At 42.9% G+C, this 70,983-nt stretch overlaps 2 protein-coding genes across 9 annotated transcripts in view; both read left to right on the top strand.

Moving 5' to 3' along the window:
* The first annotated feature begins 9,371 nt into the window (after positions 1-9,371).
* Positions 9,372-44,143, top strand: ZC3H7A (zinc finger CCCH-type containing 7A). Of its 2 annotated transcripts, none has more exons than XR_003435086.1 (23): positions 9,372-9,574; positions 20,928-21,029; positions 22,057-22,096; positions 23,723-23,920; positions 25,105-25,263; positions 25,501-25,581; positions 25,677-25,715; positions 26,365-26,398; positions 26,884-27,164; positions 28,558-28,762; positions 29,861-29,925; positions 30,489-30,675; positions 31,332-31,493; positions 32,773-32,969; positions 33,252-33,352; positions 33,782-33,963; positions 34,375-34,451; positions 35,569-35,702; positions 36,116-36,159; positions 38,791-38,899; positions 40,539-40,672; positions 42,266-42,429; positions 43,236-44,143. XR_003435086.1 is itself a non-coding variant. In XM_027117375.1 (23 exons), the coding sequence occupies exons 2-23, from the start codon at positions 20,962-20,964 to the stop codon at positions 43,423-43,425; spliced, it is 2,913 nt and encodes a 970-aa protein (XP_026973176.1). In that variant the 5' UTR covers positions 9,389-9,574; positions 20,928-20,961; the 3' UTR covers positions 43,426-44,143. The 2 variants fall into 2 exon arrangements, 1 of the variants encoding a protein (XP_026973176.1); XM_027117375.1 differs by having other exon boundaries at positions 9,389-9,574; positions 36,116-36,221.
* Positions 44,144-50,125: 5,982 nt separating this feature from the next.
* Positions 50,126-70,983, top strand: part of TXNDC11 (thioredoxin domain containing 11) — a 66,146-nt gene continuing 45,288 nt past the window's right edge. For 2 of the 7 annotated variants that reach the window (XM_027117376.1, XM_027117378.1), the window contains exons 1-5: positions 50,174-50,515; positions 50,888-50,991; positions 57,652-57,868; positions 61,038-61,135; positions 64,538-64,667. In XM_027117376.1, the coding sequence (XP_026973177.1) occupies positions 50,282-50,515; positions 50,888-50,991; positions 57,652-57,868; positions 61,038-61,135; positions 64,538-64,667 (783 nt within the window). In that variant the 5' untranslated portion in view covers positions 50,174-50,281. Of the gene's footprint in view, positions 50,516-50,887; positions 50,992-57,651; positions 57,869-59,346; positions 59,399-61,037; positions 61,136-64,537; positions 64,668-70,983 lie in introns of those variants that run through there. The other 5 variants (XM_027117380.1, XM_027117383.1, XM_027117382.1 and 2 more) reach the window with 4 other exon arrangements.

A 70,983-nucleotide genomic window follows, 5' to 3' on the forward strand; every position in this document is an offset into this window, starting at 1 on the left:
CGGAGCCTGTGCTCTGCAACGAGAGAGAGGCCACTACAGTGAGAGGCCCACATACCGAAAAAAAAAAAACAACAAAAACGAGTGGGGACAGGGAAGTGGGGAGGGGCAATATAGGAGTGGGGAGATAAAGGGTTATTATGGGATTATATGAAATCGTGTGTGAAACTTTTGAAAATTATAAAACATTATAGAATTTAAAGAATCATTCAATAAAATTTTTTAATAGCTTAGAAAACTTAATGAAAAGTTATAGCCTTTTAATTGTAACAAAAACTCTATATAAAACCTTAGAGAAAAATATTAATGCCATATACACTTTAAAGGAACCCAAACGTAGGGCTTCCCTGGTGGCGCCGTGGTTGAGAGTCCGCCTGCCGATACAGGCGACACGGGTTCGTGCCCCGATCGGGGAAGATCCCAAATGCTGCGGAGCAGCTGGGCCCGTGAGCCATGGCCGCTGAGCTTGCGCGTCCGGAGCCCGTGTTCCGCAACGGGAGAGACCACAACAGTGAGAGGCCCGCGTACCGCAAAAAAAAATAAAAAAAATAAAGGAACCCAAATGTAGAACTGAATAAATAGATATACTTCAATATTGAACAGAAATAGAAAATATTAGAATATATAAGTGTATGCATATGCAATTTAAAAATATATATATAAAATGTTGCATGTATCCTTTTTCACTTGCATGTCTTCCAAGAGCCTTCATGCTCATGGAAATCTTTCAAGGTGGCCTTTTACTTTAATTTGTATTCTTTTTTGGCCGCGTGGCATGAGGGATCTTATTTCCCTGACCAGGGATCGAACCTGCACCTCCTGCAGTGGAACTGCAGCGTCTTAACCACCAGACCACCAGGAAAGTCCCTCAAGGTGGCCTTTTAAATTCCCCTTAGGATCTCTGTGTTTCAGAGCAGTGGGTGTCTAGGAGCATGTATTCATAACCAATGTCTTTCTATCTACCACCACCCATCTGATCTGCTGTACTTTGGATTAATTTCTTACTAGCAAACTGTCTTTTTTAGAGAGTATTTATATAGCAGTGGGACATGTTTCTCAGTAAATAGCTATACATCAATAAATACTAATGTAGTCAATTAAATATTTACTGAATATCTGTGTTCTGGTCTCTATGGGATAGGATGTTGAGGAAAAAAGATACAGTCCCTACCCTTATGGGGCTTACAGTCTAGTGAAGGAGACAAACATGAATTAAATAATATACAAACAAATGTAACCTTGCACTTGTATCCAGTTACAAGCGGAGGGAGGTACATGATACGCTGAATGCCTCTGCTGGGCAGATTTGATCTATCTGGGGAAGTTAGGGAAGGTGTCCCTGAGAAAGTGTCACATGGGGTGGAGGAGGCCATGAGTTCAGCTTCGGAGATGCTGTGTTGGAAATGCTTCTGAGATATCCAAGAAGAGATACTAAGTAGGCAGTTGGACTATATTTTGGGTATGGGTTCAGAGGACTGATCTGGGCTAGAGATGTAGTTGGAAAAGCCATCAGCACATAAATGACAGTGGAAGCCAGAGCTGTGAATGAGATTGCCTAGGAGAGTAGAGAATTGGAACAGAAGAAGACCTATATCAGTTTATTATCTTACTAAAAATAGAGTCCCTGTTTTGGACATAGGTACTATCTACTCATAACCTTCTTTAGGTACCAGCACTCTTCCTTGGAGGAACTATCCTTCTCCGTTTCTTGGTGGGGTTGACACCATCCCCAGTTCCAGGGGTGAGTATATGGTTGAAGCCCAAGTCATCACTGTCTAACACAATTGTATACAATGTAAGTGTATAACAACACAATTGTATAACATCCCCCTGGTCTCAGTGATTGATTCCAGATGGTCGTATGACCCAGTTCTGGCCAATGAGAGTCAGGCCTTGGATATTTGCGGGACTTGTGGCGGTTGCTGAGAATATGCCCCATAAGCCTGCAATGCCCCCACAAGCGGAGGACCTGCCTGAGAATGAAAAGCAGAGTTGACAGATGGAGAAAGACTGGGTTTTCTTGACATCGAAGCTGGCTTTACCTGGATGATTAAGTTACATGTGCTTATAAATTTGTTTTCTGCCTTAATCTAGGGTAAGCAGGATTCACTAGTTAAAGATCATTGCTACTAAAAAATTCTTGACATACCCATTCATGAACTTCTTTAAAGAAAACACCAGTAAGGAATTTCCCGGCGGTCCAGTGGTTAGAACTCCAAGCTTTCACTGCCGGGGGCCCGGGTTCAATCCCTGGTCTGGGAACTAACATCCCGCAATCCACATGGCTTGGCCAGAAAAAAAAAAAGAAAGAAAGAAAGAAAGAAAATACCAGTAAAATATTTTGCTGGAGAAGGAACTCGCCCCCCAAAAGGTAACTGAATCTCTAAGATTTTGGGTCCCCTTGATTAGAGGGACTTCTTTGCTAGAATTTGATGTCCTCCCAAAAAGAAAGGTGCCACACTACTCTAATGTTCACTAGAGATAAACTAGCAGACTTGAAACCAATTCCCCTGATCAAAGCTGAAGAAAAGCAAGACAGACTGTGCATACTGTAGATGAGGTGAAGAAAATTAACATTTGAATTGAGAATCAAAGAAAGCTCTTACAAAGTTACGTTGAACCCAATAATATTTAAAACCTAGTTAGATATGTTGCACTTCCCTGGTGGCGCAGTGGTTAAGAATCCGCCTGCCAATTTAGGGAGCACGGGTTCAAGCCCTGGTCCGGGAATATCCCATGTGCTGTGGAGCAGCTAAGCCTGTGTGCCACAACTACTGAAGCCTGTGCACCTAGAGCCCATGCTCCACAACAAGAGAAGCCACCACAATAAGAAGCCTGTGTGCAGCAACGAAGACCCAATGCAGCCAAAAAAAAAAAAACCAACCTCGTTAGATATGTTTATTCTAGAAAAGAAACAAGAGATTTAAGTCCATCCTATAATAAATTTGTGTGAAATACATGAAAGTTTTTTTTGTATTTCCATAGGAATATAATTAATTAATTAGGCCACATGGTGCAGCATGCGGGATCTTAGTTTCCCGACCAGGGATCACACTCGTGCCCCCTGCATTGGGAGCGTGGAGCCTTAGCCACTGGACCGCCAGGAAAGTCCCTATATGAATTTTTTTGGTTGCGACATACACACACACGCATGCTCCTAGAAACATCTCTCCTAATGAAGACACATGCCTTAAATATCATGCCTGAAGGATGGATGCTGAATGTTAGGGAGAAGAGCTGGCTCAGGTTTTTTTTTTTTTGTGGTACGCGGGCCTCTCACTGTTGTGGCCTCTCCCGTTGCGGAGCACAGGCTCCGGACGCGCAGGCTCAGCGACCATGGCTCACGGGCCCAGCTGCTCCGCGGCATGTGGGATCTTCCCAGACCGGGGCACGAACCCGTGTCCCCTGCATCGGCAGGCGGACTCTCAACCACTGCGCCACCAGGGAAGCCCTTGTTTTGTTTTGATATTTAAAATTTACAGCACAACCAGATGACCATGATTCAGATTTAGAATTTATTCACATTTATTCCTTTTTGCAAATGTCTTTAAAATACATTCATTTAAATTTTGCTATAAATCAGTCTAGAGCAGCAGATGTAGGTCTGTGCTAAGTACATTTTATAACAACTTCACAGAAGGGAAAAATGGCTTTGGACATGTTTTTGGAAACATTCGTGTGGTTATTCAAGGGAGAACTTGTACATTTTTTATATTTATGTTTTCTGCAATTTCCTAATAAGTCTTGGCACCCTGCCAAAGGCTATAAAAGACTGAGTAAAATTTGATCCTTCAACATGTTTAAAAAAACAAAACACTCTATTGTAGATTAGTTGGATTAAAGGAGCCTGACAGCAGTTTCCTTTAATTGAGGCAGGAAGTACCTTTTAAACTGCAGTGTCGGTGGTAAGTTTTCTTCTGATTTCATGTTAATTCTCCTCATTTACACATGTCCTGAGAATCTCACATGTTAAAGGACAAAGATCTTGGACCCTACATCCTACAGATCAGGTTCCCTTAACCTGTGTTTCTGGTTCATCATAGGGGTCCCTGTGCTTTCCTGTTCTAATTTTCTATTTCCCAAGCCCACCTCTTGGGGGATCAAACAGCAAGTTTAATTTTAAGTATCTTGAGTGTAGGAACCGTGACTTGTAGGTTTTGGAATTCAGCAAAGTGCCCTGAATGTAGCTGGCACTTATATTTGTTGAACAGATGAACGGAGCTCCCTGGATCCCATCCACCATTCCAAAAGGACCAGTTCCAGGTGGCTTGAGTCCCAGAGGTTGGAGGCAGTAGAAATTATGGGCAAGATTAATCAGAGGATGGGGGAGGAAAAGCCAGCTGGGAACAGGTATGGAGTGGAAGATAGAATGCATGGAAAAGGGACTCCTGTATTCCCAACTTGGGGCAGAAAGAAGTTGGGGAAAAAATTGGAAAGAATTCCTACTGGGAAGGCAGCACTCCTGATTTCTCATGCTCCTCTATCCCCAGAAGCGACTAGGAGTTGGATCAACTCTTTTTCTGAATGTCAAATATGTCTCCTCAAATAAAAGCAAGGAACTGTGCTATACATTGTGGCACTAAACTTAGTATGGGGGGGAGGGGAGCTCCAAAGAATTCCTGGAAAAAGTGCTGACAAGTAAAACATAAAGTCTATCTCATTATTCCCCCGATTATTTATGTATATGCTCCTTTTTTTTTTCCCTTGGATAATTAGGGCTCTCCTGCCTTATACAATGTTTAGGAGCCTGCTTGCAGTTAGTTACACATGTAAGTTGATGTCCATGCAACCAGCCCATGGGCAGGGGTTTTAGCAAGCCATCTTCAAGGCTGAATAACGCAAGGTAAATACCAAGAGAAAGTGGAGAGGAAGCAAACGCCTAATCCATATACACCCTAAAAACCCAAATAAAAGAATCCAGTCAATAATTTTTGTATCTTTCTTATACTTCAGCATTTCATCAAAGCAGAATGTGGAAGAAATGTAGCCCAGGTGATTCGCAGTGATTAATCAATTTACTTGCTTATTCAAGAAGGAATGTAATAATATAAACATTTTTTTATGCTGCACATGTAGGTTCCAGAACAGATTTCCATATGAGTGCTGACAAAATTCAGTACACGTGGCTTGTCACAGCACCATGGGGTCATTTGGCAAATATTTTAACACATGCCTTTCGTGTTCTGAGTTGCCATAAAATTGAAGGTTTTCCTTTTCTGGTACAGGTGTGTAATATTTGAAAATGGATCGTTTTTATTTTCATTCTTATTTGAGGTTGGCCCTGTGGTCAATCCATTTCCGTAGATAATACCATGATAGTGGCCTCAAGTTGTGGGTATATCTCTGAGGTTCCATTTTTAAGCCAGTGACTCTCAAGCATTTTGCCACCGCAGGATACCTAAGAGATCTCTCACCCTTCCGTCACGCCCCTCAAGAATAGTTTCTCCAAATGCAGTAGCTCCCAGGGGTACTGGGGAGCATGCCTCACAGTGTCTGGGCGTGGGGTGGGGTGCAAGTGCACCCTGCCCAGATGATGTGGGGACTTCCCTGGTGGAGCAGTGGTTAAGAATACGCCTGCCAATGCAGGGGATGGGACACGGGCTCAATCCCTGGTCTGGGAAGATCCCACATGCTGCGGAGCAACTAAGCCTGTGTGCCACAACTGCTGAAGCCCACATGCCCTAGAGCCCGTGCTCCACAACGAGAGAAGCCACGGCAATGAGAAGCCCGTGTACCACAAGGAAGAGTAGCCCCCGCTCGCCGCAAGTAGAGAAAGCCCACGCGCAGCAACAAAGACCTAACACAGCCAAAAAAAAAAAGAAAGAAAAGAAAAAAAAGATGATGAGCTCAAGACAGATGTAAGAAACTGGCCCAGGGCCATCCAGATGGGTAAGGAGCAAGTTGGGATTTAGCCCTTGTTTCCCAAACTCCAAAGTCCCTCTCCTTCCACCACTGTGCTACCCCATACTGACCAGATGCTTGTATCTTAGATGTTCACTGTCTTAGTTCGTAACTGCTGCTCTCACAAAATACCATAGACTGGGTGGCTTAAACAAGAGACATTTATTTCTCACAGATATGACAGTTGGGAAGTCTAAGATCAAGGTGCCAGCTGATCTGATGTCTGGTGAGACCCTCTTCCTGGCTTGCAGGAGGCTGTCTTCTCTTTGTGTCCTCACATGATGGGGAGAGAAATCATCTCCTTTGTGCCTCTTTTATAAGGGCACTAATCTCATTTATAAGGGCTCCACCCTCAAGACCTAATCACCTCCCAAAGGCCCATCTCCTAATATCATCACATTGGGGGTTAGGATTTCTAATATATGGATTTGGGAGAGGGGACACAAACATTCATTCTAGAACATTCACTTTATGTTTATTTGGAGGAGCTTGGATGAGACAGAATGGTGTTTATAATGATATAAACACTTCGTTTTTCCTTTGGCGGGGACTTAGGATGTGAATGTATAAAACAAAAACCACTTTTGTCAAGTGTGCATGCCAGCTTCAGCCGAGAATCTTGGGGAACTTTATACATGACACAGAACTACCACTGCTGTTACTGCCTGGATAGTAACAAGAGCTGCTGTCCAGAGATGTCCACGGCCCAAGAACTCACTCCCATATTTCCAGATGAGTGCTAGGAGATGAGGTTCTTAAACTAAGATTCCTAATTTGGTGCCCAGCTGAAAGGAAAACCAAGGCAACAAAAGATAGACTTATATGTTGACTCCTTAAACAGTTAAGAATTGACAGAACAACCTACAGAGGAGTAGAGAATCCAAGGTGAGTAGGAAGAATGGGATCACAAACCAATTCAACGTACCTTAGCAAAAACAAAACCTATCTAAAAAGAACAGGCCTTGTTTGCCTTCTCTTCTTTAGAATACATATGTTCTGTTCATAAGAACTCTTCCATATATACATATGGAGATCATCCTGGATTATTTGGATGGGCTCAGTATAATCACAAGGGTACTTATAAGGGAAAGAAGAAAGAGGGAGCGTCAGAGGAGATGTGACATCAGAAGCTGAATCGGAGAGATGCAGCCTGAGACAGGTTTGACCAATCGTTTCTGGCTTTGAAGATGATGGAAGGACCATGAGCCAAGGAAGGCAGGCAGCCCCTAGAAGCTGGGAAAGACAAGAGAATAGAGTCTTTCCTAGAGCTTCCAGAAGGAACCAGCCCTGCCCGTACCTTGACTTTAGCCCAGTGAGAACCATTTCAGACGTCAGACCTCCAGAAAGGTAAGATAATAAATATGTGTTGTCTTAAGCCACTAAGTATGTGGTGATTTGTAACAGCAGCCATAGGAAACTTATACAGTCCCATAGAGTTTTTCCTTGTACTGGCAGAATGATGTCCAGCTTCATGTAGCTTTACAGTAGCCTTCAGGGCCTGGCCCTTGCTCATCTCCTGTCTCACCTCCCTGGGACCCTACCCAGCTCTCTGTGATCCAGCCAATCTGGCCTTTCAGCATCTTCTGACTTAAAATGTTTCCTCTCTCTCCACGCACCCCTGCAGCTCATTATCTCTTGTTCATCCTGCAGATCTTAGCTCCAAGTTTCACAGGGACATCCATTGGAGAAATGTTTATAGAGTTCTAGGCACTATTCTAGGGGCTGGGAATAGAGAACAAAGCAGGAAGGGTCTCTGCTGTCCTAGGAGGGGTGGAGGAAGACCACAAATAAGCACCCAAATGATTAAACAAGGTCATTCCAGAGAGTGATGACCAAACAGGGTGCTGAGTTAACGGGCAATTTTAGGTGGCTGTCCGGGAAGGCCTCTCCAAGAGAAGATGTCTGAGCTGAGACCTGAGTGATGAGCAGAACTCCTTCCTCAGAGGGCCTCCCCTAAAGCCACTTCCTATCAGCTCTCCTTGAATGTTTCTGTCACAGTGCTTACCTGGTCTTATGGACTGAACTGTGTCCTCTCCAAATTCATATGTTGAAACCCGAAGCACTAAAGTGACTGTATCTGGAGATGGGGCCTTTGTGGAGGTAACTAAGGTTACATGGAGTCATACGAGTGCAGCCCCAATCCAAAATGCCAGGTGTCCTTATAGGAAGAGAAATGCTTGTGCACAGAGGAAAGGCCATGTGAGGACACAGTGAGAAGGTGGCCACCTGCAGGCCAAGGAAAGAGTTCTTATCAGAAACCAACCCTGCCAACACAACACCCTGATCTTGGACTTCCAGCCTCCAGAACGGTGTGAAAATGAATTCTTGTTTAAGCCTCCAGGTCTGTGGTATTTTGTTATAGCGGCCTGAGCTAGTACATCTGGTTTGTAAACCTACGTCAGCCAGACGACTGTCAGAGCCACCAGCTAGTCTCCCAGCCTCGGCTTCACCTCTTGTCCCTCCTACCGCCCAGTCTCTGCACAGTAATCAGAGAGAACTTCCTGAAATGTAGATCACATTGTGTCACTCCCAATTCAGACTCATTAGCACCACACAGAAGAAACTCCAAATTCCAAATTGTGGCCCCTCGGTCACTCAGACCTTTCTCCCCTCAAAAACACCCACCAAAGAGGCCCCTCCTGTTCCCCAGGCACCAAGCTCCAGCCTCAGGGTCTTTGCACTTGACCTTCCCTCTTCCTGGAGCACATTCCCCGTCTCTGCACGGCTGTCATCTTCTCAGATCTCCACCCCGCCCTCACTCATCCCACCTTAAGTGGAGCCCTCCCATCATGGTCTCATTACCCTGATCTAGTCTCCTTGGTTTTCACTGCCCGAAACTGTTTTTTTTCTTGCATCCTTGTGGGTTCCCACTGCCACCCCCCATCCCCTTATGGGGCAGGGACTCTGCCTTGCCCGCTGTTGAGCCCCGAGCACAGCTGGCTGTTGAAAATACAGGTGTATGAGGTGGCATTTGGGGGGCGGCGGGTCTGAAGGACAGGGGGCCAGGCCCTCTAGGGTCCATCACAGAGCTGCCGCGGAGCTCCGTGCTCCCCTTCCTCATCTGCGGGAAAGGGGACAACAATGGTTGCCCAGAGGCTCCACAGAGTTACAACTAGGAAAGTAGGAAGTACCGGATAAGGATTTGCTAAATAAACAGTATCTCAGGGGAGGCCTCCCGACACCCGAAACTAGGTCAGTTCCATGTTAGAAGCTGTTCTAACTCCCTGCTCTTCTGCCCCGGGGCCGCTGCCCAGAAAAAACACCCAAGGCGCCCATTAATTTGAATTGCATCTCCGCCCCAATCAGTTCTCAGGATGGGTGTGTCCCGGAACCGCTTGGCCCTTTATTGGCTCCACCCCGCGGCCCCAGCCCGGCGGGGACCGCGCGCCCGCTTCAGGGGCGGCCCCGGAGCCCAGAGCCGAGGGTCGCCGCCGCCCGGCCCGACGTGGCGCCGCCACCGCCCCCGGTGCCGACGCTCGCGGGCGTAGCCAATGGCGGCCTCTCCCGAGCGGCGGGCGCGGCCTCCGGCCGCCAGAGGGCGCCGCGCGGGGGCAGCGGAGCCACCGCCACCACCGGTCGCAAAGGGAAGCTGCAAGCAAGCGCCCAGGCCGCCGCCGCCGCCGTTGCCCGCTCACCGCGCGCCACTGCCTGCCCGTCGGCGCGGCCGTCTCCGCAGGTAGGTGGGCGCCACTGGGCCCCGCCGCCCGCCTGGCCCGCGCGCCGCCCTGATTCCCCGTCCAGCGCCCCCGCCCGGCGCGCGCCCGCCGCCGCCTCGTGCTCGCGCGCGGTCGGTAACGGACGCCGGGCGGGGGAGGGGCGGCGCGCTTGGCCCCCCGCGGCGAAGCGGCGGCCCTAGGGGCGGAGGGCTCGGCCACAAAGGGCGCGCGGCCCCGGCGGAGGGGCGGTCCGAGCGCGCGCCGCCGCCCGGGCCCGGCGGGCGAGTCGACGGAGGCGGGCGGGTCCCGGTCCCCTCCCTCTCTGGGGGCGGTGCGGGGCTCACCCTGGGGGCGCGTCTGCGCCAAGTGGGGTGCAGAGGGCTGCCGCTCCCTCCGTCCCAGCATGTGTTTCCGTTGGCAGAATACCTCCTCTCTGGTTAACTAAAAAAAAAAAAAAAAAAAAGATTATTTTTTTCCTATTTTTTGTATCTGATTCGGTGATCTAGGACCCCTAATTCAGTACCTTGGGTTTGGGGGCGGGAAGGATGCTCGCGGGGCTCTTGGCTCGTTTATTTCGGGTTACTCCCCACCACCACCACCCCCTTTTTTTTTTGCCCGGGGCGCACGTCTAGGACGCGCGGCGAATGGTTTCCTGTCTTATATTGTGGATACGGAGACGGCCGGGCTTTAGGTTTCTTTTCCCCACCCTTAAAGAATGAAGACCTGTCAGGTCTCATTAGGGTGAATTTCCTGTTGGGGACGGTCATTGCAGGGGTGTGGTCCAGCTGGAAAGCTCCGGCTGGTCCCGAGAGGTTGTGTCTGCACCCTGATTGGGTGAATTTTTCTGGAGTCGGGTACTTTCCCCGTCCCCGCATATGTAGTTAGGTATTTAAGAACCAAGGGTCTGCCTAAAGGCGATGTGAGCTGCCCAGGAAGGTGGCCACTGATAGCAAGGGACTCTTGAGCTCTTGGAATGTGGCTAGACCCAATGGAGATGCGCTCCCAGTGAAAAAGACACACCTGATTTTAAACACTTAGTATGGAAAAAAAAGTAAAATACCTCATTCGTAATTTTTTTCTACTTAAATCGTACAGGTTGATATGATAATGTTTTCAACATATTGGGTTAATGCAAATATATTATTAAAATTAATGTCACTGGTTTCATTTTACTCTTTTTTTTTAACATGGCTACTTGAAAATTTAAAATTAGATATATGACTCGCATTATATTTCTATTGGACAGTGTTCAGCCAGAGCATCGGAATGGGGGCAGGGGTAGCTGGGAGCCTATGGCATCTGCTTATTTTTAACTGCTTTTCTGATGGCACGTGGCCTCCTCTCTCTTAGCCTGTCAAGGAACCCCCTGCTTCTTCCTTCTCACCCTCAACTGAACTGTCGAGCTGATTGCTTAATGAGGATCTTGTTCTAATTTGCAGAATAATTTAAATTAGTGGACAGAACTTTCTTTGTTGAAAAAAATGTCTGTATACTGTGTATTGTAGTCCGGAAATAGTTGTGTAAGATTCGTCTCAGAATCAGATCATGAGCTATCAAAGCTGAATATTTTCAATATTTGAGTGTGTGATGCAAAGAGCATGTTAATTTTCAGGGCCTCTGCCACCTAAATGCCTTCCTCCAAGTTACTGTGGCTTTTTCTTGGGCGCTTGTCATACCCTGACCTACACTCTTTTCCCTTCCCAGCCCTCAGATGCTGTCAGTTTTTGCCAATAAATATGGTGGTTGTCAACCATATTGTCCCCTAATTCTTAATTTTGATTAACTGTAAAACTTGCCAGTTTGGGAGGGTTAAATCAATGTTAAGTGGGAGAGAATCAATTCCTATAAATCCTCAACTTTAGGAATGGTGAGAGTGACTTTTGGAAAGTTGTGAGCATTCCAATAAAGGACAAGGTAGAAACAATATGTCTGTATTCTGTTGCCTTGGTTACTCTAGAAGGGCTTTCGAGAGAAAGTATGATGTGTGGAGACGACTTCCAGATAATATCTTGAGGTGGTTTTTTTTGGTTTGTTTTTAAATGAAAATACTTTTTCTCCGGAATCTTAGGGTTGGAAGTGAAATTTGTTTTCTCCAAAGTGTGATGTGTTTACAAATCAAGAGGAAAACTTTAGATGGTATTTTTAGGGGAAGAAATAGTAAAACATTAATCCAGAAGTTTAAAAGTTTATGCTTGTGACAGTACATCTGTTTTATTTTTATTTTAAATTTTATTTTTTTAATTTATTTTTGGCTGTATTGGGTCTTCGTTGCTGCACACGGGCTTCCTCTAGTTGCATGGAGCGGGGGCTACTCTTCCTTGCAGGGTGCGGGCTTCTCCTTGCGATGGCTTCTCTCGTTGCGGAGCACGGGGCTCTAGGCATGCGGTCTCAGTAGTTGTGGCTCACGGGCTCTGGAGCGCAGGCTCAGTAGTTGTGGCGCACGAGCTTAGTTGCTCCGCGGCATGTGGGATCTTCCCGGACCAGGGCTTGAACCCATGTCCCCTGCATTGGCAGGTGGATTCTTAACGACTCTGCCGCCAGGGAAGTCCCAATACGTTTGTTTTAATTCATACACACATGAAGCATATTAAGTGGAGGTGAAAATTTTCTTTGATATAAAGAAACAAGGCCACCTGTCCTTACCAGGTTTTGCCCCAACAAGAAATTTGCTTTTTAATTTTATTATGAGTTTAACGATGTGTTTTTAGTTAATCGATTACTATTAATTTCACATATCTTTCAAAGCTTTGGGAACCAGGTAATGGATGCAGTAAGAGAGAGGCAGAAATTTTTCTGTTTCACAAATAAGGAAGTGGAACCTTTGTATTTTATTAGAATACCTGAGTCTGGAGCAGGAGAGTAATCTGGCACTTCAGAATACCTCCTCTGCAGTCCTGGACGTGTCACTGGGCGCCCCTGGGCAAGCTGTTTGGAAGATTTCACATCTTTCTTGTTCATTCCTCCCATACAGGGTTCCTGTATGAGGTGAGATGTTCCCTGGGCCTTAGGAGGGCTGGGCCCTATAATGGGCACCTGGCACACGTTACTATATCTGACAGCAAGTTCAAAATGGATAGCTCGGGGGCAGGGGTGGGAGTGTGGCAAAAATATGAAATTTCCGTCTTGATGTCGTTTAGCACAGCCTTCATCATGGGAGTTTTGTTTTCAGTGAAAGGGGAAAACTGTCTCATAAAGTATCCAGTAGGAGTTTGAGTGTTCCAAGAAAGTGATAGAACATCTGTAATAATGTTTCCCTCCCTGGGTTTGCGGTCACTGAGGGATGTAATATATCCATGCGCTTTTGTAAGTGTTACCAGAGTGCACGAACACTGCTGCAAGCTGGGGTGACAGGAACTTTAACTACTTTGCGTGCGTGTTTGTTTATGCCATTACCATGACAGGCTTGAGTCTGGGGGTAGCATTGAATACAGACTGGAAATTATAATTTTTCACTTGAAATTTAGGAATACCTTTTTAGGCAAAAATACAGGCACTGTGCCGCATTCCCTGGGTCACCTTCTCTGGTTCTGTGTGAAGATATCTCGGAAGTAAGGCTGTTTAATATTTATTCCTTGCATCTACACACGTGATGTTGTGGGCGGAGCATATTTCCATTCAAAGCTCTGGCCCCGGAGTGCTATCCTAACTCTCTGTGTCTACACCGTGGACACCCTCTGCTTGTCTGAGTTGCTTTAAATCATGTCCCTTGCACACGTCATCGTGTGTGCCTGCGTGTGCAGAGGCGTGTGTTTGTCCTGTTCCTCTCGAGTGGCTTTGACGTGCCCACCTGTCTGTCGCAGCTGCATGTGTTTTTCAGAGCCCAGCCCAGGGCCAGCGTAGCTGTGCTCAACCTCCTGGCATGCGCGGTGCGGAATTGCTCTGTGGATAGGAATTCAGGCTCGGAGCCAGCGTGGCCGGCTCGGCCACTTCCAGGCTGTGTGATCCTGGACTGTGCGCCACTTCTCTGTGCTTCCGTTTCCTCTTAAGTACCTACCTCGCAGGGTTCTTAGGAGGATTAGATGATTTAATATGTGTAAAGAACTTCGAACAATACCCGGTGTCCACTAAGAGGCTTCAGTGTTAGCTATTATTTCCATCTCTACCGGATATTGTAGTCACATTTTGTTTCCTTGGTGTTTTCTGATAAGGGGAGCTAGTTTATGAAGTTACCATGTAAGGCCAAAATTTCACAGTTTAGCATTTCATGGTTTAGTGATAGCTTTGTACTGGACTTCACTATAATGGGTTCCACCTAACAAGTACGGAATAAATATGTAAGGAATTATACTGGAGAACCAGGGGACCTTTGCTCCTGTAAAGCTTCAGAGTGAGTAAGGAACTTAAAATCAGCTGGTTCCAGAAAGGTGATATATGTTCCAGCTTGCAAGAGTTTAGTTAATTGAATGAAATTCCTATCTGAGTTTCTGGCATATTTTATTTATTTATTTTTACTGTTCAAAGCTCCCACCCCCATCTCTTTTCCTTTTTGTTTAAGGAGAAGAAGGTGTGGCTGACTTGCTTTTCCCCTGTTGGCAATGAATGAAACCCTTCGCCGCACTCCTTGAGCTGCTTACGGTTTCAGGTTTTTCTCTGTCACTGTCTCTGGTTGATTCCCACCCTATTGATTTACTCCCTGCTTTGCTCCCTAAGGAGGTGGGGTCCACCTCAGCCGGCCCTGCTGGCCTCTGGTCACATCCTCTTGGCCCCGTCCTTTGGTTTGTCACGCTTGCCTTGAGTGAACAGCTGTACCAGGTACTTTATACGGAGCGTCGTCTTTACGCTTGGCCACTTCATTCATTCTTCATTCAAGTTTTCATTGACTTGGACCCAGAGAGTGTAAGGTGATCAGGACTAAGAAAGATAGGGGGCCCCTGGAAGGGAATGATGGGGTGAGAGTGGGGTGTGGCGACAGAGTTGGGGGGGGAGGGACGGCCTTTAAAGCTGACACTGAAGCCAAGACTCTGGGGTGAAAGGCCCTTGCAGATCTGGGGAGAGTGTCGTGGCCAGAGGGAACAGCAGGCACGAGGTCCCAGAAGCACAGAGCCCTTGACTCATCCCAGGAACCCACAGGAAGAAGGCCAGTGCGACGGGCTGGGTGAGGGCGGCGTCACAGGCAGGAGTCTAGATTTGATTCTGGGTGCCCAGGGGACGCCAGCAGAGGATTTTAAGCAGGGCTGCAATAACCAATTTGTGCTTTTAAAGAGCATTCCTTTCAGTTTTGTGTGGGAACTGCATGGGGGAGGGGACAGTGGAGAGGATAGGGAGCTGAGAGCAGAGGTGGGAGAGGAGAGTATTTCGACATCCACCTGCGGCTCAGGTAGAGGTGGCAGAGGAGGCTTGAGAACTGACAGATTTGGGGTGTCCCGCGTGTATTTTGACGGTATCACTGATGGAGCCTTTGTCGGTGGATTGACTGGATGTGGTGAGAGAATGGTTTCCAGTTTGAGCAATTGGCCAGAAGGTGGTTTTAGTGCTAAGAAGGTAAGTTTGGGCAAAAGGTTAGTCTTGGGAGGAGGGCATAGGATTAGGGGGCATTCTAGTTAAAAACGGTGAGTAAAGGTCACAAACTGACCCAGAATTTTGTATGCGCCTTATGCATATCAGTGTAGGATAGAAGGCCTTTTTGTAAATGGTGTTTGGGCAACTGGTAGCTATCTGGGAGGGAAATACACACACACACACACACACACACATATCCAGTTTATGAAAAAAAAATTTTTTAATGGAACAGTGAGAATAGTAGAAGAAAACGTGGAGAATTATTTTATGATCTCAGAGTGGTGCAGGCATTTCTGAGTATGTCAAAATCCAGAAGCCATAAAAATAAGTATTGATAAACTCAACTACTTAAAAATAAAACTTTTGCTATCAAAAAGTACCAAAACTGGGACTTCCCTGGTGGCGCAGTGGTTAAGAATCCTCCTGCCAATGCAGGGGATACGGGTTCCATCCCTGATCGGGGAAGATCCCACATGCTGCGGAGCAGCTAAGCCCGTGCACCACAACTACTGAGCCTGCGCTCTAGAGCCCGTGAGCCACAACTGCTGAGCCCACGTGACACAACTACTGAAGCCCGCGCACCTAGAGCCCGTGCTCCGCAGCAAGAGAAGCCACCGCAGTGAGAAGCCCGCGCACCACAATGAAGAGTAGCCCCTGCTTGCTGCAACTAGAGAAAGCCTGCGCGCAGCAGCAAAGACCCAATGCAGCCAAAAATATATATATATATTACCATAACCAATGTCAAAAGATTGACATCACATTGGAGAAAATAATAATAACATCACAAAGGACTGCTTTCCTCAACACATAAAGAACTTCCATAAGTAAGAAAAGCCCAACCTGGAAGAAAAATGGGTGAAGGAAATGAAACAGTTCATGGAAAAGGAAGTGCAAACAGCTCTTAAATCTGAGGAGGTGTTCGGCCTCACTAATGATAGACTAGAACAAGCAGGACCCCAACCACAGTTGTCACACTGTTTCTCGTCTCCCTGACAGTGATGGAAACATTTGATAATTTCTTGGTGAAGGGGTAAAAGAGGAACCCTCGTGCACTGGTGGTGGGTAGGGTCATCTGGTAAAGCTTGGCAGTAGCTGGCAAAATAAAGAAATGTACATACCCTTCATCCTACGGAAATTCTTTGAAGATATGCATATATGAAATGTTCTCTGTACCTGGTGAACTTTTAAAGATTGGAAACAACCAGAATGTCCATGACTAGGGGGCTGGTGATGTTATGGGGCAGCCATATCACGGAGCACATTGCACGGCTGTTAAAGGTAATGCAGCTTGATACGTGCTGATATGGACTGACCTTTAAGATATGAGGTACCAATCGAGAGACCTTTAAGATATGAGGTACCAATCGAGAACGCGTTAGGAGCCCCAGTTTGTATAAAAAATAACGTATGCACAGGATATTTTTAACTTTTTATTTTGAAATAATTATAGACTCACAGGAAATTGCAAAAGTCGTATATAGAATCCCATGAACCCTTCATCTGCTTCCCCCAATGGTGCCATCTTACCTAACTGTAGTGCAATAGCAACGTCAGGAAAGTGACATTCACATAATACTGTTAACCAGACTACAGACCTGACTCAGTTTTACATTGACTCGTGTGTGTATGTGCGCGCGCGCGCCTGTGTGTGTGTGTGTGTGTGTGTGTGTGTGTATCTATGCAGTTTTATCCCATGTATAGATTCATGTAACTACCGTTACAATCAAGATACAGCTTGGTTCACACAGTGTCTTTGTCAGGACACAAAAACAGATCGGTAACAATGGTATTGATTGATTGCCTTCACAGGGCAAATGGGTGGTTGAATGACAGGGTTGGGAAGGCGACATTCCTTTTCACTGTCATAATATTTAAACTCCTGCTCTCCGAACAGTGTGTGATGTCTGGACACCCAAGTAGAACTACCAGGTAGAGGGTATCTAGCAAGCTCTGCCAGGGGACAGACGTCGGGAGTTGTCGGACCCTAGATGAGTGTATTTAACATCTGGGCAGAGCAGGAGGTCCCTGAGGGGAGAGGGTGCCTGGGGGAAGGGGGTCTGGTGACGCCCCAGGGCCCTCACGTTTAGAAGTCAGCTGGAGATGAAGCCCCTGTTTTGAGGAGACAGTGGACACCTGTCATGTGCTGCTGAGTTTGAAGAAGGAAAGTGATTGTTGGATTAACTTTATCAAATACTTTCTCACTTGAAAATTGAGGCCAGATTTTGTTGACTGGATCTGAAAATAAGATGGTATATAAAGCCTTTATCGTTTTCTTTTAAAATGAGATGGGGGGGTGGGGAGGCTTTATTTCACAGGTAAAACTAATCTATGGTGGAAAAAAAATCAGAACAATGATTCCTGGGCTGGGGGTGGGGCAAGGATTGGCTAGAGAAGGGGCCTGAGGGAACTTTCTGGAGTGACAGTGATGGTGTGTCTCACCACCGGGGTCTGGGTTACATGAGTGTATCGTTTGTTAAACGTTGCCTTAAATTGTGTGCATTTTACCTTAAAAAACTGTAAATAAATGTGGAACCCCAGGTAATGATATGTATGCTGACGTGTTTAGTGGTAAATTATAATTGATGTCTGCTACTCAGTTTGCAGTTTACCAAAATTGGGTTGGTAGATGGACGGAAGTGTGGGCAGATGTAATAAATATAGCAAAATATTAATTGTAGGATATAGGTGGTATAGAGATATATGTTGTTCATTGTAAAAAAAAAAATTTGTGTGTAAAATTCTTCATAATAAAATTTAGGGGGAAAATCTACAGAACATGAAATGCCCTGCCATATTATGTTTAGACATCACCTGATGTTATGTCCTCAAATCTTTAAACATTTGAAGGAGGCATGGTATTTCATGCTGCTAAGAATCTGCGTCTTATTTTCTCTTAATCACTTGCTTGAGTTGTCAGCTCTCTTCCACCTGCCCTTTGTCCTTAAGAGGGCAAGGTTCAAGGCTTTTCGAGCACTTTCTGGGGGAGTAGCTCTAAGACTCTTAACTTGGCGGATTATCATTACCCCGGAGTTCCTTCTGAGCCAACAGATTTACTTTTTGAGTGAACCTCAAACTGATTCCCCACCCCACCAGACAGGGGTTGGGAGACATGTGTCCCTCACGGAAGGAGAGGGGATGCTTCTTGTCTTTGGCTTCACTTCTTTTCTCCCAGTCCCTCTGGCCTGACCGCCCTGGACCCCCAAGTGCAGCTCTGGGTGCCTTTGAGTTCTAAGGTTCTGACTCTGTTTTAAGTAAAATGGAAGAAAAAGGCTGGGTGACCCGGTAAGTCATCTTTCTAAGAAAGGGCTCAGAAGCTACGTAGAGTTCTTTTTTTTTTTTAAACCCCACATTTGTTTATTTATTTATTTTTGGCTGCGTTGGGTCTTTGTTTCTGTGTGAGGGCTTTCTCTAGTTGTGGCAAGCAGGGACCACTCTTCATCGCGGTGCGCGGGCCTCTCACTAATGCGTCCTCTCTTGTTGCGGAGCACAGGCTCCAGACGCACAGGCTCAGTAGTTGTGGCTCATAGGCCCAGTTGCTCCGCGGCATGTGGGATCTTCCCAGACCAGGGCTCAAACCTGTGTCCCCTGCATTAGCAGGCAGATTCTCAATCACTGCACCACCAGGGAGGCCCTGTAGACTTCTTTTAATACTTTATTTCTTTTCCCAGAGATCATTTGTTTACAAGGTTAAAAAAAAAAAAAGTTTTAAAGGTTTGCAGTGAAAAGACACTGTCCCACCCCTTTCCCTGAACCCCTGGGTTTCTCTCACTGCTGTAGCTTTCTGTGATCCCATCTGGAGCTATTTTGTGTATACACAAACAAATATGAACATATACCCATTCCCCCTTTTAAAATAATAGAACAGGGTCTTACTGTGGACACTTGCACTTTGCCTTTTTTTCCCTCCAGCACAGTTTATTCAACCATTTCCTTTTTGACAGGCATTGAGTTAATTTCCCATCTTTTTTCTCTTAGAAATAGTGCCTCTTTAAAGAACCTTGTAAATATTCATACATATGAATTAAACAATTTTTTATTATGGAAATGGCCAGACATGTTCAAGTAGAAGAATGAACCCCACATACCCTCCCCTCATCCAGCTGGAGCAGTGTCCCATGTTTTTGCTACTCTTGTTTCATGCTCACCCATTTACCCCCCTTTAAGCTAGACTATCTTAAAAACAAATTCCAGAAACAATGCTGTTTTACTTCAGTATAATGGGCTTTTTAAACTTTTAATTCTGGATAATTTCAAACATAGTATTTTAAGGCAAATACAAGGTACACATGTAAACAGTAATACTTCAATAAAGTAACCAACTTTTAGATACAAGATCAAAATATTTAGAACTGACAAATATTTAAAAGACAAAAAGCAAAAGCTACAAACTTCTAGTTATCAGATAAACAAGTGCTAGGGATATAATGTACCATGTGATAAATATAATTAACACTGCTGTATGATATATATGAAAGTTGTTGAGAGAGTAGATGAGTTCTCATCACAAGGGAAAAAATTTTTTTTTCTATTTCTTTAATTTTGTATTTATATGAGAAGATGGATGTTCACTAAACCTATTATGGTCATCATTTCATGATGTATGTAAGTCAAATCATTATGTTTTACACCTTAAGCTTATACAGGGCTGTATTTCAATGATAATCTCAATAAAACTGGAAGGAGAAAAAATAAAGGACAAAAAGTATTAGCACCAGTTATGAGCCTCCAGGGTATTCCAGCCTCCCTCCCCACTCTACACTTTGAAAAAAGGTAGACTTAAAAATAAAACTTGCTTACAAATGGTAAGCAATAATGAAACGAAAACATTTCAGCTCCGTACTTGAAACATGGGTGCCATTTCCCTGTCACGTGGGTCCAAGTACATGGTTTATGTGACACGATGTCCTCTCAGCATTAGCTCTCAGTAGTCCTCATCCAGGAGTGACTGTGTGGACCCCCCAGCCCCTCCCCACCCCCGCCAAGGGACATTTAACAATATCTGGAGACACTAGATTGTCACAACTGAGGGGAGGAGGTGCTCTACCTCCTCCACTGGCATCCAGTGGGTAGAGGCCAGGATGCTGTCAGCATCCTGCAGGGCACAGGACAGCCCTCCGTACCAGAGAACTATTTGGCCTGAATGGCTGAGGTTGAGAAACCCTAGTTTAGGACATTGGGAGACAATGTTTTATCCGAGATCTCTTCTCTGTGGTTCTCCCGTTGCTTTCTGAGAACTGCTTAATGAACGTCGACTAGTCAGGTTAAATACTCACAGTGTGGACATTTGCCAGTGTTACATCGAAGGTAGACCCTTACCTTCCAGAAAATTCCAATTAAAGTAACTTCACTTAGATCCTTATTCTATCAGTGGTACGAAGAAGGATTGTTTCAAAAAACACAGATAAGGTTTAGACTGTGCTCACAAGGAAGTCAAAACCCCTCAGAGGCAAGCGGACGTGAAACCATTTTGCTTCTGGAAAGCTTCCAGAAGCAAAACAAGGCCAGGACTGTTCTCGTGGCTGCTTCCGTGTGCGTAGAGACAGACTGGGAACAAAACCTGTCGTCGAAGGAAGGAAGGTGAAATGGGGAGAGAGAGATGACTTTAGCGTGGGGATTGTTCAGGAGGGGCCTACAGCGTCTGCGCGGCTGTTAAGTGGAGAGAGCAGAGTGTGGAAGCCCTCTGCTCGCGGCGCACGAGACGGTGGGGACTACAGACACAACTCAGGTGGTGTCCTCGGCGTCCAGGACCCTAGTCAAGGCGGTGGAGATGGACGTGTCCACAGCTAATCATGTGACAAGACCTAGATTATGGGTGTTTTAACTGGGGTCCAGGAGCCCCGTGCCTCGTGTAATTTCTTGCCTGTTTCTTTCCAGATTTCTCCTTTAGAAAGTGGATGTGTGGGATAACATGTCCAGTGTGTCCGAGGAGAGAAGAAAAAGGCAGCAGAACATTAAGGAAGGACTACAGTTTATACAGTAAGGGCTTATTGCGTGCCTCATGTTCTCGTCATGGAGTAACTCCTTTTGGTGTGGCTCTGCACGTAGCAGGGATTAGGAAACCTTTAGTTACGTTTCAGAAGTCCTGTTCTTTTGGGTTAGAAATTAGATATTTTTGTTCCAGCAGTATTTTCTGCTCTTGGACATTGATTTCTTTGTGTTCGGAACTGGATCTTGCTGTCGCTGATTTTTAGGGCTGAAATCCTTAAGTATCCTCTAAAATGTTAGACTGAGGAATTTGAACCTAATCTCATAAGAACAGTTCTGATGAGCGAAAATCAACATCTGTCAGCACACAGGGCTTTTGTGATCACACTCTTTCTGTTAAGAAGCTCGGTCTCTAACTGGCCTTCATGAAGCACGTCAGTGACAGGACCACAGCCCGGGTGGCCATGTCCAGGCAGAAAGGCCTCTTTGTCCCTCCTGGGAAGGGGACATTCTTCCCCTCTGTTCTATAGTAAATTGAATCAAATAGTACTAGTGGTTCTATGCTATTTTAAAACGTTTTCGGCATTTGAAGAATTAGGCTGTCTTTAATTAGGAGTAGATTTGCAGGGAAAATGTTATACTTAAGAAAATACAAAGGAATAGTTTTAGATTTTTTTTTCATGACTACGGTTATATGTGAATAATGGTCATAAAGGAGAAGTAGGTCTTTAAAATGTGCTTTGAACCAGTGGTGAGCTCATGAGAACCTCAGTTTTTTTGTTTGTTTGTTTGTTTATTTTGTGGTACGCGGGCCTCTCACTGTTGTGGCCTCTCCCGTTGCGGAGCACAGGCTCTGGACGCGCAGGCTCAGCGGCCACGGCTCACGGGCCCAGCCACTCCGCGGCATGTGGGATCTTCCCGGACCGGGGCACGAACCCGTGTCCCCTGCATCGGCAGGCGGACTCTCAACCACTGCGCCACCAGGGAAGCCCGAGAACCTCAGTTTTAAGATGACTCCTGGGTGAACAAATCCTGATAAGAACCTGATCATCAGAATTGATTTGTTTCTTCTTCTTAGGTCACCGCTGTCGTATCCAGGAACACAGGAACAGTATGCGGTAAGGACTCAGGGAAGGTCTGCTTGAGAACTCCACAAGTAGCCTGTGAAATGCCACATGTAGCCTGGGTTGGCAAACCCAGATGTGGCCCCCTGTCTGTTTCATAAATAAAGTTTTATTGGAACACAGCCACACCCATTTGTCAATGTGTTATCTGTGGCTGCTTTCACGACATGGTGGTTGAGACAGAGACCTTATGGCTCACAAAGCCTCAAATCCCTACTATCTGGGCCTTTACAGAAAAAGTTTGCTGACCCGTGTGTATATAAGACAACGTTGTTTTTTTCCGGCGTACTTGGACAGTTGTCCTATTTTTTCTTTTCTCTATTAGTGTAGTTTTGAATTAATTTCTTTTGAGCCCCTTGACAGTTACATTTAGGCTTTCATTTCATCGAAAATGAGGGGGACAGAATATGCTGAGAGGGAGAGTGCAGAGTATCTTCTGTTCTTCCTTAGAAGAGAAGTTGTAACAGAAGTAAAGAGGTAACTGGATAATTAGGGGAAAGAGCTAGAGAGGAATCTAGTTAGTTAGAGAGAAAGCCCAGCTGACTGGGTCTTGGACCAAAGGCCCTCAGTTCTGCAGACTGTTAGTTCCCCTGTGGCTTTGCATCTCTGTGGGTTTTGGTGCTACTGAATGTCACTCCTTTCTCTCTGCCTCCCTCCCTCCCTCTCCGTTCATTTCAGTCTCTCCCTTCCTTCCTTCCTTTTCTCCAAACAGACGTAGAACTGTAAAGTATGAGGACTAGCAATCACATGGAGCAATCCTTTCATTTTACAAACGTGCAGTTGGGGTCCAGGGAGGTGAAACGGCCTGTCTCTCAAGTCACCTCAGCTGTTAAAGGTTGATCTGGACAGTTTTCTTTATTACTTTTATCAGCTTAGACGTGAATTCGTAAAATGAGACAAAGAAGAGCTGAATAGGACTTTGATAGGAAAGGACTTTTAAAATCTTAAAGCAATGATAGAAGTCCTGAAGGGGACTTAAGAACATCTGCCCCCACCAGAAGAGTGTGTATACTTACACAGTAAGAAAAAGGTTTGCCATCCCCTCCCCATAAATCAGTAAATGACCGGAACATTTACAAAAGAAGAAACACAAATGGTCCATAAAAATGTGGAGAAGTTCAACCTCGCTGGTAATCAGATACGCAAATAAAAAAGGATACCGTTTCTCACCTAGAAATGTGTAGATTTTATGTGTGCATGCTCACGCACGTGTGCACACGTGTTGGTGGAGGTGCTCTGAAGCAAGCCGCTATAAGTATTCATTGTTGTTGCCTTTTTGGAAGACAATTTAGAAATACTAGTCAGAAGCCTTAAAATCCTCGTTCCACTTGTAGGAATTTAACCCAGGCACAGAGTTGGCAATGTCAGCAAATATTGACAAGGTGCTTTTGCAGCACTTCCCTTAATAATGAGACATTGAATTTTTTCTTGGAAAAAGCAAGCAAGATGAAACACTAGCTGAAATAGCAATGACTTGGCCTGGATTTGATCATTTCTTACAACAGTGCTTCTTGCTCTGTCAAATTATTTCCTCTGAAGTTTTAGATACGAAAATTAAAATGTGCTTACACTCTGACTTGTTCCTTTAAGGGTTTCAAGTGGTAACTTTCTTTTTCTTAGGTATATTTACGTGCTCTTGTGAGAAATCTTTTTAACGAAGGAAATGATGTTTATCGGGAACGTGATTGGAACAACTCTATGAGCCAATATTCAGAAGCTTTGAGTATAGCTGATTATGCAAAGTCTGAAGAAATTTTAATCCCTAAAGAAATCATTGAAAAACTATATATAAATCGTATTGCTTGCTATTCTAATATGGTGAGTTGTGGGTTTTTTGTTGTTGTTTTTTTTTTTTTGGCGGTACGCGGGCGTCTCACTGTTGTGGCCTCTCCCGTTGCGGAGCACAGGCTCCGGACGCGCAGGCTCAGCAGCCATGGCTCACGGGCCCAGCCACTCCATGGCATGTGGGATCTTCCCGGACCGGGGCATGAACCCGTGTCCCCTGCATCGACAGGTGGACTCTCAACCACTGTGCCACCAGGGAAGCCCGAGGTGTGATTTTTAAAGCAATGTTTCTAGAGAGAAAAAAGGTTTTCAATAACATAGTATACTGGTGAAAGTCAGTTTCCTAGTTTCAGTTTATAAGAAAGATGTATTAACTGCTTTTAGAGTGGCCTCAAGCTTTGAAAAACCAGCTTTGGCCAAATGCTTAGGGATTTAAAAATAATTTGTTTCTTAGATACTGGTCCTTGGAGATTCCCTTTTGAGTATGGCTTTTGGTGGGGGGGTGTCTGCTCATAAAAAAGTCAGCCTAGGAAGATACAGGTGTTCACAGATGGGTACAGGGTACCCATCAGGTATCTCTGCTGACAGTTTGCTTCTTAGTCAAGATTCTCTTAGGAGCTTTTTTTTTTTATAGCACAAAACAGTAGTTAGCCTTCGAAAGAATTAACACAAGCTCTTCACATGTCTGAACTTAGAAAGCAATATTTTGATGTGCTTATAATTTTCACTATAGACATTCAGTAAAATTTAACCATGAATTTAAGAAAAGTATCCATGTTGTCACCTAGTCCTTTGCTAACAAGCATTCATTGATGATTTGTTTTCTATAGTATATTCCTCCTCAACTAGCTGCTTGGGAGTTACATTTCCATTTAACATTTTAATGAGCTCCAAAAAGGGGGTAGCTACAACTGGGAGGAAAATAGGACAGGCGAGTGACACATGGGGGCCTCAGCCATACCTGGAAAGTTTTATTTCTCGAAGATCTGGGGTATTTTATGGCCAGATGTCTGGGTGGTGGTTACATGGGTAGCCACGATATTCCTTCTACTTTTGTGTATTTGAAATTTCATAATGAAAATAATTTTTCAAAAGACAAATAATACCACTAACTTTCAATTTAAAGGAAGAGTCTGAATTTGTTTCCATTTGCAAGGAGACAACATCACAAGACGTGAACTGTTTGATTGCTAACTTTATTTGGTCTTCCTCACCAGGGTTTCCATGATAAAGTATTAGAAGACTGTGATACAGTCCTCAGTTTAAATGCCAGTAACTGCAAAGCTCTCTATCGGAAATCTAAGGCTCTAAGTGATTTAGGAAGGTACAAAGAGGCTTATGACGCTGTGGCAAAGTGCTCCTTGGCAGTGCCTCAGGTATGGAATTTATGTTTTAGTTCATTCATTTACATCATAACCATTTTATTGATTCTGTGTAGAGAAATGGCCTTAACAAGTTACATCTTCCAGCCAGCCACCCACCTGCTGCAGTTGGGAATAATTGCCCATAAAACAAGTGTCTTGACAGAGTATAAGTTAGAACTGTTTTGCCTCTTCGTCCTTACAGTTAGTAAATATAGCCCTCCACTAATCATATATTCTCACTTTTTTCAGGATGAACATGTAATAAAACTAACTCAAGAACTAGCTCAGAAATTGGGATTTAAAATAAGAAAAGCATATGTTAGAACTGAGGTAAGATGGAGTTCTCTCCATAAGGTATTCTTTTGTTTTGTTTTGTAGCTTGGAGTCAGTTCTGGTTTTAAATTAGCTTCTTAATTTTCTTTCAGCTCTCACTAAAAACAGTTCCTGGGGATGGGGCTACAAAGGTAAGGTTATTACTCTTGTAAGAATCGTAATAAAAAAAAAAAAAGAAGAAAAGATAGAAGCATTAGTAGTTTTGTTTCTAATATTTTTGGTTTGTGTCTATTTTGAGACCTTTTTATTCCTCAAACACAAAAGTGGCCAGAGCTTCCTGCCCTAGAAAAAGAAAACAAACAACTCAAGTAATATCTGTTACTCTCCATCAGCATTTCCTGAAGGCCAATGGAGCATTTTACAGGATTTTAATAGATGTTAGGTTTTATTAGAAAAAGTGGGTCAGGGCCACATACTAATTTTAGGAGTCATTGGGTTAAACATAATTAACAAGTTGTTTTTTAAAGGTAAGTGTTCTTAGAGCTGTGACTATGCCACTGTGAGTTGGGGAGAGAGTGGTGGCTAGACTAGTCCCTCTGGAACTAGAAGGCTCCTGACTATCCTTTGAGAAATACTGGGCCACAAGAAGCAAGTGCCTGTAGGCCAGCACCGTTTAACGCCATGTATTACAAAGGTTTACATGTTTTGTTTATTTCTGTCTTAATTGGAAGGAAGTCAAATGTGAGAACCTGCATTGCTCTCTTAGAGTGAGTTTTATAGCTTGCTTTATGGTTTAGAGTCCTGAAAATACTATGATCTATTATTTGGTTTAATTTCTAGGCTTTGAACTGTTCTGTGGAAGATATTGAGCCAGGTACGTTTTCACACACATCCTCTTAATCTGAAAAGTGTCAGCCTTAGACGTTATGTACATTATAGTGTTGTCAAATAAGATTGCTGTGTGGTTATTAGTATTAAAACAAGAGTAACTTCAGAAACCACCTCTGTGCCTCTGGATGTGCCAGTGAGTGAGTGACAGTACTGGATGTCAGTGAGCAGTCGTTCGATACCCGCTGTGGCTTCACCACCCTCTAGTAGCTCCATCCAAAAGGGGCCTAGGAGTTTTGAGAAAGAAGGAGAAGTTTTCACAAGTCAATATATCTATTCTTGTGCAAAACAAATTATTTTTAGGATTACTTGTACTCTTTTATTTGAATTGCTTTCACTGTTGTATCTATTTATTTTTATAATTGCTTTCATATTTTCACCTAGCTCTTCATTTTTCTGTTGTTGTCTATTAACACTAGTATTACATAGATACACTGAAAATAAGTGAGTACATGTCCATCCACGTTACAGATTTATTAACTCCGAGGCAAGAAGCTGTTCCTGTTGTTTCTATACCTGCATCCAGTTTTTCTCACCAAGTTGGAAATGAGCTGGCCTCAGTTCCCATTATGCCCTTAACTTCTATTTTGCCACTGCAAGTGGAAGAGTCTCTGCCATCGACAGTGTTGGCAAATGGAGGAAAGATCCCCTACAGTATGCCGGAAGCATTTTTAGATGATGGAGATATGGTCCTTGGAGATGAAATAGATGACCTCCTTGATTCTGCACCTGAAACTAATGAAACTGTTATGGTAAATTTCAGTGTGACTCCTTTCTTCTGAAGGCAGGCTTTTTTTTGTTTTTTAATCGTAGTATAACCTGCTAGATATTTTTAGTATGGACTATAGAGTAAGCTTTGGGTTTCTTGAAAATTACTTTTGTCATTTTCCAGTGGTAACTGGCTAATTTGGTCATTTCTTTAAATAAAAAAGGGAGGCATGCTAGGAATCACATATTATGGAAACGGTAAATTTAACTTTCTGACAAAGAATAGGCATTTGACATGTAAGGCAAAATGAATTCATGGATTAAGGACTTCTCATTCCTTAAGGATAATTCTCCTGTAACCATGTATCATAAAGCAAGTGTCAGCAGACTTTGGTCCACAGGCCTGATCTGGCCCGCTGCCTGTTTTGTATGGCCCACGGACTAAGAATGGCTTTTAGATTTTTACATGGTTGAAAGAAAAAAAAAATAATAATAATATTTGAAGACACATGAAAATATTTCATGACACTGTAGTAACAGAATTGACTAGTTGTAACAGAGACCGTGTAGTCCACAAAGCCTACAATATTAATATCCAGCCCTTTATAGAAAAGTTCACTGACTCCTGCCATGAAGTATATTAAAATAGTGGCAGCAGTAGGATGATGATGGGGGGGAAACTCAGAGCTGGTTTCCAGGGTGGGTGAAACCAGCAATGTCCCCGTGGAGCTGACAGAGAGAAGATGTAAAAGGCAGACAGATGGGGAGTTGGTTCCTACCACTTTGATCTTGGGCAGGTTATTTCACCTTTCAGTTCCTCTGTTTTCTCATCTGTACCGTGGCAGCCCTAGTAGGATACATCTCAGAGGGTTAGGAGGATTAAATAGATGGTATATGATTTATCATAGTATAAGGCACATGGAAGCTCTCCAAAAATCCTCGCTCTATGGGGGAGGGGCAAGGTAGTGTTCCATTTGTTCTTGTGAGGTTGTACATTCACATCTCCAGAAAGATGGTCCCCACTTTTCCAGGCTGCTCCAGCTCCCTTCTCTTCAGGACCCTTCCTTCCACTCCAGCCCCACACACATCCTCACAGTTCCTCTTTGATGAAGACAGCTCTCACATAGGGAATCCTAAGGAAGTTTTGAAAATGAACCATGAACGTCTTATTTGTATGACAGCAATATTAGACATCACATCTCCATCCTTTTTAAAAAGTAGGCTTGAGAAGAAATCAGCTCTGTAGCTTGGATTCTGCCACTGAGTCTTGATACTGATTTCAACTTTGTTATGTAACAAAATCACCCAGTGAAGTAATTTGTTTTTTTGTTTTTACTTTTTTTTAGTAATTTGTTTTTATATGCTGATATTAAAAGCAGTTTGGCCCGCTTGGAACTGAGTTTCATGGACTTTAATCCGGTCTTGTTTCCTCTCCAGCCATCAGCCTTAGTCAGAGGCCCCCTCCCAACAGCCAGCGTCGCTCCGAGCATCCCCTTCTCAGCGTCTCTTTTGGGCGCCTTGCCCATCGGTGCGAGGTACGCGCCTGCACCCTCCTTCTCGGAGCTGTATCCGCCTTTGACTTCATCCTTAGAAGATTTCTGTTCTTCTCTAAATTCATTTTCAATGAGCGAATCCAAACGAGGTAAGACTCGAGCCACTTATATAAACAGTTACAGTTCATTTTCTAAAAAAGACAATTTGGTTTGACTGTTGTTTAACTAACTCCAGATAGTTGGTACTTGAATTATTTTTATTGTAGCTGAAAATACATTGTAGTTCTAAAATCTAAACCCTCCTGTTTTAAATTCACCTGGACTTAACTGTGCCATTGTGGAGATCAAGAATCAAAGCCCTGAGAGTAGGAATGTATGTGGCACTGGTTTTTTTATAGGATAGTTTGTTAAGCTGGGTGTCTATTGTTCTGGGGGGTGAAATGACTTTTAATGTGTTCTCTAAAAAAGGGATACCCCATCTAAAGGGTCTTAAAGACAGGTTATCCTTTTAAATTCCGAACTAGGCAAATACTTAGTTAAGACTAATTTAAAATCAGTGTTTAAAATGATAATAGGTCCATCTATTTTAGGCTTCATCCATTGAGCTCAGCAAAGTATGCCTGGTGCCTTAGTTTTGCAAGGGATTGCTGAGGTTTTGGCCTGACTCCTGTTTCTGTAATCCTAGGCTTAATATATACTTTAAACAATAACAATAAAAATCTTCATATTTTTGTGAGGCTTTGTTATGGTTAAAGGGATAAAAATCAAAATAATTGATTTAAAGATTGACAACTGAAGAAACTAAAATTTATGGGAGACAGAAGGGCAGAGAGAAGGTAACTGAGTGGTAGACTAAGAAAAAGAAAGTAATTGAACTTTATTGATTTTCTTAATGTTATGATGAATTCCTGCTTCATATTTTCAAAAGGAGAGGCTCCTTTCCCATTTTGAATACGAATTATTTTCTTAGTCTTTTTAACAGTCCCACTTGGTAGGCCCTGCCTTAGCTTATGTCTCTGAAAATCACTTTTTATCTAAATTTGTTTGTCTAAGGGTTATTTATGCCCTTGGTTTCTAGAGGAGAGGAAAGGCTCCATAGCCCTCTTTGGTGTCAATCATGAGCAAGAAAGCTTCTTGGAATTGGGATGGGAAAATAACGTGGGAAGCCACAGTTAGCTACTAAGCCCTGATGTTCTTATTACATGATTAGAATGAAAAGGTCTGTTGAAGTTTTTTTATTATTTTAGATCTGTCCACCTCAACTTCTAGAGAGGGAACACCGCTTAACAACAGTAATTCTTCCCTTTTACTTGTAAGTGCCACTTCCTCTTTTGTAAATACGTCGCTTAAATTGCAAATAGGTCTTTTACTTAAGTAACTGAGTTATTTGAATGAACGTGACCAATCTCCCTGAAGTTTTGTGTGTGCTGTGGGAAAGAGTGCTAAAATAAGACTCTTCTGGAACATCCAGTAATAAATGCTTTGTGTTTAAGGCTGGATCTGTCATAGCAAATTAATCACAGTCGCAGGCAGTGTAAGAGGCTTTAGCACAGCTTGAACGACAAGGAAATACAAAATCAGGGCGTGAAAAACGTGTTGGCTGATGAAGCAGAACAACTACCCGTCACTTATAACAACTCATAGAGCATCCAAAAAAGTGGGGGAGGGGCCTAGAGACCCAAAAGAGGAAAATGTAGAAGGAAATGGTTTTTAAATAGAAACGCAGTAAGGACAGAATAGTCCCAACTTCAGTCTGTGCAGAATGTCTTATTTTTCAGATGCATCTGTTTCCTTCTTTAGTGATAGTGCAATATTTGTTGGCTGTTTTTTGTTTTTTTTGTTTTTTGTTTTTTGTTTTCTTAATTCTTCTTGCAGATGAATGGACCAGGCAGTTTGTTTGCTTCTGAGAGTTTCCTGGGAATGTCAAGTCACCCCAGGAATGACTTCGGAAACTTTTTTGGAAGTGCAGTAACTAAACCACCTTCTTCAGTGACCCCAAGACATCCCCTTGAAGGAACCCATGAACTGAGACAAGCTTGCCAGATCTGTTTCGTAAAATCAGGTCAGGACCAAACAAAGGAGCAGACAGGATTAAAGCAGTCAGTAACCTGAGAGTTCTTAGGAATTTGTAGATACCTGTGGAAACACCAGCCCTTGTGATTCTTCAATCTCTGAGTTCTTTCTAAAGAAGCAGCAGTTATTGATTAGGGACCTTTGGAGTCTAATAGGATAGGCCGCTGCTCTCCTTTGATAAAATTTTATGTATAGAATCATATGGAATAGAATATTTACCTGACCATAATGTTTGTGAAAATTAAAGTACTTTCTGTTGGATTATTTCATATCTTTACCCCTAAGTCAAGTGATACGAACACAATTTATTCTAAACTCGACCCAAGTTAATTTTCTTTCTTAGTTGCTTATTTAAATGCGTTCTTTACCTTTAAAAGCCATCAAAACTCCTATGCTAATAGTTAAATAAGGGTTATGTTTTGGGAAGACTGGTGTTTTGTCCTGATCTTTGTTTTGTCTGACAAACAGCACGAGAGGCAAAAGTTACTGCCATAGCTTGTTTACATTTGGGGGTTATGAAGATGGGATTTTTTAATGGGAATTTAATAACCATAATCCATCTGCTCACATCTGCTTATAAATGTGCCTGTAAAATGAAATGATACTTTTTGTGCATATGAGCAATCCTTTTTACATCTTTTTCAGGCCCTAAGTTAATGGATTTCACTTACCATGCTAATATAGATCATAAATGTAAGAAAGATATTTTAATTGGTAGGATAAAGAATGTTGAAGATAAATCATGGAAAAAAATACGTCCAAGACCAACAAAAACAAATTACGAAGGACCTTATTACATATGTAAAGGTATATGCTATAATTACTTAATTGGTGTACATCGCCTAAGCGGGAAATGATTTGCTACATTTGTTATAATGGTTCCAGTATTACTGTAACTAAAAGTGTTTTAGATAGAGTTAACAGAAAGTTCCTTGGATTGAGACATTAGTATTTTTTATATCATTTTTACCTTTGTTTTTAACTTGCTGTCTTGTGGGTGTTTTATAGTTATTTATGGAAATGGGGATTTCCCCAGGTTTTAAACAGAAAACTGTCTCAAACTTTGGGTTCTCTGACATGGTCTAAACAGAATCAGAACACTGAACTAAGGCTTTGAAAATGTTGCTCTTTTAAGTTGTTTTTGAGAGAACTTAGTATTTTCATTTTTATCAGACCACTTCACCTGAACGAGCTTTGAATGTACCTAAATGACTTTTCAAACTTAGGTGGCTTACATCCGGGTATCAAGGCTTTTTTTTCCGTCTGAAATAAAAATAATTTAGAATTGTGGTGCTGGTTTTTTGGTTTCTTTTTTAAGAGTTAATACCATCCGTACATTGTAATATGCGTATCATGGTTTGAAGCTATCCATGAATTGTTATAAAAATTCAAGTGATGCCCTAAGCGTGTTGTTTTTTAAAAAAAAAAAAACTTTTCTGATATTTTGTTGTTGTTGTCGTAAATGCATTTATTTATTTTTGGCTGTGTTGGGTCTTTGTTGCTGCGTGCGGGCCTTCTCTAGTTGCGGCGAGCGGGGGCTACTCTTTGTTGAGGTGCGCGGGCCTCTCATTGCGATAGCTCCTCTTGTTGCAGAACACGGGCTCTAGGTGCGTGGGCTTCAGTAGTTGTGGCTCGTGGGCTCTAGAGCACAGGCTTAGTAGTTGTGGCACACGGGCTTAGTTTTTCCGCAGCATGTGGAATCTTCCCGGACCAGGGATCGAACCTGTGTCCCCTGCATTGGCAGGCGGATTCTTGCTTTCTGTTTTTTTTTGCGGTACGCGGGCCTCTCACTGTTGTGGCCTCTCCCGTTGGGGAGCACAGGCTCCGGACGCGCAGGCTTAACGGCCATGGCTCATGGGCCCAGCCACTCTGTGGCATGTGGGATCTTCCCGGACCGGGGCACGAACCCGCGTCCCCTGCATCGGCAGGCGGACTCTCAACCACTGCGCCACCAGGGAAGCCCTGGCAGGCGGATTCTTAACCACTGCTCCACCAGGGAAGTCTCCCTAAGCGTGTTTAATATTCATTGGCTTTGAAAAAACAACGGTCTGCGTTTTAAATGTCTTTTAATTCCCTGTCTTTCTAGATGTTGCTGCCGAGGAGGAATGTAGATATTTGGGCCACTGCACATTCGCTTATTGCCAGGAAGAGATAGATGTCTGGACGCTAGAGCGAAAGGGAGCATTCAGCAGGGAGGCTTTCTTTGGTGGCAACGGAAAGATCAACCTTAGCGTGTTCAAACTGCTCCAAGAGCATCTTGGAGAATTTATATTCCTTTGTGAGGTACTTTCTCCATACCTTACTTTCTGCCGTGAAACTGGTGGTAGCTTCCTACCCGCAAGCCCAGAAGTATCAAGTACTTAGCTCTTGTCCTGCCATATGATAAAGCATCTGCTCAGCAATGGTAGCTACTGCTATTATCCAAAAGAATAGTGTTAAGACTTCGTACTTACTGAGTGTTATTTGGTGTAAGCATTGTAATGTATAGGTATGTACATCATAAGCATGGCACGGAAGTTCTATCTCATATTATGTTTTCATGATAATTCTTCTTCTCTGTTTCAGAAATGTTTTGATCATAAGCCTAGAATGATAAGTAAAAGAAACAAAGATAATTCTACTTCTTGTTCTCATCCGGTTACAAAGCATGAGTTTGAAGACAATAAGTATGTTGGTAGTTTCTAATTTTTATAGTGACAACACAGAGTCTCTTTTTAGATCCAAATAAAACCAGAGTAGTATCCGCTCAGGCATTCCCCCTCTCCTTTTGTTGTTGTTTTGAAAGATGGTGACTATTTTTAAATGGCTGATAGGTTTTGCTGAGAATTTTAAAATGAATTATTTAATTGAAATTTAATACAGAAAAGCAATACTGATTTATAGCTTCTCATGACATGGATTTAGGTATTTTATAGCTTAACATATAATTATCCCCTCCCCTCCCCAGTAAAACAATTGCACACAGTGATTTATTTTTTCTGATAAAGATTTAACATGTATTTTCAGTCTAGAACTTTACATTTTATATGTGTATGTACATTTCTTTTAAAGCTATGGCAGAACAATAGTAAAGTGTCACTCCCTTTTCCTCTTAGGTGCCTTGTCCACATTTTGCGAGAGACAACAGTAAAATACTCCAAAATACGTTCTTTTCATGGTCAATGTCAGCTTGATTTATGCCGACATGAGGTTCGATATGGCTGTTTAAGGGAAGACGAGTGCTTTTATGCACACAGTCTTGTAGAATTGAAAGTCTGGATATTGCAAAATGAAACAAGTAGGTTTGTGTGTGATTGAGAAATGTCTCCCCAAGAGCATCAGGGTTTATGAAGTGGTATTGGAGACCCTTCTCCAACAACTTGGTGTGGCAACACTGTTGATTTTATCCTGAGCTTTAAACCATGTAGTCACTTCATCTTTAGAGTGGCCTATTTTGAGTGTGGTCTAGTATAAGTAATTGCTGATACAAGTTCATTTATGAAGTATGGAATTGTGAGGAAGAAATATTCCTCGGAAGACACCAAGAGCTATATTTGTAAATATTCCATTTTGAAGGAATAATGTGATGTTCATTCTTGGCAACAGATTATGCCAAGTGGGGTTAATTAAAGAATTGAGTCTGACTGTGCCTAGATTGGTGGCCTGTTATTGTGTAGAGGACCTAAAAAAAGGCTTCTGCGTTTCCCAGGTATCTCACATGATGCTATTGCCCAGGAATCTAAACGATATTGGCAAAATTTGGAAGCAAACGTACCTGGAGCTCAGGTATTTTTTCCTGTGTACTTTCTGCATTTGGGATCCTTTCTGGAACAGCTTAATTGGTGTTAGTTGTCGGCAGATGCAGTTAAAACTTACATACAGTCCAGTTACTTTCTTAAAGTTTATTGAGTTGATTAATTTTTAAAAAATTAATTAATTAATTTATTTTTGGCTGCATTGGGTCTTCGTTGGTGTGCACGGGCTTTCTCAAGTTGCGGCGAGCGGGGGGCTACTCTTCGTTGCAGTACATGGGCTTCTCATTGCAGTGGCTTCTCTTGTTGCAAAGCACGGGCTGTAGGCGCATGGGCTCAGTAGTTGTGGCATGTGGGCTCAGTAGTTGTGATTCGTGGGCTCTAGAGCACAGGCTCAGTAGTTGTGGCACACGGGCTTAGTTGCTCTGTGGCATGTGGGATCTTCCCGGACCAGGGCTCGAACCTGTGTCCCCTGCATTGGCAGTCGGATTCTTAACCACTGTGCCATCAGGGAAGCCCCAGTTGAGCAATTCTTAATGTGAAAAAAAAATTCTGAATTTTAGTTGATCATATAAAAGAAAAAAAGGCATCCCATAATACCCACCACGCATGTAGGATAGGGAATTCCCTGGAGGTCCAGCGGTTAGGACTCTGTGCTTCCACTGCAGGGGGCACGGTTTCGATCCCTGGTTGGGGAACTAAGATCCTGCAAGCCGAGCGGCATGGCCAAAAAAAGACCGTAGGATACAGTTTTCTTATTCAGCTTAATTGGCAAAACAGTTGGGGTCTCACGCTGTGGGGATCCTTGGAATAAGGAAGGTGGATTGTGTTTGTAGTTTTGCTTACCGCCCAGCCAAACTGCTTTACCCAACTACCCTCCTTCCCCTCCCTGCCAAAAATCCTAGTCATTAACTCCAAAGCTGACTTTCATAAATTGAGGTTTGGCATCTGTAATCTGCTTTTATCATATTCTCTTGCATTTGGGTGGAGAACTGGAGATTTTAGGTATCAGATCATATATATATAGTGGTCAAATCATCAAACCAGACAAAAACGGAAATTGTATGCTATTATGAAAAAAATGCATGGTGATTGTGTTCTCAGAAAACTGGTTTTCTGTTAAATTAAAACTAATCTTTTAATTATTTAAGGTACTTGGCAATCAAATAATGCCTGGATCCCTTAACATGAAGATAAAATTTGTATGTGCTCAGTGTCTGAGAAATGGTCAAGTCATTGAACCAGACAAAAACAGAAAATATTGTAGTGCAAAAGCAAGGCATTCGTAAGTAGTGTGTGTGTGTGGAAATAGTGCCTGATCATAATGATCTGTTTCATGGGTGTAAAATCATGCATATAAGAAAAAAGATTAAGACTTTGAAGAGAGCAAAGGAAAGTAGACAATTCAGGAATAATTGCAAAGCAAAAGGGAAGAGATTTTTAGAATTTAATAGCTAAGAATTCTGCACACAGTTCAAGTGTTTTGCCTGTATTTCATCACTTCCGTGTTTAGGATTCGTAGGGAATGTTTGTTTATAATTATCGACAGGAAATGAAATGACAGAATCATAAGGCATTTCTTTTAGAAGGGTTGAGGAAAAAAATCTCTGGTCCTTTAGGTACAAACTTTGTACCTGCCCCTTTATATTATGCCTTTGCCAGTGTGTTTTTGTTTTTTCTGAACTCCATTTTTCTTAGGTGGACCAAAGATCGTCGTGCGATGAGAGTGATGTCTATTGAACGTAAGAAGTGGATGAACATCCGTCCTCTCCCCACAAAGAAACAAATGCCTTTACAGTTTGATGTACATACGTAATTTTTAAGCCACTTTTTTTTTATTAGGCATTTCAAATCATTAGAAAGTAGTAGTAATTCAGATGGAAACTGGTACCCTTTAAATAATGCTCATCATGTTAATGAAATCGAAGTGGTCCTTTCGTTTTCCTTCCCCGTTTGAATATGTGGTTCTGGGACAGTCTTTAGATTGATTGAAATCGTATGAGTTACTGAGGAAAAGTAAGTAGACAATGAACTAGAGAAAAGTGATGGTCATGGCTCAGCTTATTTTCCAGATGAATTACTTTGGGAGTAAATGGGAGAGAATTTCATTTAAATTTGATTCCTCAACTTTGCCGTCAAACCCAGGGCCTTCCGTATTATTATGGATGCTGTTGATGAGTTATTTTTATCACGCCTGTTTCTTTCACTGAAGCAATGGATGCTCGCTAAAGGATGCCCAACATTATAGGATTTTCTTGAAGTAACCCAAAGGAAAAATGCTCCATGTTAGAGCAATATGTTCCTCAAAAGCCCTTAGAATGAAAACACCAATGTGTGGTGTTAATGTGTGGGTAGCATTTCACTCACTAGGTAGCACGTTTCAACTTGGTCCCCCTGGTGCCTTACGCGGTCTTAAAGATGATTGTCTGGGCAAAGCCCTGGAGCTGGCCCAACTTGCCTCTTCACAAGAGAGAGGGTCTGCAGGGATTTCACTGTGCAAGGGACACTTGGAGCTGACAGGGCGGAAATTTTCTGCCGCAGAGGAGGAAGTATGGAGAGAGCCTTTTGCCCAGAGAAGCAGTGCAGGTGGATTGCAGAATCCCCATGTAATGAGGCTCCCTCTCCCAATTGCCAGAGAGTTGAGGAAGAGGAGGGTTAATTTCCCATCACCCAGGGTACCTTGCTTTTTGTAAAACTTATACAAGTTATAAGGACAGTCTTTGAAGGAGGTGGTGTGTTTGTGTTTATCCACAGTGGTTTCAGCCCCAGATTTGGGTGATTTAATCCGTGGGTTATGTAGGAGGGGAGGAAGGTTTATTGGAACCATTGATATCTTGTGCTTCAAAAGATAGTGGAGATTATGGGCGTATTCCTCAAAACTTTGCTAAGACGACTGGGAACAATTCTAGCTCATGAGGCAGCTGCCTAGGACCACTGATTATTCTCTCATCTTGGACGTGGTGTTCTACCTTGCAGTGTTACAGGAGCTTATTTCCTGTTTTTCCTACCATACTAGGTATTGCTAAGGGATCTTTTTTCTAAAAGAAGAAATAGTACTCTGTTTGTATGTGCGTAGACAGTGTGGTGAGGTGGAGAGAGCATGTGCTTCAGAGTCTGCCCGAAGGGCAAGTTACTCAGCCTCAGTTTGCTCATCTGTAAATGAGAATAATTGCATCCTAGGGAAGATACAGGAGATGGTGTTGTGTAAAAACCCAGCACAGAGCGGCCTTCTCCTTTATTTTCTCTTCTCCCTGCTCCTTATCGTTGAGTTTTGAAAGACGATGGTAAATGTCTACCTAGTAATACCTAAGTACTTAGTGGGGATTGACTGGGAAAAGAATATAATACAGTCTATCACAAGAATGTTTTGTTGACTATTGACTTCATGCAGAAAATTGTAAGGGTTGCAGGGGTGGGGGTCCCTGACGTTGGTCCGAGGGAGGAAAGGAGCAGTGTTAAGTGTTGACTACTTCTTGATTTTTAGTGAAAGTCAATGCTAAGCATCTACTATTACGTAAACTAATATATAGGGCCAGCTCCTGTTGAAACACGGATAAATTAAAATAGGCTAACAATTAATTATACTAGGGTTTATGCTCTATAAAGACAAGTACATTGATGATACCTAAGACTGAGCTCTTGGTGACAGCGGTTTTCCTAGTTCTTAATAGTCATGGGTCTTAGGGGAGTCTGTGTTCTGCTGATTGCTCTCACTTTATTTTCCTACCAGTACACTGTATTTACTCTGTAAAATAAAAATGCAAATAACCAGAAGAGGTATTATTTGAACGCTGTATAACTGGATGGCCTGGTTAGTGGAAGAATTGTCTTTGAACAACGCATAGCTAGTGAACGATGGCCAAGATTAGCTGCCAGTATTGGTGATAAGTAAATGTCCGGGAGATCTTTTCTGACGCTGTTTGGTACCTTTGGAGGAGTCTGCAGTTTCTTTATCGCTTCCCAAGCGCTGACAGGGAGGCATCCTGGGTGTCCGGTAGGGGAGAGTAGGATCCTTCAGACTGAGGGGGCCAGAGACTTGCATTGCAGAGATAAAATGTTCTGCTGTGTTAAAAGCAGATACTCTGAATCAATGAGTTTGTTGACACTTCCTTGTAAGAAAATGCTCCATATTCCAGTTTCATACTTAACTTTCTTTTGGAAATTTTCTTTTGAAAAGTTTTGAGACAGAAAGCTTAATATCATCTCATGTATTGGGGGCTTATAGTCAATTTGAATAGAAGCAAATTAATCTTTTAAAATTATGTTCTCGGCATCAGCATGGATAATAATATTTATTTTGCTTAAATGTAAAAATTAGGCAGTTTTACTAAGGGTACTCTGTCTTAAAGCATGTTCTTATTTTTCTAATACAGCTGTGCAATCATATTGCTTCTGGGAAAAAATGTCAGTATGTTGGAAACTGTTCCTTTGCTCACAGTCCTGAGGAACGAGAAGTGTGGACCTACATGAAAGAGAACGGGAGTAAGTTGATGATTAACCGTGGCCTTGACACCCATGAAATCTAGCTTGCCTGAAAGTCTCTTTCCTCTCTGTAAATAGGCCAACTTACTGTGCACACAGAAAGCAGTCTGCGTTCTAAACCATTATACCATTTTATCAGTGAAGCAGAGTCTGACCTCCGATCATGTTTGCTTAGGTCAGATTCAGATACAAATACATAGGTCAGCATCCTCTGATGTCATAGGCGTGATTCATGGTCTGGGGAAGTTCCGTCCTTCCGTGAGCTCCTTTTGTGAACAGTCACCCCTGAATTAATCAGGTTATAACTGGAGGTCTCTTCAAGGAGCCCTTCCTGGTAGAACAGGCCCAGATTCGAAGGCCCGAGGAGAGAATGTTTGTCTTGGTCAAACGTCAGGTTTATTGTGAGAGCCTTTGAGAGGAGCCTCAGACAAACTTTCACTTCCAACCAGGAAAGGTTTTGTTATTTTTCTTCAGTCTTAAGTAAACTGATGGAAATTTACCGACTGCTTAAGACCTGTGATCTCTGGATTACAAGAAGCCATCTGATTTAAGCATGTCACCTACCGTATTTCAACCATGTAAAAATGCAGTGACTTGTGTGGACAGGACTCCTTCTTGCTTGGAGTGGGGACATAGAGTTGGGCCTTACTGAAGGTGTCCTTGCAAATCAGGGCTCTTGCAGTGATTCCTGCTACCACTGGTCTGAAGGAAGAAGAATTTCCTAGTTTACCTCTAATCTTAGAAACACTTAGGCAGGCAGTAAAGCCGAGTTTTGACCAGATCCTCATTACCAGATTTTGTTTTAAACTCAGTGGCTCTCAACTGGGGATGAATTTTGCCACACACTCACCTCTCTCCCCTTGGGGACACTTGGCAACGTCTGGACATTGTCATGACTTGTAGGGCTGTGCTACTGGCAGCTAGTGGGTAGAGGCTAGGGGTGTTGTTAAACATCCTACACGCACAAAGTTGCCACCGACAGCGAAGAGTTTTCTGGCTCAGAACGTTGGCAGTGCTGAGGTTGAGAAACCGTGGTTTTATCGCTTGACGGTAATGCCAGCTACACTTGTTCCAGTAGCTCGCAGCCACTGCCCAGCACCTGGTCATGGCTGTGTTGTTGTAAGTTGCACCCCAGCATGTCGGTCTTCTGGGACTGTGGCTCAACTGACAGGCTCCCATCAGGGTCAGAATCTCGGTCCTTACAGTAGGTTTCTCAGTAGACAGTGAGGAGCTGTGCAAGTAGCCTGTGTGGTTACAGCAGCGGTAGCAAGTGTTTAACGTGGGGCATCGTGAAGCCGTGCCGAGGCTTTCCTTTTCAGCAATGCCCTTGAAATGGGCAAATGAATTTTAAACACCCCCATAGTGTCTTGCAAATGCAGGGGGCAGTTAATCTTGAAAACTATTAAAAAAAAAAAAGAAAACTAACTTTTGTGGTCTGACAATCCTGAACTTGGTTCTTACCCCTGAGAGTCTGGAAATGGACTGTCTCTCCGTGTCTAAATACGATCAGTTTCCGTTGAGCCCTCTCAGGTTTCTTTTGAAAATTGCACCGACTGATACAGAAAGAGCGCGTGTTCTTGTGTGTATTTAAATGGCGTATTTAAATATTTGCTGCTGAAAGGAGTTCATTTTTCTTTAGTACAAGATATGGAGCAGTTTTATGAACTCTGGCTAAAGAGCCAAAAAAATGAGAAAAGCGATGACGTAGCCAGTCAGTCAAACAAAGAAAATGGAAAACAAATTCACATGCCGACCGATTACGCGGAAGTCACTGTAAGTACCCCAGGTTGGTGCCCCTCACCTTTGCTTCCAGGCCTTTCTTTTCTTTCCCACCTTCTCCAAAATCTGGCTCCCTCGCCCCCGCTCTGCCCTCCCCCTTATCTCCATCTTCTCTCCGTGCTGGCTCTCCACTGTTACTTTAAGTCTCTTCATCCTAAAAATGGCTTTCCTGGATCTTCTTTCCAACTCTGGAGCCAGGAAATTGTGAGTCTGAGTCCTGCTTCCCTCTCCTTACTAGCCTGTGACACTGGGCAGGTTACTGAACGTCTCTGAGGGGGCTGCTTGTGATGGAGCCACGAAGTGTGATGAGCCTGCGGGTTTATCCCAGTGCTGGGCCACGGAAAGTGCTCAGGAAATGTGGGATCCCCCCTCCCCCAAGTCCTCTTGTTCTCTTATCACCGTCCTGCAGTCTGGCCTCTGCCTCTGGGTTCTACAGAGACATTTAGTCACCTGTGGTCTTTTACTGTTTTGTCTGTCTTTTAAATGTTTCAAAACAGTGAAGGGGGTAGTATAATGACTGTCTTGAACCCACCATCCCAGGTGAACCGATGTTAGTTTGTTGTGTTTGCTTCTGTAAAGTAAATAAAATGTCACAGATAAAGTTGGAACCCCGGTTGTCCCCCTTTCCCAGAGGGACCAGATCCAGTGTATATTTTTCCAGGCCATGTTTACATATCTTGGACTGTTTATTCCTAACCTATTGCTCTGCCTGCCATGTTGTTTTTAAACTAACAGGCGTATGCGTTACTCTGCTCCTTGTTTCTTGTTTTGTTTTTTGTCCCCTCTCCATATTGAGTCATTCAGATGCGGGTCATGGACACGTCTTTGTGCATGATACGCCCTGTGAACTCTGCTTTCTCTGCCAAGGCTCAGCACTGATCCCCTCACCACCTTTTCTTAAGTACTACCAGGGTTTCCAGAGCCAGGGTCACCCCAACTTGCTGGGTCATGAGGTTGACCTGTCTCTGCGAACCTGTCCTTACCCAGTGTTACAGGGCATTTGGGAAATAGTCAATACTACTCAAATACTACTGCATGCTTGCATATGTGGGAGCACAGGGTTCCTAATGTGTGAGTCTCTGCCCCCAGGGTGGTGTCTTCCCAGCACGTGTACTTCCCTGGCCCCTGGCACAAGTCCTGGCCCATAGTAGGGGCTCAGTTCATGTGCAAGGATCGAGTTGTTCATCCTTCTGCAGTGGGCGAGTCCCGGGTTTTCACATCCTCTCTGCTTTCCCTCGTGGTATTAATCCTCCCCGGAATCCTTGTTTGAACCTGGCCCCTTGTCCTGCCCACAGACTCCCTTGTTTGCACACCAGCTCCTTGCCAGAGACTGCCTGGACCCCTGGCCCAGTCCATCGCCCCTGCTCTCTGTTTCCTGTGTGCTGGCCACCCTCTCCTTGGTCCTGCTTTTGACTTTGAGTTTTATGTTCTCACCCAGCTTCCCCCACTGGACGGGCTCCCCAAGAGTAGAGTCTGGGTCTTAGGTGGAGTCGTTTCTAGTTGTTCTGGTGCCTGAACACATGTGACCCGTCAGGGGCCACACAGACAGCAGCCACTGATGGGATGCGTGTCTTCCGTGCACTCTAGGTGGACTTCCACTGCTGGATGTGCGGGAAGAACTGTAACAGTGAGAAGCAGTGGCAGGGCCACATCTCCTCAGAGAAGCACAAGGAGAAGGTTTTCCACACTGAAGATGACCAGTACTGCTGGCAGCACCGCTTTCCAACAGGATATTTTAGTATTTGCGATAGGTACGTGGGTCTCTTCAGTTTCCCACATGAAAACTGCTGACCTTGTGAGTAGACAGAGTATCTGGGTGATAAAATCTTCTAATCCTGGATGCTAGGATTTGAACTTAAAGTTTAGTTGCTCCTTGAACATTTCTTCACTCTTCTGCGTTACATGAAAAGATTCACTAGTCTGCCGGTACTGGTGTGAAAGTCTTAAAGATAACCAAATAGGGAAATAAGTTCATTCAGGCTTGCCCAAACGATCTCTGAGATGGCAGTAGAGATTCTCTGACCCTTCACAATAATCTTTCTCGTAGTAGATGTTCATCAGTTTTGAAACTGCCTTTGAATTATATTCCAAGTATGAATCTGGAACTTTCTCAGGTCAAAGGAAAACATTAGTATTTTAAGTTTACTTAGAAAATTTTTCAGTGAAAAGCTAGATCATTTTGAATTGCTCCTCATTTTGTTGTTGCTGTTTCTATTTGACTTCCAGACTTAGATCCATGTGATACAGAGAATTATTGAAGATATTTTTTACTTCCTGCCCCTTCTGATTTCTTTCCACTGCATCAAGAAGGAGCATAGTCTTTTTTTCCCCAGCAATCTGTATTTTTCATTAAATAGTGCATTTAAATAGTTTAAAGTACTAATTATTGTAGATGTCAAGGCAATAAAATATTCATTTTTCTAGGATTAAGATTTCGAGCTAAAAGTTTAATGCAAACCATAAAGGTAGTGAAGAGCACATTTTAAAGATTTTTATAAACAACTGGTGGACGCTTACCAAGCTGGTGGACGCTTACCAAGCTGACTTGTCCTAACAGGTATATGAATGGTACCTGCACGGAAGGAAGCAGCTGTAAATTTGCACATGGCAATGCTGAACTTCATGAATGGGAAGAGAGAAGAGATGCCCTAAAGATGAAGCTCAACAAAGCACGAAAAGATCACTTAATTGCCCCCAATGATAATGACTTTGGAAAATATAGTTTTTTGTTTAAAGATTTAAACTAATATGCTGGCTTTTATGTATGTTACCTAATCAGAGCATTGACCAGAAAAATTGAAAGTGTTGTAAGGCACGTAGCAGAGGAGCTGCAGATTTTCTGCTTGTATTGGCGTCTCTCGTCCCTCCTGAGCAGCAACCCACAGTAGGTAGGAAAACGGGCTGTTTGACAGGTCTGGCCAGGCTCTCACGGCATCAAATGGCAAAGTGACCGCTACTGGTTGCCATCTGTTGAACAGACTTTTGGATGACTTGTGTTGGGGAAGAGGATAAGGTTATGTTGAGGATGACTTCTTGAGTTGGTCCTTCAGATAAGAATCACGATGGTGAGAGAGAAACACTGTACTAGGATCAGAACACATGATGGATGAAGTTCTTCACATGTTTTAAGAGGAATAAATTTGTCTAATATAATAAAGTTTGCTACTTATCTGTATGTAGGTTGCTAAAAAGGATTTTCTTAACTCAGATTTTAAGCCAAATAACCATTTAACACTAGTATATGTTAAATGGGGTATTTTTCTGTATTTGTATGTTTCACTATAATAAGGGAATTGAGGATAATGTGCATTGAGAATATTTTGAAAAATAATCCGTTGACTCAAATTTTATTTCTTGGTCTTTTGCTGTTTAAATGATGATTTTGAAAGATTAAACTTGTACTGTTGGTATCGTGTAGTGTATGGACCAATACTGCCCGTAATAAAGATTTTATATATAGATGTCTTTCATTTTTTTGGTGTGGTCCTTGCCAGTTCCTTAAAGAATTGTTAAAACTGGGTACTAAAAACACAAGGTTAGTTTTTTGTTTGTTTTTTTTGGCCGCACCGCTCGGCTTGCGGGATGCCAGTTCCCCGACGACCAGGGATCGAACCTGGGCCCTCAGCAGTGAAAGCGTGGACTCCTACGCACTGGACTGCCAGGGAATTCCCTAGATTTTTTTAAAAAACACTTTCATTTAAGCAATTAATGACAGAAGGCAAATTAGAGAGACATGGCAGCAACTTTCACTCTGTCCCGCTCTCCTCCGATTCAGGTTGCTAAGAGGCTTCTCTTATTGACTGACATGCTAACCCCTCTGGGGGCTCTTCTGTGTCTCATTCAGATGAATGCCCAGCAAGGGGACACACGGTCAGCTAAGACGTGGGCTGTGGGATTCCACAGACATGACTGTTTAGCACAGCGCCTTCTATAGGGCCATTTTGGTTGTTGAAAGACCACTGAAGGTGTGGTCAGGACGGGCTGGCAGAGACAAGGAAAGGGCTGAGCTGTCCTGAGACCCAGATCTACTCCTGACCTGGCGAGCTAGGGAGAAGAGTCACTGTCAGGGTTTGGGGGCCGCCACCTCATGAGGACACTGCCAGTGCAGAGTCCCTGTTGGGGGTGGGAGTCAGAAGGAAGGGCTGATGGACTCGAAAGTCACTTCTTCATGACAACCTTGAGTCAGTGGGGTTTGGGGCAAACAGAAAAGGGTCTTTGTTCAGTGCAAGTCCAGCCTGGGTTGGGGGAGCATGGCTGCAAGTAGAGAGATGAGAGAGAAGCAGTGCCTTCAGCAGAACCAGAGGCTGCAGAGTGAAAGGCAAGCCCAGGGGACTCCTTGAAGACCGCAGGAGACTGGTTTCCCTCCATGAATGGAAGGCAGTTGGGACCAGTTTTATTTGGCAGGTGCGTTAGCAGCGTATCTTATTTGCCAAATAAGTAATCTGTTTCTATAGAGCAGACTGGCAGTGTTATCATTCTGCTGGGTCTCCCTAGTCTGATGGCCTTTATGATGTTTTTCTTCTCCATCCTTCCAAACTCCTTTTATCCTTTTTTTCCAGGGAGCATAGATGTTAAAAAGCTGTCTCTGGTGCTCTGTTTTAGCTTGCAGTTTAACAAGTTGGTTGTCTTAACCTTTGGAATCTAGGCTAGAAACTTAAAGTTTGACCGGTCAAGACGAGAATTGTTTGTTTTCCACACCCACATCCCCACCTCAAATTCTCTGTGCCTGGGCTTTCTTGTAGTTCTCTGTGCTCTGAACTATCCTTTCAGTAAATTCCATTTCTGCCTAAATCATCCAGTTTTTTGCCTCATTTCGGCTAAGAACCCCCCTGGCCACAGCCTTAGTCTCAGCATCAGGAAGTCAATGCTAATTATTCCGCGGTGAAGTCACACCTCCACCCTAGAAGCGAAGCGAAGAGGAGAATGAGGTGGGGGGGGGGGGAAGGGCAAGAAAAAAAAGTATGAAAGAGCAAAACCCAAATATTAACAGCAGACGAAACTAATAACTGGCATGTCTACTTGGACATGTTTATCTCCTTATCTCCTCCAGGGTGGACTTTTTTCAACATTTAACAAATTGAGATACAATTTTTCTAACAAAAGTTTTACCATTTTGAAGTACAAATCCATGGTTTTAGTAGATTCCAAATGTGCTATAATCACCACTATGAATTTTAGAGTATTTCATTACCTGAAACCAAACCAAACCAAACCCACACCCTAGTCTACCCACTCCCCTTGCTTTTCAAGCTGTGGGCAACTGCTCAACTGCATTGAGGCACAACTAATGAGCCCACGTGCCACAACTACTGAAGCCCGTGCGCCTAGAGCACTGCTCCACAAGAGAAGCCACCGCAATAAGAAGCCCGCGCACCACAACGAAGAGTAGCCCCCGCTCGCCACAACTAGAGAAAGCCCATACGCAGCAACAAAGACCCAACGCAACCAAAAAATAAAACTAAAAAAAAAAAACAAGCATTAGATGTTTTATACATATATATGCTATATATATGTATATATACGTACAATGGAATATTAGCCATAAAAAAATGAAATATTGCCATTTGCAGCAACATGGATGGGCCACAGGATATTATGCTTAGAGAACTAAGTCAGAGAAAGATAGATACTATATAATATCCATTATATGTGGAACCTAAAAATATAATACAAATGAATCTATATACAAAACAGAAACAGACAGACACAGAAAACAAACTTATGGTTACCAAAGGAGAGAGGGAGGGAGGGAAGGAACAATTAGGAGTATGGGATCAACAGATACAAACTACTATACATAAAATAGATAAGCAACAAGGATTTACTATACCTTGTATATAGCACAGGGAATTACCCAATATCTTGTAATAACCTATAATGGAACATAATCTGCAAAAAAACACTATGCTGTACACCTGAAACTAACACAATACTGTAAATCAACTGTACTTCAACTTTTAAAAAATTTAGTTGAAACTACAGAATGTAAAATGCGGGTTTTCTTGTGTAAGAAACACTGACAATACCAAACCAGAGACTCAGATTTAAGGAAACTGGTGAGTGACTTCCCTGGTGGCGCAGCGGTTAAGAATCCACCTGCCAATGCAGAGGACATGGGTTCGACCCCTGGTCCGCGAAGATCCCACATGCCACAGAGCAACTAAGCCCGTGTACCACAACTACTGAGCCTGCGCTCTAGAGCCCGTGATCCACAAGAAGAGAAGCCACCGCAATGAGAAACCTGCGCACCACAATGAAGGGTAGTCCCCGCTCGCCGCAACTAGAGAAAGCCCACACGCGGCAACAAAGATCCAACGCAGCCAAAAATAATAAATAAATAAATTTATATATGTAAAAAAAGGAAACTGCTGAAAGGACAAAGTAGAATAAAATATTTGAAGCAAGTGATACTGAGTTACCATAGTAACTCACTTTAAAAATAACCAAATTTGGCTTGGACACAATAGTAATGAGACAGTTAACAAGACAGAATTACAAAATTTGGGGCAGGGGAAAAATGATTATTAGCACACGAAAGGAAAAAAACTCTGATTAAAAAAAAAATTAACAAGCATTATTTCTCTCCGATTCTAAGAAAAGCATTAATACCTGGGAGAAATATATGTAATCTTCCCCCTGCCCCCTACTCAAATGCCACCACCTTGATCATGGTATAAAAAGTGGTGGCCATGAAAGCTCAGATATTGGTTGATGTGGACTTGTTAGGGCTGACATAGCCTTGAAGAGCAGTGCAGCCTGACCCAGATGGCCTGGTGTAATCCGAAATGAATTTATCATTGTTTCAGGAGAACACCTAGGGCCAGAGCAGCAGCCGGATGTCTAGAAAGAGAATAGTAAAGGAAACATCCTTTTATTGATCCAGGGTGGTTTCCTGGCCTGTAAGACGCCGCCCTGCATTGCCATAAGATATTGTGGGTCTCATGAGATAACCCACAGGCAGCAAAAGTACTTTGAACCTTATAAAGGCCTGTGCAAACGACAGGTGTCTTACGGAAGAGTAGTGTGGATTCTGTTCTAGCAACCTACAGTGAATGGGTACTGGGGACTTCAGACCATATTTGTTTTTGTTAGTAATATACTATGTAACTCAAATCTACACAAAGAAATCAAGAGAACTAGAAACGGTAAATAAGGTTAATATTATTTTAAAAACTAGAAATACATTTTTTCTCTTCTAGCTTCTTCCAATAAGATTATATAAAACAATAATGTAACACTATATTATTCAGTTTGTAGTAGATTAAAAAAAGAGTAATAATAGCATAAAAAAGGGAGGAGGAAACGAAGCTGTACTGGAGCAGTTTCCCTATCTTACTGAAATTAAGTTAGTATAAATCTGAAGTAACTAAAAAAAAAAGTTTTAAATCATTAAAGGAATTAATAATGTTTTAGAAAAGATCAACTTAATACAAAAGAAGGAAGTAAAGAACAAAGAGATGTAGAAACCAAAGAGCAAAATGGCAGGTGAATATGAGCTACCATGTTGGACCTCTGTGGTTAACACACTTAACGCTCTGGGTCACCTACGAAGGTGACCATTCATAGCACATTTTACATCCCTGGAAAATCTGCACCGGGGTCATGCAGCTGGCTTGCGGCACAGGTAGGGTCTCATCTCCTGTTTTTTTGCGTGTTTTTTTGCGTGGAACTAAGGGACCTGCCTTAGTTCCCTCCGAGTTTTATCTGCCTGGTTTGTAGTTACTGACAACAGAAGTCGAGTCTAGATCTGTGGCCCCAGCAATTTGGTAATTACGGACATTGTCTTAGCTCCAGGTACACTTGTCCCAGGGAAACAATCCCTTCCTGTCACTCTCAACTCATATTTCATCCTTCTCCGACTTGTTTTTAATCACAAAAACTTATTTAGAGGGACTTCCCTGGTGGCGCAGTGGTTAAGACTCTGCCTGCCACTGCAGGGGACATGGGTTCAAGTCCTGATCCAGGAAGATCCCACATGCCGCAGAGCAGCTAAGCCCGTGCGCCACAACTACTGAGCCCGTGTGCCACAACTACTGAAGCCGCATGCCCAAAGCCCATGCTCCGCAACAAGAGAAACCACCACAATGAGAAGCCCGCGCACGACAACGAAGAGTAGCCCCCACTTGCCAGAACTAGAGAAATCCCGCGCAGCAACAAAGACTCAACGCGGCCAAAAATAAATTAAAAAAAAAACAACACTTACTTAGAAAGGACCTAACATTTAGAGTCACAGAGGATATAGAGTCGACAGTGGGTCGCTGGAGCGGCTTGTTAACCTTGGCTTTGAGCCTGAATTCCTCACCTACTAGCTTTGTGGCCGCAGTCTCGTGGCTTTTCCAAACCTCGGTTTTCGCATCTGTGAAGTGAGTACAGGCTGTACAGACCCTCCTCCCAGGGGTGTGATGTAGGGACGTGGTGCTCAGGCGCACAGCACTTCACTGGTGCAGGAAATGTACACTGGGAGATGACAGTCACTAAAATTTGAGTACTCACTATGGGCCCGGCAGTTTCCATCAATGACCTCATTTAATTCTCAAAGCAAGGCTTCCCTGGTGGCGCAGTGGTTATGAATTCGCCTGCCAATTCAGGGGACACGGGTTTGAGCCCTGGTGCGGGAAGTTCCCTCATGCTGTGGAGCAACTGAGCCCATGTGCCACAACTACTGAGTCTGCACTCTAGGGCCCACGAGCCACAACTACTGAGCCCGTGTGCCACAAGTACTGAAGCCCGCTCACCTAGGTAGAGCCCGTACTCCGCAACGAGAAGCCACTGCAATGAGAAGCCCACGCACTGCGACAAAGAGTAGCCTCCACTTGCCGCAACTAGAGAAAGCCTGTGCACAGTAACGAAGACCCAACACAGCCACAAATAAATTAAATATATAAAAAAAATCCTCAAAGCAGCTCTGTGAGGGTGGTACTGATATCACCCCCATTTTACAGATGTGTAAACGGAGGCCGTAACCTCTCCCGCCTCACTCCTGGATCCGCGGGCACTTCTCGCCTCTGTACGAGTTTTCCTTTCATTAAGTGGGGAAAATAAATGGCACCTACATCCTCTGGAGCCTGTAGTGATATTTGCAGACACGACTGCTGTCACCATCACGGCTCTTTAAACTCAAGGAGCCAAGCGGGGACTCCCTGTAGCCCGGGTCTGCCGAGGTCTGCGCTGGCTGTATGCAGGGATAGGAGTGGCCGGACGCTAGGCGCCGGCGCCTACGCAGACTCAGTGGACTGCGTACCGGAGCGAGCAAGTGGCTACGGCGGCTTCGGCGCATACGTCAGGGACGGGGGCGGGGCCTGTTGGACTGCGCCGCGGCTGCCCCGCCGCCAGCGGAGAACGGATCCGCGCAGACTCCGTAAGCGAGGGGGCGTGGCTCTATGGGGGCGGGGCTGATGGGCGGTGTCCACGCAGCCTTTCGGGTGGGGGCGGAGCCGCCTGCGCGGGGGCGGGCGCCGCGGCTGCGGCGAGGCTGACGTGGACCGTACGGGTTAGCTGGCTCGGCGAGTTGCGGGATTGGGGAGCGACGGGCCGGGCCGGGCCTTCGGGCCCTTGGCGGCGGCGGCGGTATAAAGCCGGCGACGGGGAGCATGTAATGTCGGAATGCGGAGGCCGCGGCGGCGGCAGCAGCAGCGACGACGCCGAAGACGAGGGTGGCGGTGGCGGCGGCCCCGCGGGCTCCGGCTCCCTCAGCCCGGCCCCGGCTGCTTCCTCAGAGGGCCGGCTCCGCCGCGGGCTGCGCGGCGCCTCTCTCATGGCGCGCCGGCGGCCCGAGCTGCTCTGCGGGGCCGTGGCGCTCGGCTGCGCGCTGCTCCTCGCACTCAAATTCACCTGCAGGTGAGGCGGCCCGCACCCCCGGGCCCGGCGCCCCCTCGGCCCGGTGGGCGGCGCGTAGCCGTCTTGGGCCTCGGGGTCGAGGGTCGTAGCGGCCTCCGGGGAAGTCGGGCCTGACTTTGCCTGGAGCGATGGACTTCACCCTCCTCCAGCATGCGGCCATGCCCGCCGCGTTCCTTCTCTCCGGCCAGCGAGCACTAAGGCGAGGTTTTGGGGTGCTGCCCGGCGCCCCTTCCTCCCATTTTAATACCGAGGAAGGCGGGCCAGGTTCCGAGCTGCTTGTCAGCTGTTGGGGTTTCTTGGGGGTGCCCCTGTCACTTCTGCCCAGGCTGCAGGACCCTCATTTATCACCCATTTTGTTTCCCTTATGCCTAGGCTAGGCGTAGACAACCTTTAGCGTCCCACATGTTGACAATTCATGCACTCATCGATATAGCGATTATTTATCCGCATTTCTTGTGTGCGGAGCGCTCATCCAGGTGAGCGATGAAGATAAAAAGTCCCTGTTCTCCATTCCAGGGGGTGGTACAGACAGTAAATAAGAAAACTTAGTATAATTTTAAAGAGCTTCAGTAAGTGCTGTGCAGGGAATAGAAGCGAAGAGCGTGGGGCAGAAAGGCCTTCCTAAGGGAGCTAGGTAGGAAAGGCACCCACGAAGGGGAAGGGGCCAGCATTGGGGAGATCTGGGGGAAGCGTCCAGTGGGGGGAAAGAGCAAGTGCAAAGGTCCTTTGACCTGAGGGTGGACAAGGCTGGTGTTTTCCTGCAACTGGAAGGAAGGCCTGAGTAGGCTGGAGTGTAGTGAGCAGGAAGAGTGAAAGTTAATGTCTCTCTTTGGGAAAGGACACAAATAGAAAATTTACTTTAAATTTCAAGAGTACTTTTGGGCTCCCAAATCCACAGTGTATCTCCTGGGACTCCAATTTATAAATCTGTGGTGCCACTGACTGGCATATTGGCCACGAGGAAGATTTCAACTTGGAACATTTTTATTGAGTCTGTTGAAGACAATATGTGGCCCCTGTTGTCAAAGAGATGTCAAAGGATTGGGGATTGTAGTGGAAAGAAAATTATAATAACTATCATTGAGCATTTGCTATGTGCCAGGTGCTATACTACCAGCGGGGTTTCTCAGCCTTGGTACTGTTGATATCTTGGGTCAGATAATCCTTGTTGTGGCGGGCTGTCCTGTACATTATGGGATGTTTAGCGGCATCCCTGGCCTCTGTCTACTACATGCCAGTACCTACTACCTGCTCCTACCCCTCCACCCCAGTGTGACAACCAGAAGTGTCTCCAGACAGTACCAAATGCCCTCTGGGGAACAGAATCGCCTGTTTGAGAACTACCGATTACATGAATGCATTTATTCACTTAACACATGATCTGAGAGCCTAATATGGATCACTTAAGTCTCAATCCAGTGAAGTCTGGATATACATACTCTTCCCCTTCCAATTTACACACGAAGGAGTGGAGCTTTGGTCGTGATGCAAAACTTGCCCCAAATCACATCCACCTAATAAGTGGCTGAACTGGAATTTGAATCCTTTATTGTCAGGAATTAGTCTCTTTACCTTGTTCTTTATCACGTCCTGCACAAGGAAATTAAAGTATTTTACAAGGTAGAATATTGCAAGGTAGTATTTGGATTCAAATTAGGAGGAGAGGTTTTCTCTCCTGTAAGGGTTGGGGGGCTTACTTGCATCACTTTGTCCATCTATAGTAATAACGTGCGGTGTTCGCTCTGAGAGAACAGGGCTTGATAGATATGAAAGTGCTTTGAGATTTCAGGAAGATGGAAGAGTGTAAACCCAATTACTTGAGCAGGGTCCCCACCTACTTCAGGCAAGGAGAGTGAACCAGTGAACAGGCTGCTTGCCTGTCCAGCTTCTTTGTGTGCCACTGGCAAATTTCAGTCTTTTAATAGACTCAGATTGATTTTTTTAGAGTCGTCTTTGATGGAATGGTGTCATGATACTACTTTATCGCTCTACAACTGACTCTAACATTTCTGCCACTCTTTTCCTATTTTACTTTTAAGATCTTTGTGTTAATGAGGACAGAGGCTTAAAGGAGAGTAGAATTTTTTAAATTAATTTTTATTAATAGCTCCAGGCCTGAAATAGGTGACAGCCCTCTTCACTGTCTTGCTGCTTAGCTGAGTTCAAATCAGATAACATTAAGAAAAGGTTGATTTGGGGTTGAAACACTATGAATAATTGTGCATTTCTGGGAACTTAAATCTCTGTGCTACCTGCTTTTCTGTGCATTGAATCTCCATGACTTCATCCTCACTTTCCTTTTACCCTGATTTGTGGGTGTGTTTTTTTGTGGGGAAAAAAATTGTGAGTGTTTGTGTGTTTCTCTCTATTACCTCTATATGTATTTTGCTTTATATATTCATTTTGCTTTATTTTGTTTTGTAAGCTCAAAGCCGCTTTAGATCCTTTGGGAGGAAGTGTAGAGTATGAGTCTCATACAAAAATTGGGAGTTGCAACAGGCCTTCCTTGTTTGCAACCATCTCTTGAGTTTTTGGTGCCTGAGATTTACACTTCAAAGCTGCAGGAAATCTTTGATCTAGGTATAGTTTCTCAAAAACGAGAGCAAATTTAGGAGTTAAATGGAAACTCATGAATGTTTCTGTTGGGGCAGAGGCATATGTTTTCTCTGCCCTGGTTAATGTTTGCTTTTTGACGGGCCATGGGTTTATCTGGCTCATTTACTTGAGGAGCTGCTCTGAACATGCAGAGCAACGGTACTAAGTTGATGATTATCCTCTGTTTGATTGTCACAGACCTACATTTTCCCTCAGATTGGGTATCTGACTTTTAAGACGAAATTTGAATAGTACAAAAATAATAACCTCCAAACAGGAGCATTTTGGACTTGCTGAGAAATGTGTCACTTATTCACTGCAAGACCTCCCTCCCTTCTGCATGACTGTCTTCTTGTCACTCAGGTCTTAGCTTAAAAGATACCACCCTGGGCTTCCCTGGTGGCACAGTGGTTGAGAATCTGCCTGCCAGTGCAGGGGACACGGGTTCGAGCCCTGGTCCGGCAAGATCCCACATGCCACGGAGCAACTGGGCCAGGGAGCCACAGCTACTGAGCCTGCGCGTCTGGAGCCTGTGCTCCACAACAAGAGAGGCCAAGACAGTGAGAGGCCCGCGCACCGCGATGAAGACTGGCCCCTGCTCGCCGCAACTAGAGAAAGCCCGCACACAGAAATGAAGACCCAACACAGCCAAATAAATAAATTTATAAAAAAAGATACCACCCTGCCCACCACCCCATTGAGGAGCTTCTAGGTTTCCTGTCTCATCACTGTGTTAAATTCTCCACAGAACATGATCATTTTGTGTGGTTTTATGTTTGTTTACACGTTTGGTTGTTTGCCTGTCTCCCTTCCTGAGAAAGGAAGCCTCTTGAGAACATGTGTTCCCTCCTATAGCCTTGGTTCCTGTAGAGCAGTGCCTGAAGCACAGTAGCATTTGCTTACTGAACTTTTTTTTTTTGAATTATTGTGTAAGTGACTGGTTTTCAGGTTATGAAGATATTTTACATAGACAGACCTCCCTGATTGCAGAGTTAAAATGTTAGTGTGAGTGCATAAATAGGAGATTTGCATTTAATAGCAACCTTTAACAGCATTACTTTATGATGTTAATAATTTTTGGTTAAAATGGGGAAGCAATATATTTAAAACCGGCTTAACTCAGGAAGCTGACACCTTCTAGATGTAGAGAAGGGGGTGGACTCTTTTCCTCAAACTAAGTGAACCAAGGCTCTTAGAGTAGCTTAGGTCTTGGGTATTTGTGTGATTTCTCTTTTGATTCTAAATATCTGGCTGTCTGCTGCGTATCTCAGAGCTAGCAGCACATTCCTTCCTGTTCCTCCTCCTTTCTACTTTGCTATATTCTAAGAAACCAGATTAGCAAGTTCATTTGCACACGTGTAAAATTAGAACACAATTAGGTGTTCCTTAGAATCACCCCTAGTAAGGCAAATGGACCTTCTGACATTTGTATTTATTTATTTACTTATTTTTGGCTGTGTTGGGTCTGTGTTGCTACGTGTGGGCTTTCTCTAGTTGTGGCGAGCGGGGGCTACTCTTTGCGGTGCGGTGGCTTCTCTTGTTCCGGAGCACGGGCTCTAGGTGCGTGGGCTTCAGTAGCTGTGGCATGTGGGCTCAGTAGTTGTGGCTCGCGGGCTCCAGAGCGCAGGCTCAGTAGTTGTGGCTCACGGGCTTAGTTGCTCTGTGGCATGTGGGATCTTCCCGGACCAGGGCTCAAACCCATGTCCCCTGCATTGGCAGGCAGATTCTTAACCACTGGACCACCAGGGAAGTCCTTGACATTTTGATTCTTTCAGATTGTCCTTAATAATATAATATACGTCTGTATGGATTTATGTTTAATTTGCTTTCACAAAGGTTCAAGTAAGGTGTAGGGTAGGTTTGTTCATTTCACAAATTACTGAACTTCAGAGTACTGGGAACTGCCAAACAGTGAGGATATAACAGTGAAAAAGGGAGCCAGGATCCCTGCCCTCATGGAGTTAATAAACAGGTAAAATAAGTAAGTTACAGATTATGGTGAGGGCTATGAAAGCAACTTCTCAACGGGAAGCTGAGATAAAAAAATTTGAGAGCCGCCTGCTTCTGGTAGACTCATCAGAGCAATCCTCACCAAGGAGGTGACACACCAGCAAAGCTTTTTGCTACTCAACTTCATTGTAGTATAATTTACATTCAGTAAAATTCACACATTTTACATGTATAGGTCTATGACTTTTGGCAAATATAACCACCTCTATTCTCTTAGTCAAGATATAGAACATTTCCTTGTCCCCAGAAAATTTCCTCAGTACCCCTCTGCAGTTAGCCTTCCTGCCCCACTCCCAGCTCTAGACAACCACTGATGTGATTTATTTCATTATAGATTGGTTTTGCCTGTTTTGGAATTTCATATAAATGCACTCATGTATTCTTTAGTGTCTGACTTCTTTCATTCAGTATAGTTATTTTGAAACTCATCCAGTTATAGCGTGTGTCAGTTCTTTTTTTATATTGCTAAGTAACATTTAATTGTAAGAATACACCCCAGTTTATTTATCCTTTCACCTAGTGAGTTACTACAGCTTTTTTATGCTTACTATTCATGTGGTTTATCTTTTCCCATCCTTATGTCTTTATGTTCAAAATGCTTTTAGATGGCATATGGTTGGGTTTTGCTTCATTATCCAGCCTGGCAATCTCTTCCTCTTAATTGGGTGGTTTAGTCCTTTCATATTTAATGTAATTATTGATATGGTTGGGTTTATGTCTACCTTCTGGCTATTTGTTTTCCATTCGTACCTTCTGGTTTTTGTTCCTTTCTTGGTCCTTTTCTGCATTTTTTTCCCCCCTGCACCTTGGGGCCTGCGGGATCTTAGTCCCCCAACCAGGGACTGAACCCAGGCCCTCGGCAGTGAAAGCACAGAGTCCCAACCACTGGACTGCCAGGGAATTACCTCTTTTGGGTTAATTGAATATTTTTTAGGGTTCCATTTTTATTTCCTCTATTGGTTTCTTAGCTAAGCTGCTATAATGGTTTTATACTATTTTAATGCAGATAATGTGGACAGCTCAAGGCATTTACTAGGACTATTTAACTTGGTGGGATGCAGCTTGAGCCAAGACCTTTTTGTCTTGATGGGGAAATAGTGGCAGCTCTGTGACTTCTGACTACTTGTTTAGTTTTATTTTCTTTCTCCTCCTGACCTTCTGGGAATCTCAAATACATACTTAGGAAACCTGTTTTCCAGTAAAATGGGCTGTTGCTTTGTTATTCATCGTTATTAACCTTCAGATCATAACATATATCTGGAGAAATATACATTATTATTTAATTATTGTTTTTGCCTCAGTGCCCTGGGTAACTACAGGCCAGCTCCAGCCAATAAACTTAACGTGAGTTGATTGTAAGCATTTCCAATGCCTATTAGTGGTGCCACGTGTGCTCCCTCCCCTTAATTCTGAGTGACTCACTGGTGGCTCTGAAACCCTGGAGATCAGTGGCTTTTGTGGAGAGCAAGGCTGCAGAGAGATGAGGATGGAGTCTTTTGGGTGGGGGAGGAAAGGATCTGGATTATTCAGAGACACCCTTCTCAACTCTTCCTGGTGGTCTAGTGGTTAGGATTTGGCACTCTCTCAAAGACACCCTTCTCTTCTGCTCTCCACTGCCCTCCCACCCCATACCTGGGCAGACATTGTTAAGAATCGTTTTTGTGGACTTCCCTGGTGGTGCAGTGGTTAAGAATCCGCCTGCCAATGCAGGGGACACAGGTTCAAGCCCTGATCCAGGAAGATCCCACATGCCGCGGAGCAACTAAGCCCATGTGCCACAACTACTGAGCCCGCGTGCCACAGCTACTGAAACCCGTGAGCCTAGAGCCCGTGCTCCGCAACAAGAGAAGCCACCGCAGTGAGAAGCCCGCGCATCACAAAGAAGAGTAGCTCCGCTCACCACCACTAGAGAAAGCCCGCGCACAGCAACCAAGACCCAACACAGCCAAAAATAAATAAATAAAATAAATTTTTAAAAAATCGTTTTTGTTATTTATATATTTGTTTTTTAATTTTTGGCTGCACTGGGTTTCCGTTGCCGTGTGCGGGCTTTCTTTGGTGGCGGCAAGTGGGGGCTACTCTTCATTGTGGTGCGCAGGCTTCTCATTGCTGTGGCTTTTCTTGTTGCGGAGCACAGGCTTTAGGCACGCAGGCTCAGTAGTTGTGGCTCGCAGGCTCTAGAGTGCAGGCTCAATAGTTGTGGTGCACGGGCTTAGTCGCTCCGAGGCATGGTATCTTCCCGGTCCAGGGATCAAATGCGTGTCCCCTGCATTGGCAGGCGGATTCTTAACCACTGCGCCACTGGGGAAGTCCAAGAATTGTTTTAGCGTGTTATTCATATCTTGCATTCTCTCAGCCAAATGTTACCTTAACTTAGCACAAAATATTACTTTTGTACTCCAGTGTTTTGGGAACTCCATTTTCTTTTTCAAAAGAAGACTTTTCTTTTAAGCTTCATTCTTCTTCCACACAGAGCTGTTGTTAGAAGAAGATAAACTAAACAATCTTGTTTGTGTTTGCTCTTTTTTTAGTCGAGCAAAAGATGTGATAATTCCAGCAAAGCCACCGGTCAGCTTTTTCTCCTCGAGGTCTCCGGTTCTTGACCTCTTCCAGGGGCAGCTGGACTACGCAGAGCACATTCGCCAGGATTCGGAGGTGGTGCTCCTGTTCTTCTATGCTCCGTGGTGTGGACAGTCCATCGCTGCCAGGGCAGAAATTGAACAAGTAGCGAGTCAGCTTTCAGACCAGGTAATGCTGACATTCAGCCTGAGAATCAAATGTCCGTCAGTTCCTGTGCAGGACTGGTTATCCCCATAGAGACACCTTACCCAGATGGCTGATTTTGCCAGGGTGAAGGCCAGGAGCCTTTCTTCGTAAATTGTAAAGCCTTCTGTAAAGAAATAGAATTTCTGACTGTGATGGTCATAGTTGGTCAGAGGCAGGAGAGGGAGGAGATTCTGCAATTCCTTGTGATGCAGGCCAGTGCTTATCTCAGGGTGCCATGCTGTTTGGCTTCGGTGGGAAGACTGAAAATCCTCATTGAATATACATTTGATATTTGCTGATTAGTTATTTTATGTAAGAGAAATTTATGTGTCATGAGTACAGTGTAACTAGGCAGACCTTTTAAATCCCGGGACCAGAACTATGTTCAACAAATATTTAATGAATGCCACCTTTGTGTTAGATAAGAGGGATATATAGGCAATTGATATATATGCCTTCGGTCTGGCAGTGGTTTTTAATCCAGTGGATCCCCGTTGTCCTTATGTATGTATTTTATGATGTCCCTTTTTCTGTCCTCAAAAGGAATTCATAGATGATAAAACTTCCCTATACATATAATTTCAAAATAGCCAATCTAATGTGCTAATTGTAACACAAAGACGGGGGAAAAAGAAAAGTGGTGTATAATTAAATCACATGTTGTTTCAGTATGTAAGTGCTGTACCTTTATGTAGAACCACTGTGAATGGGACAGTTACAAATGCAGGCCCATAAAAGTAGGATGTGTTGACAACTTAGGTGCCATGAGGGCATTGCTCTCAGTGATTTGATTTTTCTAAATGGTGAACAGCTCTTGGTAAGTTCTGAACCAAACAAAGTACTTTCTGCCTTCAATTAAACAGAAGTTGTCTTCCAAGAAATTCAGTGAACACAAAAGCCATGCTTTGGATTCACATATAAAATGGAGTTAGGTTCTGAGCTTGAATAATAACAAACAGGTTTCCCTCAACATTAGTATTTGGCAGGACATTTAAAACTGCTCTGGGTGATGCGGATGACTATTCCCTGTGCAGAGCAGTTTTGAACATTGCAGGATATGTACCGCAGCCTCTGCCCACTACATGCCCTCCAGTCATTGCAACCAGCAGAAAAGCATCCCGTAGATTTCTAAGAGGCTGCTACTGACACCCACTGATCTGGGGTAACTTGTGGTGCAGCTGAGTTCCAGAAGTTCATTTGGAACTCTCAGTTGGTTTTTCTTAGAAACAATGTTATAAATGGTGACTAGGCTTCCTGCCCAGCCTGCCAAAGCCTTTTTAACTGTTTTATATCCCTGAATGTGTAGTACCAAGTAGTATTTAAATAGAACTCTTCATTCCGTATAACATTGATTCTGAGGGGGCTGTGATTTTGTGTTCCAGCTTTGGACCCATGGAATTGATCTATTCCTTGTCTTCCCTTTACCCCTCTCTCTCACCCCCCTTAAAAATGGCTGATAGTAACCAAGCCAGCACTTGCAGGGAGGAAAGGACTCTAAGGGAGCACTAGGAGGTAAGCTTAAAGGAAATCACCACTTTGTAAGTCATTCCCCAAGTTTTCTAAATTTAGAGAACTTGTGGGGGAAAAGGGGAGAATCTGTTTCATTTTAGGGTAAGTGTCAATTACTTGTTATCTTACTGTCAGCTTAGGGAATATATCCTTCAGAGTGACTGTAGGGATGGTGTGCTGGTGTGCAGGCCCGTGCCGTTCCTCAGGACAGCCCTGCAAGCTGATGCTGGTAGCCTGGTTCCTCTGAAGCAGGACCTCAGGTTTAGAGGGCAGAGTGGTTTGTTAAAGGTCACGGGACAAATGGTAGAGGTTACAGTGCCGTCCACAGCTGATGGGCTCTGCTCTTTTCAAAAAATTTTTTCAGCTTCTTCTAAATTGAGAGCTTATTGTTCTATGTTCTCAGTAGGGAAAAGGACTGGGTTTATTTTTGGAAACAGGCAAAAATTTTTTGCGCCACATTACTTAATAAAATTAGCATACACGGTAGATTGTGCCCTATTTTTGAGATGTCAACCTTAGTAAAGATATTGTTGCTCTTCTTTCTAATAGATAGACTATAAAAGGAGCTCTTGTGAGTTTCCACTAAGTTTTGAGCAATATTGCTATCTAAATATAAGGCATCTGAAAGTGACTTTTCATTTGTAGTCTTCATATGTTTTCAATATTTTATTATAAAAAATTTAAAATATATAGCAAAGGTCATATACCTGCCACTTAAATTCTATCACCATTTTATTACACTTGTTTTATCATGTGTTTGTTCATCTTACCATCCCTCTAATCAGTGGTTCTCAACTAGAGGCAGTTTTGTCTCTCAGGGGACCTTTGGGACTGTGGAGAGGTCTTTGGTTGTCACTACTTGAGGGGGATGCTACTGGCATCTAAGGAGTAAAAGCCAGGGATCCTACACCATGCTGCATCCAGTGTGTGGAAGAGCCTCCCCTCACCCCACCCCCAACAAAAACAAACATAACATCAACAAAAAACCCTGTAACAATTCAAGCCCAAAATGTCAGTAGTAGCAAAGGTGAGACACTCTGCTACAATCTAACTGTTAATCCATCTTATTTTGGGTACATTTCAAAGTAAATTGTGGACATTGGGATACTCCTCCTTAAATACTTTAGCATTTACCTATAAACACATACTTAATCCATATTTTGCTATCTAATGGTACATTTTAGAGCATAGCTCTAGTCATCTATTTATTCATTTTTAATATAGTTATTAAAAAATTAAAAATGGTCCTTTGAAATCTGTGATATTTCATCTGTAGGTAAGATTTTTTTCTTTCTCAGATGCTCAGTTTGACTAACAAAAGACACATCCTACTACTGAGTTTTAGTGTAACCATGCTTAGAAAAAGTTTGCTGGTGTCATTCACTTCAGAATTTGAAGCAAATCATTCTCCTCTTGGGCCAGACTCCAAAATATTCAGAGTCCTAGCTGGACACTATGGACAGGTGTCTTTCTTTGTCCTTGTCGTGGTAAATGATGACCTTCTTTGAACACTCAAAAAACAATTTTTTTAATACTTTCTGTTTCAGAGAGGAATTGTTCCATTTCTATAATTTTATCTTTTAAATCTTGGCAATTTTTCAGTTGCTGTTTATAGTTATTTGAAACCTTCTTTGGCTTGCAGGTGTTGTTTGTTGCAGTTAACTGTTGGTGGAATCAGGGGAAATGCAGAAAACAGAAACACTTCTTTTATTTTCCTGTAATATATCTGTATCATCGGAGGTAAGAAGCGATTCTAATTCCAATTAAGTTTATCAGTTTCAAAGTGATTTTTGTTATATTCACTGTAGAAAATTGAGAAAATACAGATAAGCAAAAATAAATAAAAGGATCTGTGATTTTATTAGCCATTCATAATCACTGTGTGTTTTGATTTATATCCTCCTGTGAATATACATATCCACCCCCCTTTTTTAAATTAAAAAATGGGATCATGTAGTAATACTGTCTCTTCAACTGCTTTTTCTTTATTTTGTGAACACTTCTTCATGTCATTACATATTCGATAGCATTGTTTTTATTATACCAGGTACTCCATTGTGTGGCTGAACATTTCAAATGTTTGAAAAGTATTTTATGGTATAAAAATATACAGAAGTCCTTATCCCATTACCTGGCAGCATAGCATAGTCAAGAGGGTATCTAACATCTTTTCAAATTGGGAAGAAAAAGACTACAAGTCCGCAATCCTATAATCTATCATTCTGAAATCCAGAGAGCTTTTAAAACCTGAAAGACTTCCATGAACTTTGTCCCCAAATGCATTCATCTGGCCTGAAGTAGCAAGGGGCCACCTATAGTCTTTATACCACATCAGGTGCCACTGTACTCATTTTGCTGCAGAAATACTGGTGTTTCATTTTGGAGAACTGCCCAGACCTTGCTGTGGGTGTTAAGTTATGTCTAAAATCTGACTTGAAGGATTTTGGAGACAGGAGATGGGATTCTGGACTCTGTATAGTATAATTGGCTTAAAGTTTGTTACTGTAAAATGGTTTAAGAAGAGTTCACCAGTAAGAGCTTTACTTTTTTAGGCTTTATTTCCTCCCTCTAAAATTCCTGGGCCTTAATCAATGGGGATTTATTACAAACATCAACAGACTATCATTTGTGGATTATCTGTCATCTTTCAGCTCATTCCCATGTCTCTAACATAAACTGTGTGTGGAACAGAGTATTGTTTCTCAGGAACTATTAAATAGTATTTGGGCAAAAACATGCTTTCCTACCCTATCTCCACCCTCAAATTTTCCTCTGGGTATAAGAACAGTTTCTCAGAGTGACTTTCTGATGGTTACTTTTTTTTGTTTTCCAGAAGGTAAGTATAAGGTGTTATACTTGAAGGATCTCAAAGTCAGTGCTGTGTAATGGGTGATAAGCTTCCCCTGGAGAGATCCCTGCGCTTCTTTTTTTCGAAATAGGAAATATGGCACAGATGGCTAGCAGGGAGTGTAGGTCGTGCAACTGTATGTAACCAAGCCAGCTGCCCAGAGGTAGACTTAACTTGATGTGACATTAAAATAACAAGAGTTCCCTTGAATTGAATACAAATGTCATTTTGGGATATGTGGGTGTGTAACATTGTCTTGCACTATTTGTTTTCTTAGTTTTATAGAAAGATTGGAAGGACACGAAAGGAACTTTAGAAATACTTAGTCCAACCGTCTCATTTTACACATGAGGAATTTGAGGCTGGTACTTGCCTTGAAGTGCTTGCCCCTCATCTTTGCCTGTTAAACTTTTACTTGTTTAAGTCAGTTCAGACCCATTAATACCTGTTTCAACATCTACCATTCCCGATGTTCCAAAAATAGAAGAAAGTGCTAAGGCACAGAGGTACCCAAAAGGTAGCCTTTTCATATTCTATTTAAGAATCTTCAAGTCCTCTGTTTTATACATACATATATGAATGAATGTGTTCCTTCAACTAAACTCTTTTGTGAGCATTTGGTAGTCTTGAGGTTCTTTTGGCTAATGGTGGTTGCAAATATGGCCCTTGAGTCTCATCACTGGACAGACCACTGCTGTTTGTGTGTGTTCTTGCTGCTACTGTTTGTGTAATGGCTTAACAAGTAGTAGCTGCTTACAGAAATTAACAGGCTTTTCTGTTTTGTGAAAGTAGATTCCATTTTTTGGCTTGTATTGATGCCAGTTACAAATGCAGTTTATAAAAGGCTCTGAAGCAGGAAGTAGTTTTCTCAAAACACTCTGTGCAGAGTTCAGCTGCCCTAGATCAGCTTGTCCTAAGGCAATGGCTATAGTGTGTTGGCAAAACGTGTCCTACATCCTGCATCCTGGGATCGTCTCATTACGAGTCACTGGGACCCTTGTAACACGGTACCAGGGAACCTCAGCAGAGCCTGTTTGCTTGAGTAACGAGGTTTCCAGATCACTTGCCTCCTTTTTGCTCAACAAAATAGGTTATCAGATGATTTTTTTGATTTCTTCCTTTAAATTAAAAATTGGTGGTGGTTGATGGGGTTGGTGGTAGTAGTAATTTTAAAACTTGAATTAGTTAACAAATGAGTTGTAGTAAGTCTTGAATTGACAGAATTGTTCACCCAGTCTCTCAGCTGTGCATGTAGAACGCTATTTTTACTTTTTTCATGCTACTATTCCTCTGTCTGGTATCATAGTCTGCAGTGCACACCGAAGAATTGTGTTTATCTCATCACATTATATGTGTGTGTTAATTTCTGTAACCATATATTATAGTTATGTGATCACCATTTATACATTTCTTTACTGTGCTCTATTGTTGCTATTAAAGGTAAGCTTAATGTCAATTTCTATTTAGAGAGAAGAATGGTTATGGAATTGGTGAATTTCACCATACTCCCTCACCCCCACCACATACCATCCAATTATATTTGAGCAATGTCTCTTTTGTGCAAGATTGAAGAAAGCCATGTGAGGATTCTGATTAGCTTAGGATAACTGAATGTTGGAAGCATTGCTTAGCAATACTAAATCAAATTCCTGTGCATTCCCAAGCACAACTGGAGGGGAAAATAAGGAAGATCATTTGTATAGGTCCCTGATTTCATACCTTCATATAATTTTTTGTTGTTGTAATAAAGTTTTAAATAGGTTTAAGTTTCATTTAGTGATCCTTTGTGTAAGTGCATCTAAGAATATTTAATAACTACTTTTTAGTAGGCCAAGGACCAACTATTCAACTTGTTCCTTATTTTGGAGTGACTTGGAAAGTCTGCCCCTACGTCCCCCCCACCCCCAATTGAATTGTGTAGTTAAGATCCTGGAATCCTTTGGCATTTGGTCAGTTTCCAGGGTCGTCTGTCTGTTTTGTTTTGTTTTTTAAAGAAATATAGTGAGAATTAATTTTTTTCAGAGACTAGAATGAATGTTCTTTGATCTGAAATTCAGTTTGCAGAATTATGCTCATATAAAAAAGTAACGGCCCCTTGTACCCCCCCTTACATAAAATGCTTGTTCTTAATTGGCCCTCCAGTTACCTCCTGAGACAAGGAAGGCTACTTACATATGAAACAGTTGGGATCCTAAAGCAAGACTTTTTCATTTTGTGATGTTGATGATTTCAGGTATATATTACAGGTTTAATGCGTGGTGTATTATTTTTAATTTTTATTTTTTTGGTACTAGTTTTGGACCAATCGAATACAAAGGCCCCATGAGTGCTGTTTACATTGAGAAGTTTGTCCGCCGTGTGATGAAACCACTTCTCTACATCCCATCTCAATCAGAATTACTAGATTTTCTCTCAAACTATGAGGTACCTATCTTTCCTATCTTCTCCCATTCCCCCAGGCTCCACTGGGTTGCATTGGATTGTTTATATTAGAAGAGTCTTTATACCTCCTGATTTGTAGCAATTAAAAGATCACATTAGAGATAAGCCCCAATTAAATGCTTTTTGAGATACTTGATTATAGGGATAGTTTGGCCAAGTGAGTTTTTAGAGAGTAAAATACTTGCAAAACCTTATCTATTTTTTATTCAGGAATTTTTAACAAACTTTCAGTTTGTCTCACAATTAAGTTAGAGTATATAAAAATTAACTTATAATTTTTATGCAGCTACAGATTTCCAAAAATTTTATTTGTTGCTTACAGCATTTTACTCAGATCCGTGGTTTTTCTTGTCAGTTGTAGTTTAGCTTTAAAAAAGCAAAACAAAACTAGGAATATGTTCCTTTCTGTTTTATTAAGTGCATAACAATTTCAAGGTTCATTAACAGAAAGTTTCCTAACATGGCTTCTCTACTGCTTTCCCATTGCCAGTCAACCCCTGATGGATTATTTTGGTAGGATCCTCAGTGTGTGTTCAGGACAGCTTACTGAGAGGCCAGTATAAAGCTTAAAACAATCTCAGTAAATTATAAAAATAGTTCCACAAAAAAATTCATTGGATCAAGTATAAAATCATACTGGGGCACAAGTAAAAATGATACTTAGCTACAACAAAATCAAGACCATAAGTACCTGACAGAGATAAAAACCATATGAATCCACACCTCAGTAATTCAGAATTTAACAATTACCACTTGGTTGAAGTTTACCTTTTACACTATGTATATTTTATGTAGGTAGGATGTGAATTTCTTTCTCTAGAACATCATTTACAGCTTTTTTCAATTATGTTAGGAACACTTTATGTTAACTATTAGCAGATTCTCTAAGCAGCAGTGTTAGTATCTAGTTATTCTGCTTGTAGTTGTCAGATGTGCATTAGGGTGAATGCTTCCTGACTCTTATGTGGATAAAGGGTGGGTTTCTGTGCCCCTCATGGGCTTGCTCCCGTTTTGCCTGGGAGGCACTTGGGCAGGAGCTATAGTAGGAGGCAGGGCGCCTGGGCCTAGTCCCTTTGGCAGCACTAACTGGGTCTGTGACTTGGGGCAGGTCACTCATCTGTCAGGCGTCAGGGCCCGGGAACAGGGTTTTCTTGAGATTCCTTTTAACTTTTAGGTGCAATGATTGCATGATGTGGGTTTTCACATAGATTTGCACCAGATGACAAGCAGTCACTGGAGGTGGTCCAGCAAAATGGTGAAGAATCAGGACTTGGACAGACTTGAATCCAAACTCATCTCCACCTTATTAGCTGTGTGGCCTCCGGCTGGTATTATACTTAACCTCTTTATGCCTCCATTTCCTCATCTGTAAAACAGGGATGAGATTAAAAAAAAAAAAGGAAATGCCTGCTAGGATGTAGTCCTAATAAATGAAATTTTATCAGTGAAAATGACATTGTGGAAAAATCCTGGATATTGAGCACTACTGAGAGAGCTCAAAATGTGCACAGCCCCTGCCGGAATTCCCAACTTATATTGATATAAACACCTTTTGTTTGTTTTGTAATTAAGGTGATAAAAAATGACCTTTAAGGGCCAAGAGTTCTTCCTCCAGCTTAGCTTCTGTTGGGACTTTTATAGAACACCATGCCCAGATTGGTACCCTCTGGTTTTTTCTTTAAATTTTCAGTCAGTATCTTCTAAAAAATAAAGAAATGGGAGAAGAGCTGTGGAACATCAAATAGCATACAGCATGTACTTACCCTACACCAAAAGAGTGTGGAAAAAATTGAGATTGCTTAGCCTTAAAAGAGCACAGAGAGGTGGCTTTATTATTATATCCAGCTCTATCAGAGATTTGTATCCAGAGAGTTCTGAGATAGTTCTTAGCAGAGGTCATGTGATAAGACGGACTCAGCTAGCACTCTGGACGCTTGGGTTTTGGCCCTGACAGAAATCTGTGATTTCTGCATTTTATGCAGATTTCTCATCTCTGAAATAAGGGAGTTGGCTCAGATAATCCCTCCTGACTGCTGGCTTTGGTGAAGTTTAGAGGCTGGAAAGAGGCAGACAGAAGAAGTTTCATCATTTGTGGTTGGGAAAGTATTTTTGACACAATGCCTTTGAGCATCTGTATCAGAGATCTTTCTACTCCTTTTTTATTTATTGCCTCTAAGATGTTTGTAGTGTCTTTGTAGCTGGATCTGCAGGGGAGACAAGTGCATGGTTATGACTGAGCAGCCAGGATGATTCCTGACCTTGAGCAGTTGCATTCTTTGTACCTGCTTTCCAGCAGCACTTTCAGAGATTATGCTCCAAGTCTGACATTGAGTCCATACAACATTACTCAAGGTTGTTTTTTGGCAGCCCACTTAATTAGAAGATGTACAGCAATGATGAGACTGCCTTTAAGATGAGACCCAAGAGAGTGCTGCCAAGCTGGGATGCTGTATAGCTTCTGTCAGCCTTTCAAGTGCCTCCTGAAAGCTGTAGATGGCTTTTATCACGTTAGAATCATCTTTGCTGGGCTTCTTTTCACGGAGATGAAATTATTGGGTTGGCAAGAGGCAGTATTTGATTAATTGTGAAAGAACTCGGGAGTCATGCCCAGCGTGGTTTCAAATGTGAAGCCATTTATCTTGTGAAACATACCAAATACTGCCTAGGAAGAAGTGATATCAATTTCATTTACTCTCTGTAAGATAACATAAAGACAAAATTCCAGATCCAGAAATGAAACCACTGTCATGGTTTTTGATAGTTAAATAAATAGGAAAGATAAAGGAATTTTGGGAGGCCCCACTCTGGAGCATAATATACTTTCAGACATTCCTCTAAGTTAAGGTTTCTCAACCTCAGCATTATTGACATTTGGAATCAGATAATTCTGTGTTGTTGGGGGCTGTCCTGTGCTTTGCAGGATGTTTAGCAGCATCCTTGGCCTCCACCTACTAGTTACCAGTAGCACCCCCCTCTTACTTGTGACAACCAAAAATATCCAGGCATTGTCAAATGCCCCTTAGGGGGGCAAAATCACCTCAGTTGAGAGCCACTGCTCTCAATTATTGTTTCCCCAAATAAGGCCTTAAGGATGCCCCACAGGTCCTAGTATAAACACGTTTTTTCATGTAGCACACAGAATGCCACAATCTAATTGTTGCAAGTTTATCTGCTTATAACAGTATCAGTAGAAAGAAGATGAAAATTAAGCAGTGCCTTAACTAGAAAATTCTGGAGTGTTACCTGTGGGGAGCTAGAGCCAGGAGTGAGTTATGTTGTCATCAATAGATGTCCCTGATATTCAACTTTCTACTCAAATTGTTTGTCTGTACCACAATCACCCCCCTAAAAAGTATGCATCCTAAATGTGTTAAGGGTCTTGATGATTTAAAGAAGTCTTAGTATGAAAGATACTTGTTTTGATCAAGAGCCTTGTCTCCTAATTTATATTTTTATATAGATTTCAATATCAAATGTGTTTAAATTTAGGTATACCAAAATTGGGCTGAAATAATTATTTAATGTTTCTGTGGCACTTCTAAGGTTTGTTAGGATGGCTTTGTTTTTTGCTTCTATCTCTAGATGTGTTTGTGACGTCTTATAGGAGTGCATTTGATAAATTTCCCCTCATTTTAAAAACACACATTGATTACTCATAAGTTTGTCTCTAATCCAGATATTTGCGAACAGTTTGGATCATCATAAGATTGTGTAGTTAGGGTTTATTACTTGGGAAGTGATGATACCCTGAAATTAACAACTTCCCATATTGACATAAACTTTTATTATACGTATACTGAACTCTATTCACATACGCTTCTATTGCTATTATAAACAGGAATGCTCTAATTCTAGCTTGGTTTGAATTTTTATAAGTCCTACAGATGAATCCTTTTAAAAGCCTGTTTCAGATGATTTGATAATGAATTACCTAGAAGAGTAGAAGTTTTTAACCAATGGAAAATATTTTATTTGACTTAGATATCTCAAACCTACCCAAATCAGATTGCGCATCATTCTCCATACTTTTATGTTTATAAAATATGACACTGAAACCAGATGCAATTTTTTTTTTTTAATTTATTTGGCTGCATTGGGTCTTAGTTGCGGCACATGGGATCTTCCTTGCAGCATGCGGGATCTTTCATTGCAGCACACGGGCTCTTTGTTGTGGTGCACGGGTTTCTCTCTAGTTGTGGCGCGGGGGCTCTAGAGTGAGCGGGCTCAGTAGTTCTGGTGCACAGGCTCTCTAGTTGTGGCACACAGGCTTAGTTGCCCCACAGCAGGTGGGATCTTAGTTCCCCGAGATGTAATTTTTAGGAAAACAATTTTGCCTTTAATTTACTGAACATTGTAGAAAGACATTAAAAGAGTGATGATTATGGGCTTCCCTGGTGGCGCAGTGGGTGAGAGTCCGCTTGCCGATGCAGGGGACACGGGTTTGTGCCCTGGTACGGGAGGATCCCACATGCTGCAGAGCGGCTGGGCCTGTGAGCTATGGCTGCTGGGCCTGCGCGTCCGGAGCCTGTGCTCCGCAACGGGAGAGGCCACAACAGTGAGAGGCCCACGTACCGCAAAAAAAAAAAAAAAAAAAGAGTGATGGTTCAAATACTTTATTCTGTAGATTCCAAAATACTTTAGACATTATTAGCAAATAAAAAATGAACAGACTATTCATTGGTAAGTGCCCTTCAGTTTTCAAGTGCTTTTACTTCTAATCTTCCCAACAGCCATGTGAGATAGATGGAAATTGTAGATCCTTTCAACAGATTAAGAAGATAAGGTACAGACTGGGTGTGATGTACCCTAAGTGGAGACTGGACTGTAGCCTAGGTCTTCTGGCTCCCAAAATTCTTCCTTGTACACAAAGGAATGTTTAAGGTCTCTGACTTGAAACTTCACTATGTATCTAGAGGTTAAAACTTTGAATATTTAATTATTTAATGTCATTTTTGAATCTTCCTTTTTCATGAAAGAAAACTTTTGAAAGTCAGCTTCTTAATTTGACTGTAACTTTTTTCCTTCATCTTTAGGAATGGTTCTAAGAATAATTAGTGATAAAGGATGGGCCGTGGCTATTGACTTACTGTTAAAGCAGTAGAGTTTTACCATTTCCTGTTATTAATTGGGTCATTAGCATTTATTCTGCAGAACTGGGAGTGTTCTATGTATGATAATCACAGTATTGAGGCTGGGTAGAGTCCAGAATTTTCTTCCCAGATATGCACTAAAATCATACCTGCCTTATAAATAATGAATGTAGCTAAAAACTAAGTGGACTTTCTGGTGGACACCGCAGAGGGAGATCAGGAACTTTAAGTCATCTTGTTGCAAACCATGTTAAGAAATTCTGCTTCTTTCATTTACTCCAGTTGTAGAATTCCTCTTCCTTGAAAGTTCTTCTGCATATTTAAGATACAGACAGGACAATTTAATTTATTACTTGTGGACAACATAGGCAAACATAACCCAGTGTCATTTTTATTTTGGATAGACATTAAGTTGATTGGAAAGGGGATAGAACCAAATATGGTAATGTCACTTTCACGGTCACAGTTTTAGGGCTCATTTGTCAGTATTTTTTAGACATACTTGTCTTAAATGTCGGTAGCTTTTACATCAATAATGCTTTCTTTTTTATATTTTAAAGAATGTGACAGAATTATCTGATTTGTACCTTATAATCTACCCACCAAATGCCAACAGTATTATTTAGAACTCTTATATCTGTAGCCAAAATATTTTTGAAATCTTTTCATGAATTTCTATAATTTATTTAAGAGCAGTGATTTAGCACACATCCATTCATTTGTTCTTAGCAGTTTTGGTAAACCAAGTTGTTTTAAGTGAGATAGGAGAAGGCTTGGGGATTGTTTGGAGGGAGAAGCAGGGCATTGGGTAAATTGCCAGGTGACAGAAACCTGAGCACTTCGGAGAAAAACCTAGTAGACTGCCTGGTACCTGCTGTTATCCTGTTGTTTGTTAGTAAGAGGGTTGTTTGTACCCTGAATGTTGCACACATAACTTGATACTGTTTCTGTTAACTCATAGTTCTATACGACTGTGAATTAAGTAGCTTTAAATTTTCTAAGTGTGAGTTAACATTAATGCAGAAATATTTCAGTTGCCACTGAGGAAAAAAACACACTGAGGTAACCATTCTCTTGGCCACTAGAGGGCATGTACACCATCTGCTGAAATTTATGCCATACTGCAAATGGTGCTCACTTAGGAAAATAAATATTTTATGCTGGTGAGGATGTGCTGGCCTCCTATAAATAGCCTATTTCCAGCCTCC

Source organism: Aethalodelphis obliquidens, unplaced genomic scaffold, assembly GCF_003676395.1.
Source record: "Aethalodelphis obliquidens isolate GAN/ISIS:26980383/991018 unplaced genomic scaffold, ASM367639v1 scaffold18, whole genome shotgun sequence".
Taxonomy (NCBI): Eukaryota; Metazoa; Chordata; class Mammalia; order Artiodactyla; family Delphinidae; genus Aethalodelphis; species Aethalodelphis obliquidens.

Excerpts from the sequence above, each read along its gene's own strand:
- ZC3H7A (XM_027117375.1), top strand. The coding sequence starts at position 20,962 with ATGTCCAGTGTGTCCGAGGAGAGAAGAAAAAGGCAGCAGAACATTAAG. Across the intron at positions 27,165-28,557 it reads AAACTAATGAAACTGTTATG|CCATCAGCCTTAGTCAGAGG; the intron begins GTAAATTTCAGT and ends TTTCCTCTCCAG. Across the intron at positions 33,353-33,781 it reads CATGAGTTTGAAGACAATAA|GTGCCTTGTCCACATTTTGC; the intron begins GTATGTTGGTAG and ends TTTTCCTCTTAG.